We start from the raw sequence: 72,089 nt of genomic DNA, 5'->3' as shown, positions 1-72,089 counted from the left end.
CGGGAACTACAACGTCTCCTTCTGGACGCCCACACTTGCTGATGATTTCGGTCACGCCTCAGATGTTTATTATTTTTCGTTTTGCAAACAAAACAAACCATTTGTTTAATACTTGGCAACAAAAACACGCTTGACACCCCCTTTTACATATCGACTGCAATGTCGAGAGCTGTACACTGAAGAGCAAAGTGCGAGGAAGTTCAATCAGCGCGAAAAGCACGCGGCTGAAAGTATATGAAGAACACAAATCCACTCAGCGTAAAAGTTTCTGAAGCTGAAAGTGCGAATGCAAGGTATGTTGTCAGTACAAGCCGTTCTGGCAACGCATCTAGGCGACAGCGCTCCAAAATGTTTTCAGTGAACCGAGAACAACATCGTTGTTGTATAAAAAACGTGACGCTGAAGCAAGCAAATAAACTAAAAGCATAAGACTGGGAACTATTGCAGCTTATAGATTCTCCTGATGCACACAAATGAGGGACTTGCCCCGCATGAATAATGCATTGCAACCACTTCCGACAGCCGCTCTTCTTTATCCACTTTTGAACTGGAGCTCCTACTCAGGATTGACGGCAGAGCAACACATAAAAGTACCGCACTTCAGTACGCTTTCAGCACTTTCTCTGACAGGAGCCAAAATGCCTTTTTTTTTACCCTTCCGACATTGCAACCCTCGGGGCAACAAAAAACCGGGCCAGAGTCACTTTATCTTTTCTACGCCTATAACTGGGACGCTCAGCCATGACCTACTAATTTTAATGCCGAATTGCCCGAGCTAGCTCGTACGTAGTTTTTTTAGTTTGTAACCTCTCACCTCTCTACTTTATATCTTTTGCTGGGGCTTTCTACATTGGAGTTAAAGAAAAAGTTCAGTTGTAGCGGCCATTGCTCGCCCAAAGCACACCAAAAGCTTGCATTTAGTTGAACCATTATTTATTGTATTGAGAACAGATATCGAGACTCTAGATAAAATAAAAGGGATAGAAAATTTATTTATCGATATGAATTTCACTTCGACCATTTTTGAGTATCTTTGAACAACGATATTGAGATTCTGATTGAAATGAAATTTCTCATTCCTGATGTACTGGTACCAGGCCGAAATGAGTGCCCGTTATTAAGCGGGAAAAAAACGAAATGCCAGTTGTTGCGCAGGCATCATCTTAATTTCCAGGTTTAATTAATGTATTGCAACGGCATTTCGCGAAATGTGAAGACCTATGCTCTCATCTTGGCAAGGACGATTAGCTAGAGAATAGTTTCAGTTGCCTGGTTCACTTTGCAAGATCAAGCAACAACCAGAAACTACTTTACTTTCGATAATTATTCTGACAGCCTGTGCATGCTCCCTCCATTTTACTGAAAAAAAAAGTTCACATAGCTTTCCGCTCCCACGTGTCGATTACTAAACTAGACTACAAACTAATAATTAATTTTTTTGCAACAGTTCCAGAATATTTTAGTCGTGTGAAATTTAAGGTTATTAAGTGCGCATTGCAGCAATGGCTACATATACAACGCTATTAGTTTTCATTTCTTCGTGGGCGAATGAACATAATTTTTCATGCGGTACGCAAAATAACCGAATCCGAAACTGATGTCGTGTTCTTTTGTCGCATATTGAATGGCGTTGGGGCCCTGATCGCGCAGAAGGGGCTACTTCGAGCTATCGTTAATATTGAGCGATTTGGATACGTGATGTAACGAAACAGCTAACTGTTATCCCAAACTGTTTCTAATTCAGTTCGTTTAATATCTCCTTAGCGCGGTGTATAGTACTGGAGAGACCGTGTGCCTTTCCCTGATACACATGCTGTTTGATATTCTGTACCTTTCCAGTGACTGACTATAGTCGCTGTGCGACCACAATAGATATTTTCCGGGAACTTTTTCATAAGAGCCTACCATACGCACTAGTTCGGAAATGCCTGTACGATTGCCTCAAATGCTTTCAAACCGTAATCTATGAAAGCTATATGAACAAGATGGCCACACTTTCCACATTTTTGAGGCGGGAATGCGGTCCACTGCTGAAGAGCATTCGCGATTATCAGCCTGGTCGGGTCCGTTGGTTGACCGAGGTCTGCGGTTTACCCCATCCCACTAGCAGTAATCTTATTAAACACCTTTTAAACAAGGGGCAGTAAGCTAAGCGGTATAAATTGTTTAAAGTCTTTCACGTCTACAATTAGCAGAATGAAGATGTTTGCAATTTTAGAACAATCCACTACACATAACGGCTGTGATGCAGAGCATAAACAGGGTTTCAAGTTGTTCTTTCCCAGCGTGCCCGCCAGCCTTCAGAAATCAGCAGTCACCCGATCCGCACTCACTGTTTTTTCCTTTTTTACTGCATGTAAAGATTTCTGTAGCCCTCTCCGTTACTGGAGATGGGATGTCTAATTCTTGCAAACCACTTGCTTCATCCTTTAGCGCCCTAAATTTTTTGGTTACTCCACAAACCTCTGTAGATTTGGTCAGGAATCGAAAAACGTCTTCCTCTCTGCTTTTACATTTAGCCATCCTATAGAAGGGCGGCTTATCCAACATCATCTTTTGCCAGTGGGTATTTTCTCAGAAGCTTTCCGTTTCAATGTTGCATTACTAGCGGTTCCCTCTATTAGATACTGTTATTTATTAGCAAGGAACCTATTTCTTCGCTTTCATGCCGTATCAATATTCCATAGGTAAAAGTACCTGAATTTTTTTTCCACTCATTGTTTGTCGTTCATATGCCTCTATCATTCGTCATACTGCACCTTACTTTTTTTGCCTCATGCGTTTCGAATGTTGACCACCCCATATCACCTTGAACTATTTCATTAGTGGTGTTTCTGTGTGCCCCTGAGTCCAAAGTACCGGCTGTCTCCTCCTTTATATCAGTTGGAGATTTTGTAGCAGAAGCCAAGCTGACCAGAGCGTTTGCAAACGGTCAGCCCGGTAATATTGCGCCTCGCCTAATTCGACGAATATCTTCATACTGAGCGCGGGATGCTTCATGAAAGCTGGTTTCTGTCACGTAGAACGCCGCCTTGCGGTCACTGACTTTTGGTTGTGTGCCTCTTGTAATATCTTTTATTTGTGTGCATCGCATTTAGTCCTTAAAACTATCACTAGCGCCACTGTAAGAAGTTATCGGCTTGATGTGTGATTCAAGAATCATACGTGGCGCCATACCTGATCTGATACCCGTCAGGCAGGCTTTGATCCTTGCCTCACACGAAGAATGGCTGGGCACGCACGGTAGTGACCATCAATCACATCACCCAGACGCGCGTCACACATGATACGAAAAAATACTTACGAAACTTACTTGACGCTGCTGAACTGATTGTCGAGCAACAGCCCCGGTGATATGACACAACACTGGTTTCACTGTTTTATTATTACCGCGCCCGCCGGGAGCTGCGCCTGTATGCGACTAGGCGTTCTGTTCAAATGTTTTGTTATTGCCATGCCCGGCTGGGAGCTCTGGCTGTCTGTGACCGAGCATTTCATCTAACACAGCCAGTTGTTCAACGCATCGAAGTGCACTGGAGTATCATGCAGAACCCACTATCACGCCCTGCGTGCGATGTCAGTTCCCAGGGGGTAGCTATCATTTCGGATACCTCCACTACGGCACATCTTTCTTCATTTCTTCTTTCACTCCGTCCTAGCTGTCGTTCTTTTACTCCGTCCTGTTCACTCTGGGCCCAGGGGAAGCAGAATGAGTCTCCCTAGCCATACATATCGACCATGCTGCCCGACACGCCGACGTGACGACTATACGAGGTCTGTTAGAAAAGTATCCGACCTTTGGCCGAATAAAAAAAACTGGCATAATTGGAGCGTTAGAAACCTAATAACCTTCAAAGTAGTCTCCTTGGGGCTCCATATGCATCTCCCAGCGGTGCTGCCATTGTTGGAAGTATTCCGAAAAGGCCCTTTTCGGAATGGAATTTAGCTCTGCTGTCGTTGCAGCCATAATGTCCTTTCTTTTCTGAAATCGCGCTCCTTTCAATGACCTCTTGATTTTAGAAAACAGCCAGAAGTCGTAGGGGGACATATCAGGAGAGTAAGGAGCCTGTTGAACTACAGGAGTCTGGTTTTTCGCCAGAAAAGTCTGAATCAAATGCGAGGAATGTGCAAGAGCAATGCCGCGAGGGATGCGCCAATTTCTTGTTGACCTTAATTCCGGTCTCTTGCGCAGCACAGCACCACGTGGGCGATGGAGGACATCCCTGTAGTACTGTTTAGTCATTCTTTGACCCTGTGGGGTGCGTACTCGTGGTGTGCCACACAGAGGGAGTCAAAAAAGCGGTAAGCATCACTTGGACATTGCTGCGCACTTGTCCGGCCTTCTTTGGTCTTGGTGACGTGGAATGCGTCCTCTGTGACGACTGGGATTTGGTTTCCGGGTCGTACCCGTACACCCAAGACTCGTCACTAGTGATTACGGCGTCGGTGAAGTCAGGGTAACTGTTTGTGGAATCCAGCATCTCCTGTGAGACTTCAACACGAAGCTGCTTTTTCTCCACCGTCAGCAGCTTCGGCACGAATTTCGCCGCAACTCTCTCCATGGCCAAATCTTCGATGATAATGGAATGTGCAGAAAAATTGCTGATTTCCACCTCCTCCGCAATTTCTCGGATAGTCACACAACAGTCCCGCATCACCACAGCGTTCACTTCGGCAATTACCTGGTCATTTCGGCATGTTGATGGCCGACCGGAGCGTGGCTCTCTCTCCACGGATGTGCGGCCGTCTTTAAACCAGTTGCACCACTGCTTGATCTGTGTGCTGCTGATAGCATCATCACCGAAAGCCGTCTGAACATTTCGAATAATATCCACTTGGCTATCGCCAAGTTTCTGGCAAAATTTGAGGTAGTAGCGCTGCTCCTCTCGCTCCGTCATTTTCCTTGCAACAAAAAACCGACGAGAGCACTGCGCACTCCCTCACTCAAACGCTGCTTCCCAGCGACTGACGCTATCGGCAGGCGGGAAAAAATTCGTGCAAGCGCACGAGGGTTCAAGGTCGGCTGCTGCAAGCGCGCTTGTTTCATATCCATCAGGTGTTCGCAATAAAAAATTAAGTCGGATACTTTTCTAACAGCCCTCGTATGCACCCACTCACGAACCGCATACAGACGCTTTCTCCTTGTATTCAGGACGCACGCGCCCCTGAACACTCACCCGCTCCGCAACACTCCATAACTGTAACGGGAGGACTTGGGCACGAGGACATCGATGCCCTCGTGCCCAAGTCCTCCCGAGGATCCTCGGTAATCTCCGTGGTAATGAGTACGCTCGAGTAGTGGTGCTAGTAGTAAAAACATTTATTCTCCAACAGAAAAAGGAAACTGATCCCCCCCCCCCACCCCCCCTCCGCCGCTCGCGGCCGGCGGGGCTACGAGTGCCGCTTTAAATGCTGGCCGGAAGGTCTTGAGGCCCGGCGGCCTCTTCAGCCAGTTGGACGAGCAGGAGTTGGAGCTCAGTGTCCGAGCTACGCAGCAAGGTCTCGCACGTTTGACTACTGTCGACTAGCGATACCGTGAAGTCAAGTATTTATTCGGACAGCAACACGAACGTAACCGAGAAACACTATACAGGGGCTTCGGCTTATAAAGAAATCATGTGTGCAACCGAGGCATGCCACTGGCTGGCGATACAATAGCACACCTACAGTCTTTGTCAAAAGTAACCAGGCTCCGTGGTTTGCTTCTCATTCGTTAGCAGAGCCCTCATGGATTCCCTAAATATCAAAAAGTTCTTTGAAGGTGAGAACCGGGGTTCTTCTTACCAAACACAGATTTAGAGCTCGAGAGCTGTCCTAATTGCTTTAATTTTTCGACTAAGAAGAAAAATGTGCAGCGCGGTTACTTTTGACAAACACTGTACATACTAACAACCACATGCATCAGATACGCGGCGCATAGTGAAAAAGTGATAACACGCTAGATAAGCTTTGCCCAGATACAACACCTACTACCTACATTATGCGCGACCCCGGATAGTATAGATATTCCCGTATTATGCAGTCGAGTGTCTCTCTCGCCCCACAAAGATTACACCTATCGATCCTGGCCTCGAGGAACATGTGGTTCGCTATAACCGGTTGCTGGTACGTATAGGTTGGCAGACGCCTCCACGCGACTGCTTGTCGGTTGTTTAATTTCAGAATTCTCTTTCCGAGTTCTGATAGAACTCTGTCCAAACCCTCGCGGCAGCGACGACGGCGCCCTCCCCGGCTATCATGCGATCATGACATACTACGGCGAGAGTAGGCGTCCTTACCCACCGCCACACCACTCCGTCGGCAGACTTAAGTGTGCTGCATGAAGGCAGCTCTAGACCAAGTGGCATGTGTCGCCGGTACGAGTGAGCCACATTTACACAGCCTGGCAGGCCCCAGTGGCCGACCTCAACTACTGTCTTTAGGCCTATCCGCAACCGCTGGCTGTAGGGTCCATCTTGAAACCATCGCGTTCTTCCTGGGAGGACGCTCCTTAGCTTGCCGTCGACCTGAGGAGCCAGCGAAGACTGGTCTGCCGCGCGAGGGGTGAGGCGAACGCCATAGGGCTACTGGAAATTCAGGAGCCTTTACAGGGTTGAAGAGGTAATTCTTAATCAAGAAACAACGTGTATTCCTCCTCAGTCCCAAGTCTTAGGAAACGACAAATAGTCATGTTCTTTACTCGCCTGCTCATATTTTTGCAAGCACCACTGCACAATATTTGTCTACCTCTTCAGCTTTCCTTTCAAAAACCACTTAATATAGCACTGATATTTTTAGAACCCAAAGAAGTACTCAAATCAGGAATCTCAGCAACCAACCTTATCGACAAACAAAGGCACATTTAATTTTAATGCCAAACCCTTCTCTACATAGCTTGTGTAATGACGGGCAAATCCGCCGGACAGACAAGGATACTAATACACGCGTATCAAGTCAAATACTTTGGGCATTACGGAAAGCATTACATTGGTAGTTAAGCCTACACTGTGGGCTGAACAGTAATTTGTGGCAGTTTTTTGTCTTCAACACTGAATTTTTTTTTCTCCCGGGACAGAATGCGCCGTGTGGCTTCGTATCTAATCATCATCATCATCATCATCAGCCTGACTACACCCACTGCAGGGCAAAGGCCTCTCCCATGTCTCTCCAATTAACCCTGTCCTTTGTCAGTTGCCGCCACTGTATCCCCGGAAACTTCTTAATCTCATCCGCCCACCTAACTTTCTGCCGTCCCCTGCTACGTTTGCTTTCTCTTGGAATCCACTCCGTTACCCTTAAGGACCAGCGGTTATCTTGCCTTCGCATTACATGCCCTGCCCAAGCCCATTTCTTCCTCTTGATTTCAACTAAGATGTCATTAACCCGCGTTTGTTCCCTCACCCACTCCGCCCTCTTCCGATCTCTTAACGTTACACCTATCATTTTCCTTTCCATAGCTCGCTGCGTTGTTCTTAACTTAAAGGGTCAGTCTACTGAATTTTATCGACCATATTTTCTTTGCGGCAACCGATAGCTCTTTACTCGAATTACCATTTAGCCAGCTGTGGTGCCAAGCAGTGCGGTAGAACATTTTAAAATAGAATTTATTAATGTGGGAACACATCTGTATGAGATGGTAGTCTCATCTGGCAACCATCTGGATTTCCGCCGCGCGGCGACAAACATGGCGGCGCCCGTCGAAGCCGGACCTCTCGCTTCGGACTGAATTCTCGTTGTTGCTGCCTTTTTCAGTGCGTTCACTGGCCATAAATGGGGCGCCTGTCTTTCGCTTCGTCTCATCTCGCCTATAAGAAAACATATAAGAGATAAATTTGCTTTATTTTAATTATTAGAGCGACGATTCTGCCGCTCCTAGGCTTGAGTGGAGAGTCGGTTTGTTTACAGCAATGGTTCCCGTCCTGACGACCAGATGGCGCCACTATAGGCTGAGTTTATTTTTGCGTCTGTGCTAGCATACGCTGAACTAAAAGTGGGAATGTGCCTGCGTTTTGCGTACGTGTAACTATAAATATTCATGTGATTTACAAAAAAAGAGAGCGGTACGCCTTCTACAGTTTACTAGAACAAAACGTGCGTTTCTCTGACATTCGGGCATACAAATGGTACGTAGTATATTCACTTATGCTTCTACAAAAAAGACCACCACTGTCTTGAACAAAATGAATGTTTGGGGTCGCCACCATGCTTTTTTACGCGACTTTTAACGCCGAAATAAAATATAAATTCCTGCCTAAACCGGGCGCAGACCCCTCGTTATTGATGTTATAGGGTGCCAACTACCAGAATATGCCATTATTTATACACTCATCTCGGTGAGTAGACTGACCCTTTAAGCTGAACCCCCTTTGTTAGCCTCCACGTTTCTGCCCCATAGGTGAGTACCGGTAGGATACAGCTGTTGTATACTTTTTTCTTCAGAGATATTGGTAAGCTACCATTCATGATCTCAGAGAACCTGCCATATGCGCTCCACCCCATTCTTATTCTTCTAGTTATTTCCCTCTCATGATCCGGATCTGCGGTTACTACCTGCCCTAAGATACGGTTAGGGCAGGTAGTAACCGTATCTTATACTACATTTTAAATGTAAGTGGTGCAAAGATATCTTCTGATAATTATCTGAATTAACAGAAACTTTCGTCAGGATTTACAGAATATCGTTTATTGGAGAGCTAGCTGGATTTTGAAGCATGTAAATTTGTTGTTTTTAGAAACCGTGTTCATGGATAGCCACTTGGCTACGTCTTAGGCATTATTTCCTGAAATAAAGAAATTAGCATTGAAGTTCACTAAACCACATAACCTTAAACAAGTGTCCAGGACAAAGACAAATGCTCTAGGTTTAAACATCAGTTATGATTAACATCTATACACGCATATTAAGTTTTCTAACTTCAGTGCTTAAAGGTGCAGTGAAGAGGAATCTGAACTGGTCTTTTTGCCGCGGGAACTCAATCCACACAATCCGAGCATTCTTAGAAACTTCGATTTACGTCCCTGTTTGGCCGATTTCCCTAATAATCGAATTAATGTCAGGCTCCAACCTTTCTTTTTGTTTTAATTCTCCCCGTACGGAGGGCGGAGTCAACCAACGCGTGGAGTGCCTTTCACCCAGTCTCGTGGCGGCTTGCCCGGAATAATACGTAGTAATCCATAGAAGCAAATAGTCCTCGCGTATTTTTATTTCTGCGGGCTTATTTTGCGGCTATATTATCTTTGAATGAAACAATATATTCACGGAAACCTAAAAAAAATAAAATAAAGCTGTAGCAAAGACTCCACAGAGCTTGCTGAAAGGTACTCCACGCGTTGGTCGACTCCGCTCACCGTACGGGGAGAATTCAAAAAATAAAGGCGGGAGCCAGACGTTAATTCGATTTAATTAGGGAAATCGGCCGCACACGGCAATAAGTCGAAGTTTCTATGAATGCTCGGAGCGTGAAGATGCCGTTGCGTTTTGACTCCTTCGAAACGCGGTCGCCCTTGTGCTTTGCGATGTCAGGCCAGGTTAAAGATCCCTGGGTGGACGAAATTATTCCGGAGCCCTCCACTATGGCACCTATTTCTTCTTCTCTTTCTTTACTCCCTGCCGCGGCCGGGTTCGAACCGGGGAACTCCGGTCCAGTGGCCTAGAGCTCTAAGCACTGAGCCACCGCTGGGAACTAAGGCGTTATGGTTTTTTTTTAGTTTTATTGCAAATGAGTCAGAACGGCGCAGTCAGAAAATCTGGGATATCAACTCAGAATAGTAGATATCTGAGTTTGAATACGCTGCTATAAACGTGTTGACTACTGACCGCGCGACGATACGTCAATGCATCATTCGCGTATGCAGTTCGACAGTCATGTGTCCTTGAAATCAAAGACCCTCTTTCACTTGCATTGCAAAGCGAGCCGTGAACCTTGCGGCATAAAACGAAGACAGGCTAAGGGAGTGTACTTGACAACTTGTCATGAGCTACCATCAGCAAAGACATGCCGTGTTATTCCAAGCCTTCTCCGTGCATAACACTGCAGAGCCCTCCAATAGGAAATTATCGCGGTAGAAGTGAATACAGGCTCATAGAGCCTCATACAACTATAAATTCGCCTCGATATAAAAGCAAAAAATTGAAGTGAGCAATATATAGGCCGTATATTATTTTGCTGAAGATTGCACAAATGCCTCTGTGTAACCCCTTGTAAAATTATTTCAGAGAGGCATCCTCGTCTACGAAGCCGCCGCGGTGGCTCAATGGCTATGGTGCTCGGCTGCTGGCCCAAAAGACGCGGGTTCGATCCCGGCCGCGGCGGCTGGAATTTCTTTGGAGGAGAAATTCTAGAGGCCCGTGTACTGTGCGATGTCAGTGCACGTGAAAGAACCCCAGGTGGTCGAAATTTCCGGAGCCCTTCACTACGGCGTCTCTCATAGCCTGAGTCGCTTTGGGACGTTAAACCCCATAAACCAAACCAAACCATCCTCGTCTACGTTCCATATCTTCCGAACAATGCCGTTCAGTATGAATGCTATGTGGTTGAAACTCAGCTTACTCACCATGTCTATATGCTTTAAATAGCCGCCTTCCGGTATCTTGACTTCGATTGCATCTCTGTTTTTATTATCTGTTACAACTACTGGCGTCGGATCGAAATCAACATGCACAAGCCAGTGGTCTGGATTGTTTCTTACATACACTGTGAACTCATCGTTCTTTTTAAGAGGCACATTTGCGAAACTGATCGTTTTGTCATTTTTGTCGTCTATCCGGATGGCAACGTTGATGCTGAAAAAAAAAAAAACGTTTAGGACAAGGCAGCTGTATTAGCGTCTCCAAGCACACTTTCGTTCTTGTTAAAGATGAACCATGCAGCTCTCGATAACATCTACGTGCGATTATTTATTCAGTTATTCGGATACCTACAGCGCCCGGAAACGGGCATTATTGTACGGGGGAAAGCATAGAAAAATGGCACAGGTAGCACAACTGAGCAATAGAAAACTAACGGTATGTTGAAATATAACGCTAGATACAAAACGCTTTCAAACAAGAAAGTGGATACAAATGCTAAAAGAAAAGAAAAAAGCTCAAAACAACTTATATAAAAGAATTGGATACCAAAACTACAGCTGTGTATACAAAGCCCACGAGGAAAATGTTACACTATACATAAGTAAACAAAAATTCGGCAAGAGCCCCGTCAGAGCTAGAGGACGAATCTGACACAATATGCTCGGGCAAACCTTCCGATCGGCCGCCTCGGTGGCTAAGTGGCTATGGTGCTCGGCTGCTGACCCAAAAGACGCGGGTTCGATCCCGGCCGCGGCGGCTAGAATTTCTTTGGAGGAGAAATTCTTGAGGCCCGTGTACTGTGCGATGTCAGTGCACGTTAAAGAACCCCAGGTGGTCGAAATTTCCGGAGCCCTTCACTACGGCGTCTCTCATAGCCTTAGTCGCTTTGGGACGTTAAACCCCACAAAACCAAACAAAACCAAACCAAACCTTCCGATCGTGAACTGTTTTGGGGAAAAATACATTTTGTATGTGTTGATTCGACACTTGTATTCCCGAACTTTTAATGAGTGCTCTATTCTGGCGGATCTGCAGGTAGGATCAAGCACATATGTTTCTTTCCTTTTACCCCTTGCACATGAATAAATTTTATGGAATAGCTTTAGGTGCATGTATTTCCTTCTTTCTTGCAACAGGGGCCAGCCCAGATTGATTCTTATGTCACATGAGCTTAGGGTGAAATTATAATTTGAGTAGACAAATCGCGCTGCACGCATTTGTATAGGCTCTAATTCGGCAATACATATTTTTGTGGCAGGGTCCCATGCGAAGCATCCGTATTTCAATATTGTGCACACGTTCGAAAAGTAAAGTGCGTCTTATTGTAGCAAGGGCTCGCTACATAATCCGTTTTAAGAAGTTAAGGACGCGGCCAGCCTTAGCTGCAATGTAATCAATCTGTTCACTGCAGGAGAAGGTTTGGTTGGTTTATGGGGTTTAACGTCCCAAAGCGACTAAGGCTATGAGAGACGCCGTAGTGGAGGGCTCCGGAAATTTCGACCACCTGGGGTTCTTTAACGTGCACTGACACGTACACGTACACGGGCTTCTAGAATTTCTCCTCCAAAGAAATTCAACCGCCGTGGCCGGGATCGAACCCGTGTCTTTCGGGTCAGCAGCCGAGCGCCATAACCACTGAGCCACCGCGGCGGCTAATTGCAGGAGAAGTCTTTTTTAAACAGAACACCTAAGTGCTGATAACTTGATGATTCTATCGACAATTTTTGCCTTTGACAGAGTATCTACTATGCAGAACATGACGTTTGTTAGTAAACTGGACAACTTTGCATTTGGTAAAATTCACTTTCATATCCCACGTTTCACGCCACCGTAATATAGAGTCACGGTCACTTTGTAATAGTACACTACCACGCGAGCCATTCTGTCGCGGTAAAAATAGCAATAATCAGCATACACTCTGATACGACATGATACCGGTTTATCTAGTGAAGCAGCGCTACGGCACAGGGCCAAAGGGAGGAAGGAACGAACACAGCGCTGAAAGAACGAATCCAGCGGTGTGGTGTGTGCTCCTCCTTTTTTCTTGTCCTGCGTCTGTGTTCCGCTGGTTCCACCCTGACAGCGCTGTCTTCGTCCCTTCTTCCCTTTGGCCCTGTGCCGTTGCGGTGCTTCACTAGATATGTCAGACCAACTCGCCCACCAGTTCATGTTATACCGGTTCTCATATACCATTAATAAATATAAAAAAGGGGCCCCAGGGCAGATCGCTTGGGGACACCTCAGAGGACTGTTTTATGCAATGAATTCGTTCTGTTAAACACTACACACTGTTTTCGGTGACTGGCCTCAATCCAACGTAAAAGAGCAGCAGGAATATTCATTGCGGCCAGTTTTACCGTTAACAAATTATGTGCTACAGTGTCAAACGCCTTCTGGTAATCTAAAAAGACACAATCAGCCTGTTTACCATTATTAAATGATAGAGTTATATCATGAGACAACACAATTAATTGGGTGTTCCGTGAAAGTACCCTTCTGAAACCATGCTTTGTTGGCAAGAGAAAGTTGTTTTCTCGGAGAGCAGCCATCAAATTGGAGTAAATAATGTGTTCTAGTGCTTTCCATGAGACACTGATGAGGGATATTGATCGCTAAACATTTTTTACCAGTATATGTAGTCACCATCGAAACATCAGTTTACCCTGAGGACGAACTTCTGAATGTAGTGTCCAGAGAACACTCCCGCTTGGTGTAGAAACCGCGTCATGGCTTCTTGTGCAAACTCGTTGCCATCATGGAACCATCCTACGTGAGTTGCTGATTGAGGTCAAAGATAAAGTGAAAACTTCAATGTGCAAAGACGTGGCTGCAGGTGACATGCTCCAAAACCTGCCACTAGAGTCTTGTAGGTAGGGATGTACTGACGGGAACGATGTGGACCCGGGTGTTGATCATAAGCAGCCGTACGCCATTTCTCAGCGGTTGGCTCCGCTTTTTAATGAACCGCCTTAGCCGTTACAAGGCTCAAATTGCTGCGGGTGGAGGTTTGAAATCAAGGAGCAGAATGCAGTCTGTCACCGAAAAGTGGGGCTGGTGTTTTTTTGAGTAATACGTTTGTCTTGAATTGGCGGTTTTTCGGGGAAGGCGTATGGCACCGTAGCAGTCATTGTTAGCGGGATGAAGACGCTTGGTGGAGAATTGAATGCTTTGATTGCGAAAGCAATACTACTCGCACTTTCAAGCCTTCGCGTGACCTAGCCGCAGTTGCGTTTGACCTTTAGCGGAGTGAACAAGGGCGACGAACTCGCTCCTTCAGATAGCCCGGCTGCAGTTACGCCGCGCCGCGCACCTGTGGGGCTACTGCCGCTGTGACGTCATACCAGCTGTAGATTATGGGCGACCAACTCGCTCCTTCAGAGAGCCCGGCTGCAGTTACGGTGTGTGTTTGCCGCGCTGCGCACCTGTGACGCTACTGCCGCTGTGACGTCATACCAGCTGTAGATTATGTTTTCTTTCTCTCAGAAGCAACATAAAAAACAAAGTATAAAAAAATACCGAAGACGCTTTGAGTCGTCGCGCATGGGCGGCCAGTAGCCACGCGTGACCTGTATACGCGGCGCACTGCGTTCCTTCAGTTGGAGGCACTGCGCTTTTGCTTTCGCAACCTACCAGGCTTCACCAAAGCTGAGCCCCCGCCTATTTTTCTCCCTGCCCATTACTGAGTCTGGAAAATATGGCTTGACCTCTGCGTGGCGCATAAGAAAATAATGTTCGTAATCTACCCAAGGATGCGAAATTCGGCAAGTTGGAGTGCTTGAATGTTGCAAACAAAAACTGCGTAAACATGCCTTTTCATTTCTTGCTAGGCCGTCATCATTTAGGGCTGCTACTTTGTGGTCACGTTCGGAAACCGTTACTTTTGACTTTCGGCTTCAAGAATCACTGTGCTCGAGACTTCAGGACTACGATAAGGTTTTTTTTTTTATTGTCGTAGGTCTATTCGAAGGAATTTGAGCTCTGTTTTTGTGAAGGTTATCGGTGAGAGCAGAAAGCGTGCCGTTCATTTTTGTGGCATGAAATTCCCTCCGGCTTTTAGAGAGTTTCCACAGCTATTTCCTAAATGATCTCGATTCACAACGTCGAACTAAGCCGTATAGCAACCTGTCTCTGAATGATCCCTGGTGGTATGCTCCTGTGCAGAAAGGGCATCAGTGATCACCCCTTGTCTTTGACTACAACGTAGAAAAACTCATATATTTTCTAAGCATGCTAATACACCAGGCACAGGTGGAGTGCTGTCATCCTGAGAAGTACGTAAAGTAGGGGTGTGCGAATATTCGAAGTTTTCGAATATAATTCGAATATGATATCTTTAGTATTCGTATTCGATTCGAAACTCAAGTATTCGTGTTGATCCGAATATTCGACCCGATCGAATATTCATATCTAGCTGAATATCCTATTGCGAGCACCGGCGTTCATTTCGGTGCGCAGATCCTATCGACAGAGACATAACAACATCGCGGCGCCCAGAGCAAGGCGTAACGTTGGGCCATGCAGTAGCTAACTGCGCTGGTGAGCTTTTTTGTGGCTCTACCTGCGAGGCTGGTATAGTCAGAGCTGTGCACGAAATACCCCGCAATACGTGCCAGTTCAGTGCCAAGTGGGCGGGCATTTTCTGTGGCTGGAGAAGTCGTTTCAGCTAGAAGGGAACTACTTCTGCCTGACCATGCCGAGCAGCCGGTTTTCCTTCACGACCACATTTTATGTTCATCCCAGCAACGCGCTTTTGTGCTTATGGCAAGCTAGCCTTAATCAATGCTGTGTACTAGCCATCTTCTCTGATATTTCCACTCTTCTAAGAATAATGTTCAAGACTTTAATACTTTTTGTGCAGCCAGACACACCTTTTTTGTTCATTTCATCACTGATAGCTGAACTGTTATGTTCTTGGGTGCCCAAATAACGTTTTGTAGTGGTTCAATGCATCTGTCCTTGATTATTCGATATTCGATTCGATATTCGGAACCAAGTATTCGTATTCGTATTCGAAAAATTTGGTATTCGCACACCCCTAACGTAAAGTAATGTTCAAGGCCTACACCAGTGCTGCCACCTCTCGACTGACTTTGAGTTTAATAGTTAGCCCGGACTGTATTGTTACTTTGTGAGTAGTCTTCACTGCCCAGGCACAGCTGGGCGTGATTGTGGTAGGTCGTAAATAATTCGAGCGCAATAGGAGAATTCTTTGTACTGTTTGAGCATGACACTGTTCTGAGGTGACAGTAGTGGATGGCGGTACCACCTGCCAAAGAAAGAATAAAGCATAGGAAGTGTTGATGCTGCTCTGGGAGAAAAGAAATTGTTGACCTTGTGAACTTCGCTAATAACAGCTTAGGAGCTGCGCTAATTCCGACTGCCTTAATCTTGAAAATTTTCTGCTACATGAAGATTTACTCACTTTTTTGAGTTCCCTGTAAACACACATTGCGCTGTGTACGATGATCCCACGGGTGCTGACAGAAGAGGAAAGTTACTGCTTTCACCCTACAGAAGCAGAAAATGCAAACGTGTTTAGCGCCCACTGCGTTCGGGTGGCATTATTCCTGGATGAAACTCAGTATATTTTCTGCAAAATTTTTATTCTAAAATATTTTGCTTTTTTTTGGTGCATGGAACAGCAGCACTCAAAACTTGAATATCTTGCGTACGAAAACTATGAACTACAACAGTTCACGGGACTTGTGCACCACCAGAAAAAACAAAATCCTTCTCGCGCAGCATCACAACCCTGCCGCCTGACAATGTCACCAGCTCATGGAGCATGCACGTTCCAACAGATCTTCCGACATTTCGGGCGATTGGCTTAAGTGCATGCGTCGAAATAGATTTTTTTTTTCCGCAAACGCGTGCCCTGTAAACTTTTAAGGCGGGTAGTACGACCCTGCACGTTCCAATATGCCGGCAATCGGCTGCTTTGAATTATCTTGTCCCACTTAATTTGCGTAAATAGCTCGTGGAAGGGTAATAAAACTGCAAAACATTTACTCACCTGCGACAGAGGTAACCTTTTTTACAGATCATAACGAAAGAGCATCAAAGTTAAGGCAAAAATATTATGGTGGGAGAAATATGCAACAGCAAACATTAAAAGGAAGACCTGAAAAAAACGCTAATTCATAGAAAGTGTGCGCATTTCGAGTTTCAGTTCCGTTAGCCTAGAGGCATATAGCTCAAGTAAACAAATATTTTGAAGCCAAATTAAAGGATCGTGAATCCCAAGCAGCCGTTAGAACTTTCGCAACTAGTCATATTACCCAATGAGCGAAACATAACTATTGTTGGAAGTAATATGTGCACCCTTGAGTAACCACTCAATCCTGAAGCAACACAAAACGTAGAAAAAGAATAGTAGTAAGGAGACATCAGGTGCGCTTACATCGAGAGAGTGATTTAAAGTGTAAAAAGGGAAGCGTCATCGAAGGATGTAAAAATGTACTCCTTCATGCAAACGACACAAACGTTTCTCTTTATGGAGTTTACATACAAGAAATTTTTCTTCAGGCAAATATAGTATAGTTACAAAAACTTAGCATCTGGCTAAAGTTATTTAAAATTCAACTCAAGAGAGAAAAGGCAAAATACGTGTTGTTCAGACAGTCAAAGCAGCCGCGATAGTTAAGGTAGCTGAAAAGTTAAGCCCAAACGCGCAGAGTACACTACGTAATCAGGGCGTAGAGGAGATATGGAGTAACACAGAGCAATGGGACATTCCGCCAGTAACTAAAACAAGTGAAAAAAAAGCCTTAGGAGCAATGCAAAGGTCGAAAGCAGGTGGTCAGAATCAGGTAACAGCAGATTTGTTGATGGGCGGAGGGCAGATTTTGCCAGAAAAACAAGGAGAATTCTGTTCGGAATGCTTTATGACCTCGTACGTACCAGAAGTCCAGAAGAACGCTAACATCGCCTCAATTCATAAAAAAAAACGAGGCGTCAAGGATTTGGAAACAGATGCTGATGAGTGAACAAAGTTGGGCGAGTTGCTGCTTATTCATTATTCACAGCACTTGTGTTGTCGATTCTCCCCATTTTGTCTGTGTTTCGTGAGCTGTTGTGAATAAAGCACAGATACTGGTCCCGAAGGTTGTGTGCCAGTTGAGTCGTGTTGCCAGGGAAAGCGTGCATGGCTCGCTGCAAATGTCTCTGTGTTTCGGTTTGTGTTTCGGTTGGGTCGATTAGGGCTCGCAAGAGACGCCACGTGTTGCGGCTGGACATTTGTCGCGCGGCCGTGTGCATCTATCCACCCATTTTGAGCCGGCGAGTTGGGCCGCGTACTCTGCCGCTCTCTTGGTAAGCTTGGCAATTTAAGCTTTCTATTGAGTTTCTGGCGTCGCCAACAGCTGACTATGCTGCGACGGGCTTCCCAGAGGTGTAGAAGGTGGTTATCCACGTCCGCGACCGCCTGTGAGAGCTAGATCTGTGGTCCATGCGATCAAAGGTGTGTCAGCAGCTATTGAGACTATACTGGGTGGTTTTGCTCGGAAATTGGTGTATTATCGGGTGAGTGAAAATTCTGCCTGGATTTCGTCCAATCTGGGATGCGAGCTTGTGTTCTGGGACGCTTGAGGGGGCGTGTGCGTAGTGCAGTGTTAAAGATGCACTGGCCGCTACCGCTCCTGGGTGTTGAGCCAGTCTGCGTGCCGTATGTTGCGAGTGAAGCTTAAGTCCGGGCACTTATCCCGTGTCACGGAGTTTCCTGGCTGTGTTGGGATGGATAGAGGAAGCCGCGCAAAAAGACGCCTGTCCTGCTAGCTTCTGTGTTTGTCCTCTTCTTTTCGCGCTTCTCCCTTTACGTAAGCTCTCAATGAACGCAACAACAGGTGGGACATCTTTCACAATGAAAATATTTAGCCTCCTTGCGAAGCAGTCTGGGTTGAATCTGTGTCAACTTTTCCTGGTAATTATATGAGTATCCTCCTCCAGGCTGCATTTATCGATCACTTTCATCTTCTGAGCCAGATTTTATTGGTTCACTTTATGGAGTCTTTAGTAACCTTACCAGTGAAAATCAAATAGTATGCATTATGCGAGATATAAAAGTGAATCTTCTCGACACCAGCTCCTCTGAACATAAAGCCTATACCGATTGTTTTACTGGCTACGGCTTTGAATGCCTAATTTATTTCCCTACAAATGTGCCTCCCAGGCCACCCATTCGCTCATCGATCATGTACTTTCAAATTTATCGCTTCCTATCATTTCGGGAGTAGTAAACATCGAAATCACTGATCATTTTTCTATTTTCGTATCCATTAATGCCACGGCATCCTGCCCCAATCCTTCGTACTTTACATCTGTGTTTAAGCATACAAATTTCATTGAATCCCTAACTGATCCCGATTGGTAAGTTGCTTATGAATTTCGCGACCCTGTGCAGGCGCTTCAGCAAGTTTCTGACAGATGTTTCCTCTAGCACTACCACTGTCAAATGTAAAACGAAATACGAATTCGCATTCAACCCTTGGTTGAGTAATATGCTTTTGGAAAGCATTACCCAAAAAAGATAAGATATATAAGAAAACTAACAATCAGCATTTCGACCTTGCGCTTGAAGCCTGTTCAAAAAAATACCGCCACATTTGGAACTCCCTTCAAAGTCTCGCAAAAAAAAAAAAAAACGCTATTATGACAGAGCTTTCAGCTGAAATAAAAATAGTTCAAAGAAACGGTGGAAACTCTCCAATGATTTCTTGAACACACGTTCTCTGAACGCCCGTGTATCTAAAAATACTTTCAATGACGCATCATATATCAAACCTAAAGGTATTGCTAATGGTTTCTGCAATCACTTTTCATTATCCTGCAATCATCCGCACCCAACGCCACAACCGAACATGCACAGTACTACATAACACTCATTCTATATTTTTCCGGTTACGCCTGAAGAAGTACACTGAACTATTTCTTAACCAACAAAAAAAATACGAGCCCAGGCTTGGACGGCATTTGTGTGCAGTATTTGAAATCAGCTGTCCCTATTTCATCTGATGTAATCAACTATATAATGAACGTAATATTGAAGACTGGAATTTTGTCTTATATTTAAAAAAGAAAAAAATAATTACTATATTTTTATAAAAAGGTGAGAAAGAGCTTGTAAATAATTATCGAGCCATTTCTATACTTTCATCGCTTAGTAAATTTATCGAACAGTTGTTTACCCTAAGAATAAATAATTACGTAAGTATAAATTTCTAAAACTTGCCAATTTGGTTTCAGTTCGGGAAGTTCTACCAACCTTGCATTGCTTTACATAACTGAGTATATTCAACAATCACTGGGCAGTGGGCTACTTGTTGGCTCAGTATTTTTAGACTTTAAAAGCGTTCGACGCGATTAATCACTATATTAATGCGATAGCAATAATAGTCTATGTCGGCGGCTTTCTGTCAGCGCTGTCCGCACCGATCGTGGGAAACTATAAAGAGATATCGCCTCAAAAGTGGTTATAATTGAAGGAGGATGACTTGAGGATGCGCCGCAAAAGTCTTGGTCCTGATCGGATATTAGTTAACTAGAGCCAAAAAAGTGACCAGAAGTAGGGGCGGTCGGGACGGGAGTGGCGTGAAATTAGAATAGCCGGAAGTGCGGTGCCACGTGACACTCAATGCGACGTACCACGTGATTGGCCCATGTGACCGTAATGGTGGGGGGAGCCAACGCTCGGTGCGAAATTTGAATGCCCGAAATGAATACCGAGTTGAAACGATGGGGGCTTTGGAGTTAACCGAAATCTAATCAGTAATAACAAATTGTAAGAACGGAGTAGTAAATCAAGAAGAATTAAAGTGCATTAGAGTTAATTATGGTTAATTGATCATAAATTAAAAGGAATAATGTGTGTATAAAGTGACTTAATGATACATTGGAATAAGTAAAGGAGGGTTAGAGTGAATCAGTTTTGAAGTAAGTGCGAATTGAATGAATGGAATAAATCATGTATGAAATAGATGAAATAATTGTGGATTAATTGTGACAAAATTGAGCATTAAGTGAATTAAGCGTTATTGAAATGAATAAAATTAGGATTAATTATAGTGTAAGTTGCACCAAGTGTAGTTTAACGTGAATTATATGATTCGATTGTCAGACGCGACGTCACAATCGACATAGAGGCGATGAGGAGTAACAAGAGGCAAAAAAAAGCGACTAGAGGCAAAGTGGACCAATTAAAGGCGGCGGGGAGGCGTCGATGCTTTCGCAATACTACAATGCGATTGCCGCAGTGCCCTCTAACATTTTTTTATTTACCAAACGAAGCTTATGGCAAAACTGGTCCAGCTCTTGCTTTTTTTAAAAATGTCTTACTTGATACCCATAACGTGGTGTTCGTGGCTGGGGCATTTTCTGAATTTAAGGTTACTAACAAGGGAGTCCCTCAGGGATCGATTCTTGGCTCTTTGGTTTTTCATTTACATTAATGATCTTCCTGACGCAGTTACTGGTACTCATTGTGTATTGTACGCGGGTGACACTACCATTTCTTCTTCTGATAGGCGTATAATCTCTGTAACTTCCAAATTAAATGCCTCTTTGGTTAGAATATGTCCTGGTGCCGTGGTAACCACCTAATTATAGATCCGGTTAAAACTGAGTATGTTTTTTTTACATCAAAAGAAAAACACACAACACACGTGCCTTCTTTATCGCTTCGTCATACTTCCATTTACCATTGCGACAACATGACTTTCCTTGGTATTCAACTTGATTCTCTACTATAATTTCATCATCATTTGGACCAGGTGAAAAAAAACTGTATCTAGAATCCGTGCATTAATAAACGCTCTCCGTTTCTCTTGCGAAAGGAACACTACGCTAGTCGCCGAGCCATTTCGCAGACCTCTGAAAAGGCCACGCTGCGCATGCGCGAGGAGCGGGTGACGTCGCACGGCGCACAACTAGCGCGCCCCCGCCGCGCGCTCTCCATCGCCTCGCCGACTGTCTCCCTCTCTCTCTCTCCCTCTCTGATGCGCAGTACCGATTGCACATCGCCATAGTTTGTGGTGTATATAAAATTGGCAGTGGCTTAGCTCTGCTATGCCAGGATATACGTAGCGTGAGGTGAGGGCGAGGTGTCCACATGTCGGTGGACACCTGAACCAGACGGAAATAGCGTAACTTCCCTCTTATAACAGTGGACACCTCAACCATGCTTTAAACTAAGCAGCGGTAGTGACAAGTGTGCGATGCGTGCGCTGGCATTAGCAACGTGGCAAAGAAGTTCCCGTCGGCGTTCGTTGTGTTCATTGGCGTTGGCGTTGACCACGTTTTTCACTACGGTCATTGCAAGGAAAGGATGTGCGCATAGTGGCTCTCCGGGTCAGTAGAGGGAGAGTCTCTCCCCTCGCTGCCAAAATTTTAAGACAAGCGACATTCAATAGAACAATCAATATAATCTGGACCCCCGCGCACGAATCTGTCCGTGGCAACGAGGCGGCCCACGAGGTGGCTCGAGATCTCTACCACCGAGCTGCACACGACGGTCCACCGCTCGCAGATCACGGGAGAGAAGGGCGACTAATTTCCTGTCAGGAAGTTACAGAATATTACAGAAAACATCGCAGGTACTTTCCCCCGCCTAGCATAACACTCAACAATCAACAGGCGGTGGCGTGGAGACGTCTACAAACAGATGTCTACCCACACCCAATTCTATGCAAAAATATAATTCCAGAAATAGAAGACGATAAATGCAAGAAGTGCGGAGCGAGAGGGTCCCTCCACCACATAAAAATTCAGGGGCACTTTGACTGTCTAAAGTGCGTAGAGGCGAAAGCGTTTTCCGAACCACTTTCGCTGCTTCTGTGGCACTGGTGGCGTCACATATAATTGAGTACTAATTACTAAGTGACGACAAATCACCAATTAATGGTTAATTACTGATTAATGCCTGAACACTGATTAACTGCTGCCGCCGCGGTGGCTCAGCGGTTATGGTGCTCGGCTGCTAGCCCGAAAGACGCGGGTTTGATCCCGGCCGCGGCGGTTGAATTTCTTTGGAGGAGAAATTCAAGAGGCCCGTGTACTGTGCGATGTCAGTGCACTTTAAAGAACCCCAGGTGGTCGAAATTTCCGGAGCCCTCCACTACGGCGTCTCTCATAGCCTAAGTCGCTTTGGGATGTTAAACCCCATAAACCAACCAAGCATTAACTGTTAATTAATGACGCTTAAGCTTCGCCTTTAGGAGTGGAACGCGACAGCGTGTTGTAGCGCTGCCAGGGAGTCCACGGAACGCCACCACCCGTTCGGCGCGATGCCTTGCCCTTTGAACGCAACGCTTTTTGAGGGAAGGAAATGGCGCAGTAATTCTCTGTCATCTGGGTGGACACCTGAACCGCACCGTAGAGGAAGGGAGGAAGTGGGAGTGAAAGAAGACAGAGAGGGCCCGTAATGAAGGAAATGAAAATTGTATTTGAGGAAAGGAAATTCCGCAGTAACTGTGTCACATATCTCGGTGAACACCCGTCAAAATTCAGGGGGGGGGGGGACTTTTTTTACCTATAAAGTGTGCTCACTGATGTGTGGTTAAGATGTTAAGCTTCGCCTCTAAGAGTGGAACGCGACAGCATCTTGCAACGCTGCCAGGGAGTCCATAGAACGCCATTGCCCATTCGGTTCTACACCTCGCTCATCGGTAAATTGGTTCTTGAGGAAAGGAAATGTATCTGTCTCTCATACCTCGGTGGACACCTAAACCTCTCCGGAAGGGAATGGAGGAGGATGAGAGTGAGCGAAGGCACCGTATTCACTACACGCGCCTTTGTTCATTCCAAACCATCGAGCTGGCATGGGGAAGTGGATAGCATGCTCGTCTCTCACGCCGAAGACAGGGGTTCGATTCCCGAGCTCGACGAATTTTACTCGTTTTTATTTATTTATATAGCCTGACTAGAACAGTTAATTAGGCTAATTGGGTAATTAAGCAATTAAGCTCAGTCTCACTTGGAGCATCACTATACGATCCCTTCAATTGGTAGCATGGTTACTAGGCAAAGTACAATTGGCCCGTTTGAAATTCGCGCACTGTGACGTCGCGGCCGTTTCGACCCAATTGAAAAGCGTGACATTTTCTGTCGACAACTGCTGCTTACAACGATGAGGCATTAAAGGCTTTCACCTTAATATGGGAGTGTAGCCAATCCCCAGGCAGGGCAAAGAACATTAATAGTAGAGACGCCTGGGAGACCTTGCTCCGGAGCTCGGACCCTGAGCTCCAGCTCACCGCCGTCCGACTGGCTGAAGAGGCCGCCGGGATACAAGAGATCCCGGCCAGCATCTGACGCCACTGCCCCATGCGGCCGGATCTCTCCTGATCCTCCTCCCACAACTGAGGGTACAGGACAGGGGAGGTCTGGATGAGGTAGTCTCACTCTGTTTGACAATAAATGTTTTTCAATCACTCACTCCGGGTCAGTGGACGCCTGAATCGTGCTTATAGGTACGGGGAGTGATGAGAGAGAGGTGTGAGCTGGAGGCATTGGCAAGGTTGTGCCAGAAATGCGGCTCTCAAGCCGTAAGCCATCGTCTTTCATCGTGTTCATTGGCCTTGGCGTTGTCAACGTTTTACACTGCGATCATTTTAAGGAAAGGAAGGCGAGCGCGCGCGGCGAGGCACTCCAGCTTTGCGTAGTGACGTCATTTGCTCCTCGCGCATGCGCAGTATGGTCGTGCACGAGCACGCGAAGCGGCGAGACTGGACAATGTAGCTCACTCAACAATATATGGCTACGCGCAGATTTTGCTTTCGCAATCCTGCTGGTTTAACCGGAGCTAGACCAAAGCCAGTTATAAGCACTATGAAACTAGTAAGAAGTATTTTGCAGCTTAGTCTCAAAATCACCAACAATCCATTGCACTGCGACAAGAACATTCGGAATTAGTATTAAAACCCCATCAATGAATTCATAAATGACATTGCATTTCGAAGGTCATTTTTTCCTCAACCGGCACTGTTGTCGCTTTACTTTCCATTTATTCACTCGCACATTAATTACGGCATTGTAGTATGGGGGAACACCTACAACTGTCATTTGCACTCGATCCTGCTATTTGTCAAAATCAGGCTGTTTGTTTCATTACCAGCAGCTCATACCTTGTTACTGCTGTGCCTTTGCTTGGACAATGTAATATCTTATTCGTCAATAATATGTTTCGCTACAACCTAGCTATCATCTTTTCCAGGTTAATGAACAACACGCTTTCTTTTTAATTTATTGGCAAATGTTTCTTCAATAATTCTAACCTTACTACATTTGGAGCTCGAAAAAACTTTTTACTACCTCAAGTTTTTGCTAAATATAGAAAACGGCATTCTCAATTAGCATGTATTTCTGTGTGGATTTATTTACCCCTGAGTTAACAATTGCCTATCTCTTTGTCTACGTTTTAATCAAAGTTGAAAAATTTTATTTTGCAGCAAGAAATGACGTGAACACCTTGTGTCTGTTTCTGAAATTCTTGTTCTAAATTATGTGCTAGAAATTTTGCCCTTATTTGTTGGGGTTGGTATTCTAACTTCTGTTGTATGTTTCTTTATCTCTTTTAATTAGTATCTTTATCGCTTTTCACAGCGCTCTTTTTCATTTTCTTTCTCCTTTTTGTATTTTGTACAATATTAATTATAGCGGTTTGTTACTTTTGTTCTGCAGATCGGTTATGTTCTTTGCCCTGATAATGGCTTATTTGCACCGAATATAAAGTTTCTGTATAAATATTACATTCTTATTGATGCTAAATGTACTTGTTTTTGTTGCTTCCTGTCTGTTATTCAACTTACTGTTGATATACCGTGGTAACCGTGACAGTTCTTGTCTTTGGAACCCTCGCCTCTATACCAATTGATGTACTTATCCGATACGTACCGAACAAATTTTATTATTATTCTAATTATTCCTATTCATGTCAACCACGTTGAAGACTACCGGGTAATTTGCAAGGTTTACCCTCAACATTACGCTCATATCTAGATTACGTTCAAAGTCTAGATATTTTCTTGAGACCACGCAGTGTTACTTTCGGTGGTCGCCGCGCTAATACGTGGCGTTTAGCGCCCGATAGCCGTGGTTGCGTAATGAAATTGGCAGCAAAATGATATTGGGTACACTTTACTAAAATATTTTCACATGCAGATGGTTTACGTACCAAGCCAGTGTCCGGAAATTCGGTGTGAAGTTCGTCGCTGACGTGGATGGACAACACCGTGTGTTTTCCAGGAATCAATGTATATGTGTAGTCCTCTGTTTTCCAAAAGGATCTATATGCTGTAAAGCATAAAACGATGCCAGAACTGCTTATATTCGGTGCATAAAATACCCAATAGACGAGATCAAGCTGATTTCTTCATTAATGTTAGGTTTTAAGCTGCCAGCTTAGCGATAATGGCCACAAAGAGGCATGAATGTAAGAAATGTTCCAGGATGATTACTATTTTACACATAGTTTAGTTCTAAAGCAGTGGGATGCAGGGTTTATGTTTTGATCCCAGGGGTCAGGCACTTCCTCGTAACATATCGAAATGAACATCACAGTTTTCTTTCTGCTTACGTGTCATTGTGAGGGTTACATTTTTAGTGAGGCGAGTTTATAAGCGAACAAGGAATCTGGATTTTATTTGTGGGGCATTGAATGCAGGCTAAATCTATTGTGGCTTCTCTAGTGTATTTTTTTCCAGGTGGTAATAGCTTCAGCTCTGTGAGCACTGCTGCCGCCCGAGCTATCCCTATCGGCTTACGTTTAGCGCTGAGGTTACATGGATGCGCGCGGCTAACTATTCTGAAATAAGAGTTGTGTACAGCGGAAAATGTACGCATATCTTCGAAATCTACGGCTTCTTACAACTAAACGGACTACTGTGTACTACAACACAACAAAATGAAAAGTAGACGGTCGACAGAAGCACGCTTGTGCCGTGTGTTATCCATTTGTTTCTACAAGCTGCACTGCCGAGTATGGCCCCTGTTTAGTCTTTTTTTCTACCACTGCTTTTAATGCAAATGCTCCAGTGTTTTACAGATGTGGATGCATTCTTGACGCGGTGATTTCAAGCGTTTTCGTTGATCCGAAAATATGGCTTGCAATAGCAACTCCTCTTGCGATACGTCATCGAAATATATGCTTTCTTGGCCTATTTTTATCCTCCTGTTTCTCAGAGATGTAAGTCGAATGTCGGTCGAATGCGTTGTAAACATATGCCAATATTACAGCCGCATTTTGTGCAGTCAAAGCAGCGTTCAGTGATTACTCTATGCAGGTGTAATCCTTCTGTGTGCACTGTAAACGACGCTTTGCTTAGTCCTTATATTTTTGTTGCTTAGTTGTCGTTCATTTCTGAGGCCACTGATTTTATTTCTCACGTGAAGTCTGGTTTAATCTCCTGCCGTATTTCCTTGAAAAACTTCATTCTACCATCTATTCAGTAAATCTGGAGGGATGTAGGAAGTGCAAGAACACCAATCCATGGTTCTTTCCAATAAACAACTTTTACCCAAGCAAGGAAGAAATATACAGACAGACATGTCCCCCGTCCTGCACGCCGGACGTCGTCATGCGGCCGCACAGCACCATTCCCCTCTCTTTGATACCCAGGGTGTAGCTTACACGGATGCCTCCTTCGTGGCTCCTCGAGGTTCCTGCGGCTACGCCCTGTACCATCCACACCTCCCTGCTCCTGAAACGCACACCAGCGGGCCGTATCTACACCCTCCAGACGCATTGTCCCTCGAGGTCCTCGCCATTGCGCATGCCCTCCAGTCATTTTCCCTCCTTCCCTCTCTCCAAGAGTACACAGTCTATTCGGACTCACAAGCCGCTATACACCACATACAGAAACGCACCCTGACCCCTTCTCTCCAACAGAAGGTCGAACGAGCGGTCTCCGCACTGCAGCCTTCCATCGTTTTCCTCCGCTGGGTCCCTAGGCAATCAGGGATTGACGGCAATGAGCTGGCCCATCAGCTCGCCCGCGGCACACTTTTCCGGGCACCGTTGATCCCCTGGCCCAAGCCATCGGAGGACGGTGGGAGACTCACCCTTCGCCGCACCATAAAAGAGGTCTGCCTTGAGCTCCGCCTCGACAAACGCCTTTACTCTCCCCCTCATCCATCACTCACGGTGCCGGAGTCTCGCCTTCTTCGGCGCATTCAGATGAATGCAGTTATCACCCCGTCCCGCCTCTTCCTCTATCGCTATCGATCGGACCCTTCCTGTCCCAACTGCCCCTGTATCTATGCGGACCTGGCCCATTGCCTCTTCTATTGCCCGGCTGCTCAGCAGTCGGGTTCCTCCCCCCCACCCTCTCTATCCATCACCACCTGGCTAGACTGGCTTGGCGCAGAAGGGGAAGAAGAACAGCGGCTTCTGGTCGCCCAGGCGGTCGAAATGCTCGGCCTGTAAATTATGGTCGATTAAAAGTCTTTTACTACTACTACTACTACAGACAGACGCCCCACTTAAATAAAATTTCCGTCCCTTAAAATGGAGGCTTTTTTTTCTCGCTGCATGAACTTTTTGCTATAACTATTTACGCTTCAAACACGATTACATACTCACTGACAGAGGAAATTCTGCGGTATGAATCGGAAGTGTTTCAATCTGCTAATGCCAGAAATATAAACGGAGTTTTTTGTTGGCGTTCTTTTGAGGATATATAAATCGATTCAAATAAGCACTTTTATGCATCACTTTTGGAAGCAAAAAGATGCCTTTTACTCCACAGTAATACCACTATTCACAGGACATGCTAAAGAAAAAATACAGCGGACAAATAAGCTCCGCCTTAGGGTATGACGTGGCAGCGGTGTGCCTTTGTGCGGCCGAGGTTGCCCTTTCCGAGCGCGCAATCATTATATCAGCTGCCACCTTCCATGGTGGGCAGTTTACTCACAGTCCGGTGGGCTAGTTGTGATGACGTCGCAAGATAACGAGCTCCTGCCTCCTAGGTTTCTCTCTTTGCGCTACCGGCCTGAGTCAGGTAGTGTTCTTTTTCTCACAATGCCGACAACACCAACGCAGGACTTTCTTTACACTTTCTATACAGGGCTTTTACACAACAAGGAACACTGATATTTGGCACAAGCGCTCATTCAGAACAGTTTATGGACAACATATGCACAGACACATTTTTTCACATCTGCTAAACCTCTGCCAAATAACAACTTCATTCTTAAGCGCATACGACAAAAAGATTTGCGTTCTGTTGTGTCAGTTACACATGAACGGGTATAACAAACTGTGTGACATTTGTATCACTGTAGCTTCTAATCCTTTTTGTTACGAAGGTGCATGTTTGTATATAAATTCCTCCTTTCTCTGCGCTGTTATTTTCTTTAAATGTACTCTGAGTGAAGGTTTTTTTGATATGCTTATTCTCTTCGCCTTTTTCCGATGTATCATGTATTTTTGTTTCGCGAGAGCTCGCCAATCTAGAATCTTAGCTTCCTATGTCTGCCTCCCACATACTTGTGATGCATAAAACGCAATATTATTACTGTAGGATGGGGGTTTATTGCAGGCACTGGGACCTCAGAAGCAGGACGGCAACAGTCCGTGGTCGGCCAAGGTGAACTCACAGCACGCGCAGCAATCGCAATGCCGCCGCAAAGCAGAATGTTCTCCGTCTTTACAATTGCCCTTCGTCTACAGGAATACGACATCCGTGTCGTGCATAGTACTGGCCGCAAACATCAAGACGCCGATGCTCTATCCTGCTGCCCACTTCCAGCCAATATTTCCAGCCTTTCCACATTCGACGCCTCCTCACCGATGCTTCACATCAGCGCCATGCCTTCGGCGCAGCGTGCCGACCCGTGTATCTCTTCCCTTATTGACTTTCTCACCAACCCTACGGCTGCTTCGCCTTCGCGTGCTCTTCGCCGCCATGCTTCTCTTTTCTCAATTCGTGACAGCCTCCTTTATCGCCGCAACTACAGCTCAGAGGGCCGCAAGTGGTTGTTAGTTATTCCCCGTCACCTTCGCTCGGCAGTTTGCACCGAAGGCATGACGCTGATGTGAAGCATCAGCGAGGAGGCGTCGAAGGAGGAAAGGTTGGAAATATTGGCTGGAAGTGGGCAGCGGGATAGAGCATCGGCGTCTTGATGTTTGCGGCCAGTACGAGACACGACGCGGATGTCGTATTCCTGTAGACGAAGGGCCCACCTCGCGAGGCGACCGGATGGGTCTTTCAGAGAGAAAAGCCAGCATAGTGCATGGTGGTCGGTTACAACTTCATACGAGCGGCCGTAGAGGTAAGGGCGAATCTTGGTAAGGGCCCAAACTATCGCCAGACACACTTTTTCAGCGACCAAGTAGATAGATTCAGCCTTTGTGATCGTGCGTCTGGCATAGGCAACGACGTATTCGACGAAGCCAGATTTGCGTTGGGCGAGTACGGCGCCTAGGCCTACCCCACTGGCGTCAGTATGGACCTCGGTAGGTGGGGTCGGCTCGAAATGGCGGAGTATCGGCGATGCGGTGAGGATACGGCGCAAGGAATCAAAGGCGTCGTCACACACTTGGGACCACTGCGAAAGATCGGAACTGCAGGACAGAAGTTGTGTCAAAGGTGCAGCAATTGAGGCAAAGTTGCGTATAAACCTACGGAAGTAGGACACCTAGTAAGCTGCGCAGTTCTTTGATCGAAGTAGGTCGAGCAAACACGGTCACAGCACGAAGTTTAGCCGGATCCGGACGGGCACCACCCTTGGATGCAACGTGGCCTAAAATGGTAAGTTGGCGGGCTGCAAAATCACACTTCTTTAAGTTGAGCTGGAGGCCAGCCTCAGAGAGGCAGGTCAGAACGTGCTTTAGGCGGGAGAGGTGAGTGTTAGAATCCGGCGAAAACACGACGATGTCGTCGAGGTAACAGAGGCAGGTCTTCCACTTCAGCCCACGCAGAATGCCATCCGTCATCCGACCAAAGGTGGCAAGAGCATTACAAAGGCCGAAAGGCATGACAGTAAATTCATATAGGCCGTCAGGGGTTACAAAGGCTGTTTTGGCGCGATCGGCTTCTTCCATGGGTACCTGGCAGTACCCGCCCTTAGCGAAAAAGAGGATGTGCTAAAAATGCATTTCAAACGTATTGTATTAATTTCATATTTATTTCGCATTTTTTTGTCCCTATGCTTAAACTGCAATACGAATGCTTTGTAAGTATACTAGGAATAATATTTTAAACGTTCTTAAAAATATGTGAAAAGTACATTTTTGCCCGCTTAGCATATTTATAATGCATTAAAAATATAATAAAAATATACATTAGAAATATACTAAAAATATACATTTAATACATTAAAAATATGTTTACTCGGGCTTAAAAAAAGTCTACTGGACGGCTCCATGGAATGACACGGGTTAATTCTTCAACTGCAGAACAAGTCGTACACGGGCATTAATCAACAAGAGTCTGATATTATAAGGTCACGTGATTGAATGGGAACGGCAGATACCTACACACAGCATACCAAGACGACAGCGACACGGCAAACAACAAATCCTACGACAAGCGCTATACTTGGCTTGCCGTATATATACCCAGAGAAAGCGACGCACTATTTTGCACGGTGATACCTTTTTTTGCGCAAATACTGTGGGCTGCCAAATTATTGCAGAAGTACCTTACTGGTCGCGTTCGAATCTGGGCTTAATGGAGAACGGAATTGCTAGTTGAGACTTGCGTCAGGCACAGGTCAGGAGTCGAACTGTCAACCAACAGATACATGGGTGTGTAAGGGAGCCGGTCTGCCCTGCCAGACGGGGTCCTTTCCGCTGGCTTATTCGGACCCAGAAGTACCCAAGGCGCTTTTGCTGGTATAATGCTATCACGTTCTCACACGGAAATGTTCGAATGACATTGAGTGGAATGACATTCGAGAATAGGAATGACATTCGGACTCGACGGACTGCCGCGGTGCTGCACGACACTTTCGAAACGCATTCGAAAGCCTCAGCTCGTTTTCAGCGTACAGCGACGACGACGACGGCGGTCACACTAGTCCGACAACGACAGTAAATATCACGCTCAACAACAGCATGTGATTATAGTGAAATATCTAGTTTACTATAATATGATTCTAGAGGGACACGTTTTTCAGGCCAACGACACCGACGAATCCGGTCGGCGGACGGTCAGCCTTGTCGGCGGCTGAGCGAGAGCACGGTGATGAGGCGGCGGTGTGTATATGCTCGCGCTTCTAAATGAGCGAAACGAACGGCTATATTTCACGTGTGCACACCTGAACACTCACCAGCGATAAGCGCTTGCCAAATCAAGTTCAGTCGACGACGGCTCTGTTCCCTTACGCGACGACTAGGCCCAGCGAGTTCGCAGGGTTAGATCTGTGATTTCGGCGGTTGTGAAGAGCGAATCACAAGCTTTAGCGAATGCAAATGGTCACCAGTTGTAGTTTTGGCAACAGTGACCTGAAATCAACTATTGCTTACATCGCAGGGCACGCGTACGATGAACGGGAATCGCCGGTGTGACCCAGACTGCCGAGCCGTGCTTTACGGCCAGCAGCAGTCGTCGCCGTCGCTAGCTTGTGGATAACAGTCGCCAGACATACTTCTGGATAAAGTAGTTTAAAAAAAAGTACTGGTCACGTCGGAGAAAGCCGGGAGAAGAAGCGAGAAGCGCCAGTCCTGCGCGATGCCAACAACCCGGCTTTCTCAGGCGTGCGATCGCATCATCGCTTCCCACACATTGTCGCACTGCGTAAACAAGCACGAGTACAACCAGTAAAAAAGAAAACAGATTGTTTAATAGAACGAAAGCGCAGATTGCGTTTTATGTTATGTAAACAAGCGATGTAAACAACAGTACGAGTGCAGTCGTCCTCATCGGCGCACTCCCGGGGAAATTTCATGCTGACGCGGTTAATATTCATTGGCGTAATATTATCTTCAAGCACTCCCTTAGACAGAACACGTGTAGCATCGTTAGATGACATTCGATTGGAAGGCATTCGAAGCGCCCGTGTAGCAGGGGTATAAGTGGTGATCACCTTCCTGCTAGAAGTTACCATAAACGAAAGGATGACAAGAAAGGGAAAGTTTTCACTCTTCGCTGAAACGTCATTTCGAGCCCTAGATTGTTCCACGGTAGCTTGAAGTGTAATGCAAATATGTTTACGCGGACAACCCATTTGTTAGAATTTAAATATACTTCAGACGGAATAATTGCGTATTTACGAAAGTACACTTTAAATAGATGGCCAGCACCAAAATACGATCCCGAAACTCGATTTTGAGCATTAGATTGTTCAACGACAGCTTGTAGGGCGCTGCAAACATGCTAATGCGGACTGCCAATTTGCTAGAATTTCAGTGTTATTTGGACGAATTAATTGCGTATTTACAGAAGTACACTTCAAATACATTGACGACACGCAAATGCCATTTCCCGAAACGCGATTTCGAGCACTCGACTGTTCAACGGCAGCTAGAAGTGTGCAAAGAAAGGACTGCCCGTTTGTTAGAATTGAAGTATATTTCGGATGAATTAATTCCATATTTACGAAAGTTCACTTTTAATACATTGACAAGATGCTAAAACTGCATACATACACGTTTACAAGGGCTGCCCGTTTTATAGAATTGAAGTATACTTTCGATGAATTAATTTCATATTTCCGAAAATACACTTTTAATACACTGAGAAGATACTAAAACTGCATACATATTTTTTCACGTATTTGAAAAGTGCTCGAAGTATGCTTTAAGTGAGGTATTTCTGGCACATTTTAAAAATATATTTCGAATACCAAGCATGAAATTTCAGGAACGTATTTCCTACATATTTTTAGTGTATTCAAGAATACAAAATATGTTTAAAATACAATTTAAATAGCCCACCGTATATTCGAAACGTATTAGTTTTTGCTAAGGGGCCGGAACGTAAATCTAAGGAAGAAAATATTTGGGCACCTTGCAAGCAGTCGAGCGCGTCATCGATGCGTGGCAGGGGGTAGACGTCCTTGCGCGTGATCTTGTTAAGGCGGCGGTAGTCTACACAGAAGCGGATGGAGCCATCTTTCGTATTGACGAGTACAACTGGCGAAGCCCAAAGACTGCTTGAGGGTTGAATGACGCCGCTCTTGAGCATTTGGTCGACTTTATCTTCAATAACTTGGCGCTCGGTTGCCGACACACAATAGGGGCGCTGCCGTAGAGGAGCGTGGGCACCTGTGTCGATGCGATGCGTGACAGTCGACGTTTTGCCCAGTGAGCTGTGATGACAGTCGAAGGAGGCGCGGAACTGGTGGAGCAAGTGGAGAAGCTGAGTGCGCTGCGGCGGAGGAAGATCTGCGTCGATGTAGTGGAGAAACATTTCTGTAGAGGAAGGAGTTGGTGCAGAAGATGGTGGGCTAAGTTTAGTGAGATGGATGTGCGATGCATCAGCAGTCTCCTCATGGGTTAGAATACATGCGATGGGTTGCACACTGCCGACACATTCACCACGGCGCAAAGCACTAGGGCAGCAAAACGGGTTACAGACCCACAGTACGGAGAGGCCAGCAGAAATAGTCAATACGGCGTAAGGCAGGGGAAGACACTTGCGATGGAGAAAAGTTTGGGCTGGCGTGAAAAGGAGAGTGTCATCGCGGAAAGGGTCACAACAGAGGCGCACAAGGACGGAAGAGCATGGAGGCAGGTCGATGTTTTCGGCGACGATGGCTTTAACACATGGCGGTGAAGGAGCAGCGTCCGACAGGGATTAGGGCAGTGAAGAGAACCCGACTTCAGCACGAGTGCAATTGATGACAGCAGCATGGCGAGACAGGAAGTCCCACCCCAAAATAACAGCGTGAGAACAGCGTGAGAACAAAACGGCAGGACGACAAACTCGATCGTATATAGGACGTCCTGAATCAAAACTCGTGCTGTGGAAGCTGCTGACGGCTTGATGTGCTCAGCGCTGGCCGTGCGCAGCGAGGGACCGGCAATAGGCGTCTTAACTTTCTTCAGGCGGCGACAGAGTTTTGCGTCTATTACTGAAATTGCGGCGCCAGTGTCGACAAGGGCCATAAAAGAAATTCCCTCGACCGAAACGTCAATAAGGTTCGCAGGTGACAGCTGAGGTCTTTGGTAGTTCGACGGGGACGCAGTTCTTGCCTCAAGAACTGCGGCATCTAGTTTTCCTTGTGAGAATTATTAGGGCCGCGACGCATCGGAGAGATGGAGCGGCGTCGCGGCGAAGGGGAACGGCGATCGGTAAGCGGTGAACGGTGGGGGGAGAAATAACGAGTCGATGGATGGGGCTCAGCAGACGCGGAGTACTGACGCGCTGGAGGCCAGTACCCAACAGGCAGTGCCGAAACTGGGAGACGGCGGCGACAATAGTGGGCAACGTGCCCAGGCAACCCGCAAGTGTAACAAATAGGCCGGTTATCCGTTGTGCGCCAGGGATCTCGGTCTCGTGAAGATGGTCGCAGATAAGGTGCCGGCGCTTGTATGGGCACTGACATTGTAGGGTACGTGGGTGGCCAAGTTTGTGCGACGACTTCGGCGTAGGTCAGTGGACAGGCGGCAGGTCTTGGGACGACGTTGGCATAATTCAGAGGGGTGGAAACAGGTCTAGGGGTGGCGTCAGCATACGTCAGTGGAGCAGCGACAGGTGATGGTGAATGGGCGGATGGAAGCGCCTCAGCAACCTGCTCCCGAATAGCATGTTCGAGAGCCGGGGCCAAATAAGGTGGCGACCCTGGAGTGCTAGGCAAAAGCGAAAGCTGGCGCGCCACCTCCTCACGTACGAAGTCTTCAACTTGCTGCAGCAAGGAGGAGTTATCAGCTGCGGGTGTCAGTCCGGCAAGTGACTCTGCCTGAGCTGAGTGCTGACGAGTCAGGACCCTCTGCTTAGGCAGCTCCTCGAAGCTCTGGCACAGCGTGATCACTTCCGTAACGGTGCGCAAGTCCCGCGCCAGCAGCATTTGAAAGGCGTCATCATCAATGCCTTTTAAGATCTGTTTTATCTTGTCAGCTTCCGGCATGCTTACGTTCACTCGGTTGCAGAGGGCGATTACATCTTCTATATAGCTAGTAAAGCTTTCGCCGACCTGCTGCGACCGTTCACGCAAGCGCTCTTCTGCGCGGAGTTGTCTCACAGCCGGGCGACCAAAGACTTCAGAAAACTTCGTCTTGAAGGCCGACCAAGTTCCAACGTCCAATTTGTGGTTGCGATACCATAAGTTGGTGACGCCGGTAAGATCAAAATGACGTTGTTCAGCTTAGTCTCGTCATCCCATTTGTTATAAAGGGTCACCCGTTCGTAAGATGCGCGCCAATCTTCCACGTCATGTTCATTTGTTCCGCTGAATATAGGTAAAATATAGGGCTTCCCGGTCCCGCTGGCGGGACCGGGAAGCCTGCCTGCACGGCTTGATGTTGGGTGTCCACAGGCATCGCCGGTGTCGGAATAGTGCGGCTACGGAGCTCCAGAGCCGATATTTTTTTCGCCGAGCACCTCCACCAAATGTAGGATGGGGGTTTATTCCAGGCACTGGGACCTCAGAAGCAGGACGACAACAGTCCGTGGTCGGCCAAGGCGAACTCACAGCACGCGTAGCGATCGCAATGCCGCCGCAAAGTAGAATGTTCTTCTTCGTCTTTACATTACTATTACTATATTTACTAATAACCTGGTCACTTTAAATTTTTATTTTCATCCTCATCATCGGCTTGACTACACCCACTGCAGGGTAAAGGCATCTATTTCCCTTGTCTCTTCAATTAACCCTGTCCTTTGCCAGCTGCGGCCACCGTATTCTCAGAAACTTCTTAATCTCCGCAGCCCAACCTAACATTCAGCCGCCTGCTGTGACTCTTGCCTTCCCTTGGAATCCACTCCGTCACCCTTATGGCACAGCGGTTATCTTGCCTTCTTATTAAATGCCCTGCCCAAGCCCATCTCTTCCTATTGACTTCGACTTGGATGTCATTACTGGGCGTTTGTTTCCTCATCCAGTCTGCACGCTTCCGATCTCTTAATGTTACACCTATCATTTTGCTTTCCATAGCTCGCTGTGCTGTCCTTAGCTTAAACTGAACCGTTTTAGTTACCATCCGAGTTCCTGCCCCATAGGTGAGTACCGGTAAGATACAGCTGCAGTATACTTTTCTCTTGAGGGATATTGGCAAACTGCCATTCATGATCTGAAAGAAGCTGCCATATGCGCTCCATTCCATTCTTATAGTTCTTGTTATTTCTCTACCTGCGGTCACTACCTGCTCTAAGAAGACATATTCTCTTACTACTTCCAGCACCGAACTAAGAATTGTCAACCGCTGTGCCCTTCATGGAAAGTTGAGAATTACTTTGGTTTTCTGCATGTTAAGTTTTGGAACCACCGTTCAGCAGTGACTGTCATACTGATTGACTATACTTTGCAGTTTATCTCCTGATTGACTTAGCAAGGCAATGTCATCAGCGATTCGCAGATTACTTAGGCATCCTCTAACAACTCTTATTAGAACCTGTTCCCAATCCAGGCCCCGAAACACCTCGTGTAAACAGGCGGTGAATGTCATTGGCAACACCCTCTGTGCTTTCCTGACACCCTTTTTATTGCTATTTTATTCCTGACTTCATAGAAGACTATGGCAGCTTTGCAGTAGCTTAGATGTATTCCATTATTTTCACATCAGACTCTTCTACAGTCTGATTCTGCAATGCATGTATGACTGCTGAGGTTTCCACTGAGTCGAACGCTTTCTCGCAATCAATGAAGGCTATGTAATAGGGGTTGGTTATACTCAGCGCATTTCTCTATCAGCTGATTGATAGTGTGAATATGGCATATTGTCGAGTGTCGTTTACCAAAGCAAGCCTAATGATATGTTTGATCTAAGTCTAAAGTTGTCCGGACACTATTAGCGATTAACTTAGTAAATGACTAGTAGGCAACGGACATTAAACTCATCGGTCTGCAGTTTTTCAAGTCTTTACGTCTCCTTCTCTACGAACTAACTAATGTTAGCGTTCTTCCCATCTTCTCTAATGCTCGAGGTCATGAGTAATTGCGTATGCAGGGTGGCTAGTTTTCTAGCACAATGTCCCCAGCGTCCTTCAAGATATCTGCTGTTACCGTATCCTCACCGGCTCCTTTCCCCATTTACACTGTTGCTGAGGCTTACTTTATTTAATTTTTTTTTTGCTGGTGGATTGTGCCACTGCTTTGCGCTACTGCCTCTCTCATTAACATTCTGATTACATTGGATACTAGAGATTTGAGTAGCAGTCTCAGCTACTTTAACTATCTAATCCATATTGCTAATGATATTGCCCGCTTTGTCTCTCAACGCATATATCTGATTTTTTCTTATGGCTAGTTTGCTCTTCACTTTAAGGCTACCCTCGTTCTTTAGAGTATGCTCGATTCTCTCGATATAAAGCTTCCTACGTCGGTTACCGTGCGGTTATTTACTCACTTTGATAGCTCTGCCACATTTCTTCTGTCTGTAGTACCGCGACACCAGGTACCGCGGTACTACATTGGTATTGAGTACCGCCTGCATTATTTGGCGTTTCTTTAAGAGATCTTTCGTTTCAGCATGTCGGTATCATGACGAAGCACCCTACCGCCAACTCTTGCTGCGCACAACGTAATGATAGCTTCGAGGCTGTTGTTCATTCTTTCAACATTAAGATCGTCTTCCTCAGTTTGAGCCGAATATCCGTTTTGCAGCGATATCCTAAATTCCGAAAACTTCCTGCTTACAGCTAACTCGTTAATGGGCTTCCTCTTCATTAACTTCTTCCGTTGCCTTCTCAGGCCTAAGCCGTTGCCTTCTCAGCCTACAACGTGGTCGACCTGCTGTCATCCGTCCAGCGCCAACAACAGGTGAAGCAGATCTGTTCCCCCCTAGATGTTCCACCTCCTGTTTCAGCAAATAAGCAAAAAGTTGCTAATATTCCATACATTCATGGTTTGTCTCATCGCTTGAAAAAGATTGGACAACAGGCCAATGTCAAAGTCATTTTTTCAGCTCCTGAAAAGCTGCAGGAACTCTGCAAGTTGACAAGACCTGACCCTGCGAAAAATAGGGGGTGTACCACGAAGCATGGAACAAAGTTCGTTGAATGTATGGAATCCATTGTGTACAGCATACCATTGACATGCGGAAAGAAATATATAGGTTAGAGTGGAAGGCGCCTGAACGAACGTCTTCGCGAGCATCGCTACAATGTAAAAGTAAAAGAGGGGGTTTTATTGATGTCCGCTGCAGAAACTGTGAATTTTGTGTACTTTTCTGTGAATCACGCAGTGTCATCCCCAAGAACCCTAGCAAACTTACCCGTGAAATTATTGAAGCAGAAGCCGTAGATAGCCTAGGTGACTTGTGCATCTCTAAACTGTCTGTTGGATTATCTCGTAAAGAACTACATTATCTGAGAAACCATTGCAAAATTTTGTCCTGCGCCTGTGCAACGTATCGCCACGTCGTATGTGTTCACCGCCCTGCGGTTCACAATAAACTGTTGGAAGTTAGCGCTCGTGTGTGTCCTGTCTTGTCCTTGTTCTGTTTCTGCGCTATTTTTGTTGACATGTGTTACCAACAAGCCCAAGCTGCCACCTTAATACATGTGAAGCGCTTGACCACGGCGTTGTTCCTGGATATAAAGGGCGCATACGACAATGTAACTCACCAGGCTATATTGGACGCTCTGGAAGCTGCCGAGCTTGGTGGTCGAGTAGTCTGCTGGATACGCAGTTATTTATCCAACAGATCTCTCTTTGTGCAGACTGAGGATGGCCCAAGATATTGCTACGGTAGATGCTGTTACGGTGCGAATAGTGTTACCGGTGAACTGGTTACTGAATAAGCGAACGAAACGTGAACGAAGAAGTGGCGGTGCGCTGGACGACGACGACGTTGACAGTGAGTAGCTGGGCCCTTGGAGTCTGAGCTGAGTGCTGGCCATCTCAGCGCAGCCGCCAATACAGACTTACCGTAACCGTAATACCGTAACAATATTCTCATTTAACTTGCCGTGGAGTCCCGCCGGGTGGAATGCTCAGCCCAACGCTGTTCAACCTTACACTTGTCGAGCTTGTCGATGCACTACCACAGTCGGCGTTAATCTCCATCTATGCGGAAGACATCTGTGTCTGTGCAGCCGGAGTTACGCGCCCACAAGATCGAGCGAGACTTCAAAAGTCGTCAAGTATTCTTGCGGCCTACCTTCACCTACAAGGCCTACAGATTTGAACAGAAAAGTGCTCGCTTGTTGCCTTTACGCGCAAGAACATGTCTCACTATACCGTATGCATAAACGGCACAACAATACCCTACGTAAAGATCCATCGGCACCTGGCAGTAATCATCGACAGAAATCTATCATGGACACCTCATATTTCACACATGAAAAAGAGACCGACAGCGATTTCTCACGTCGTCGCCTTTCTTGGGGGAGGGTCGTGGGAAACGTCTGTGCGGTCGATGATCCAGCTTTAAAACGCCTTATTCATGGGATTTCTCGCTATAGCCTCCCTGCACTTCAGAACATTTGAAAAACAAACATACAAATTATGCAAAGCGTCCAAGCTCAAGCTCTCCGGACTTGCCTAGGATGGCCGAAATGTGCCTCTACGGCCAAATCTGTACTCATCGCCCAGAAGTATCCAATCCCTACCCACCTAACAGTTGACGCACTGAGGGCACATTTCGGACAGATATCCCGGGTTTCCTCCCACAACCTGTCCAATATTCCTTTTACCAGGGCGCGCACATCGTTTAGAGACATTATTGCTGCACACCGCGCCATTCTGCCGTCCCAGTTTACACCCGCCTCTAGACCGTCCTCACCACTTTGGAGCCTGCACAATGCCCGTGAGCTTCTTACAATACCTGGCATCAGGAAAAAGACCGATTTATTGGCGACAGAACTAAAACAAGCCACTCTGGAGTATTTCCATGAGCACCATGCAAACCGGGTGCATGTCTAAATCGACGGCTCAGTGAACCCTAACAGTTCTTCGGGCTCCGTGGTCGTCCGTGCAAGGACTCAATCAATCAGCAGCGCCCTCAGCAGTGGTCTATTTTCACCGATTCCAAAGCTGCCTTCCAAGACTTGCAAGCTGCTCTTCACCATGGAGCTCATGAACAACTGGTCGCGGAAATTCGACAACTACATCCCACTGCCATCAAAACAAGACGTGGAATTGTCTAGCAATGGCTACCGGGGCCCAGCGGCATAGGGGGGAATCACCGCGAGGATGAGGTCGCGCGAACTGCTCATCTGGACTGCGATTTTGTGTCGATTCCCCTTTCGAGATCAGTCGCAGCGGACAGGCTTTGCGCACTTGCGCGGGACATCACGATTGCCGCGTAGAATTCCGGCCAATTTTCCAATTAACGTTTAAAATACTTGGACCAGATCTGAAGCTCCAGTTTCCATCTGGCTTACCATGACGTGAAGAAACTTTACTGTGTCACCTGTGGCTTGGTGTAGCTTTCACCAACCTCTCTTTCTTGATTGATAGGGCTGATAGCCCTGCATGTTCCATCTGCGGGTATGACGAGACTGTATCAAAAATTCTTTCTGACTGCCCTGCCTACAGGGTCGAAAGGCAGTCTCTTAGCCGTGTGCTGGAGCTTCTAGATCCACGCCCACTGACAGAAATGAAGATTCCCGGCCACTGACCGCGGCGAACGCAGGTGGCGAAGGCCTCAAAGGCACTGCTCCGCTTCTTGCGGACTTCTGGACTGTATGACAGACTGCGACTTCACGAGTGCTGACTTTCATGTGACTTCAATTTTCCTTTACTCTCCTTTATCTTTCATTTTTTTTCTCCCCTCACCCCCTGCCTTCCGTGTAGGGTAGCAAACCGATTATTCTTCCGTTTAACCTCCCTGCCTTTCCTCTTATTCCTCCTCCTCCTCTGGCAGGGCCGTCCAATGCAAAACAAATGTTTCTAAGCTTGGCGCTGTCGTCCCAGGTGTTCAGCGCGGCCACATGGTCGCCCACGTCCAGCCAGTCTTATACATGTTGATGTGGCTCTGCATGGAATGGTGATGGCTCACTGGTCTGGCGACGCACGATGGGCATTGACTGTGTACCAGGTTCCATCGTGCGGGACATACCACGATGGCAGGTCGGCATCATCATCACATGTCGCATAGTGGTGACTGCTGTTCGACGAGCAGAAAAATAGCGAGAATGGCTTCCAAAGAACCTCTTTATTTGGGCTGACTTGCGCCCGTAAAAAACTGAATGACTCGGGAGCGGTGTAGCAACAGGCGTGATAGGCGGTCGCCGAAAAGAATTCCAGCCGCTCTCAGTCGGGCTTAATTTAGGGCTGATAGCGAACTTTCGAGATTAAGCGTGCATAGTTACTAGAACATTCTGGAACAGTGTAGAATCGGCTCTGCCTGAATGCCATCAGACGGGATAAATCTGGCCGTTTTTCGCATGGAAAACAAAACAATAGTGCCGCGTGCCGGCAGCTTTGAAGAATGAACAAATTCAGTGCAGAGATTCGCGGCAATATATTTCAGTATTTTCACATCAAACTTTTGACACAGGTAGCATAAAAGCGTTCTTGCGCAGCTTCCTCCAACCTTCAACCACTTTCCGATGTGGCCCTCGTGGTAATACGGGACGTACTGCGTGCGCGGCTGTGGGCGAGGGTGGCGCTGGTGAACACCCTCAGCGTTCGCTTACACTACGCATAAAACCTGCGAATGCAGAAGATTGGACAGCCGCCGCCATAGCTTGGTTGGTAAAGCACCGGACGCGAAATTCGGAGGTCGTGACTTCGCATCCCACTGGCGGCATTCGGTTGTTTTTCTCCTGCTTTTATTAATCTCCCAGGAAGATAAAATGCAAATATAATAGAAACGACATACCCTATGTCCCTCGGTTTCGGTGACTGCTGGCTTCCGTCATTCATAACGAGAACCTCTTTCCATTCCCTTATCTGCTGCTCATTCATTCGGTTGACTGAAGTCTAAGGTTGCCCTGTTCTATTAGCGAATATTTTAGTTAATACGTTGGAGGCAACAGACAGTAGAGCCGCCGCGGTGGCTTAGTGGCTATGGTGCTTGGCTGCTGGCCCGAAAGACGCGGGTTCGATCCCGGCCGCGGCGGTTGAATTTCTTTGGAGGAGAAATTCGAGGCCCGTGTACTGTGCGATGTCAGTGCACGTTAAAGAACCCCAGGTGGTCGAAATTTCCGGAGCCCTTCACTAGGGCGTCTCTCATAGCCTTAGTCGCTTTGGGACGTTAAACCCCATAAACCAAACCAAACCAACAGACAGTAAACTGAGTGGTCTGTAATTTTTTATGCCCTTGACGTCTTCTTCCTTATAGGTTAGGATAATGTTAGCATTCTTCAGAGCTTCTAGTACGCTGGACGTCACAAGAGACTGCATATACAGGGTGGCTAGTTTTTCTAGCAAACATTTCCCTCCGTCCTTCAACAGATCTGCTGTTACCTGATCCTCAGCAGCTGCTGTTCCCCTATGCATAGTTCCTAAGGCTTTCTTTTTTCCACATCCCTCATAGCCTGATACGCTTTGGGCCGCTAAACCCTAAAAAAACAAAACCAAAACCTTTTATGCGAAGCATATTACTAGAGCTACGCTACAGCCCGTCGAGCGCGGCGGTGGAGCTACCATTGACCTTTAGCGTGACCACGTGACACCACGTGAGAACATGACGTCACAGCAGAGGAGAGATGGGCTGCCGGCTCGCGCGGTCGGCCGCGGCGGTGGAGGCTCCACATCAGAGGTGCTGCAGCTGACCACGTGACGCTACAGCAGCGGTATAAAGCTGAGCTTGCCTCGCTCTCCGGGCACTTATGAGGCGGCCAGGTGTTGGGATGCCGCCTAGAAGCAGGGCTGATTTGAACGAGAAGCGAAAGCTTCAGCGTGCCACAGAGACCGATGAAGAGCGGGATGAACGTCTGGCTAAGCGGCGTGCTCAATATGCGGCTCGGCGACAACGTTCTACAACTGAAGAACAAAGCGAGGAACTTTACCAAGTCTAGCCATCAATATGCTTCGCATCTGACTAGGCTTAACCTTAGCTAAGCCTCAGCCATTTTTCTTGCCTTCCTACTTCGTTACTGGAGGGATGTCCCATTGCTGTGCGCTACTTCCTCTCTCATTAACGTTGTGATCACATTGACTACTGTATAGACGTGCAAAACTTTTCGGCTACTTTAGCTATCTTATCCATATTGCTAATGACATTGCCCTCTTTGTGTCCTAAAGTATACATCTGGTTGTTGTTGTTGCCTTGGGGCAAGGCACATACCCACGACGCAGGATTTTTATGTGCGCCTAGTTTCATCTTTATCGCTTTTAGCTACCTGCGTTCATTAGATATGCTCGACTCTGTCCGTATTAAACTCCTATGTCTGTTGTTTTGCATTTGTTTGTTAATTTTCACAGCTCTGCCAGTTATATTCGCTTTGTAGGCTTAAAAAATTTCACTCTTTTGGGCTTCTTAATCAGATCTCTCGTATCTTGAGATAGCTGGTCGCTATCGTCTCGAACCTGCATCTGCTGCGCATCCCGTAATGGTAGCTGTGATATTAACGTTCATTGCTTCAACATTGAGATCGTCTTTCTCAGTTAAATTTGAATGAATATCTGTTCTGCAGCGATATCCTGAATTCTTCCAATTTCCCTCTCACCGCTTAATCCCTGATGGGCTTCCGCTTCACTAGTTTCTTTCGTTCCCTCTTCAAGTCTCAAAAATAGGAAACCTCGCCGCGCTGTGGTCGCGACAACGGACCTTTCTGAGGACCTCCTCATCCTAAACGAGACCAGGGTGAGCACGTAGTATGAAGTCTATTCAATTTTCAGTGCCGCTATTGCTTCACGCCTACTTGTTATCTCGTTCACTCAAGATCAGCGCACTGATTTTGAAAGATCCTCAAAAACAAGATCTCATCGATCACTACTTCGCTGTCCCCTCCACGGCACTGTGCCCATAGGCCCTCCTTTTGTTAATGAACATATCCATTAACGCGTCCGCATGATATCTCAGGGCAACAAAGGTCCGAAATCGACAGGCTCTTACGGTTGGCAGAGTGGTTTGTTGGGCGAGTTGGTTTGCCATATTGAAATATACCTGCGCTTAAAAGACACGGACTGAAAGATAGAGACACACACACATAGCGCTGGACTTACAACTGAATCTTTATTCGGGAAACACTGCTCTTTATGCACACCAGCAGCTGATAAAAAATGGAAGATGGTAACACCCGGATGATAAAAAATCGACAAACTGTCTCGTCACATGTCCAGTCCTACCTTCCCTTTTGCAAAAATGCCCTTTCCTTTGATAGTAGTGAAAGGGACGTGCTACTCACGCATGCATCCCCACTGTCCGCTATGGTCATGGCTTCAATTATTTCACGCGCCGTTTGGTCACGGATCCTGCTTACTATCTTCGTCTCGTTATAGGAAGGTACACATTTACACTCTTCACAATGAACCACCAAATTCCCATCGCCTTTCCGTTCCATGTTCTTCCGATGTTCCCGGAGCCGCTTAACGGAAAGGCGATGGGAATTTGGTGGTTCATTGTCAAGAGTGTAAATGTGTACCTTCCTATAACGAGACGAAGATAGTAAGCAGGAACCGTGACCAAGCGGCGCGTGAAATAATTGAAGCCATGAGCATAGCGGACAGTGGGGATGCATGCGTGAGTAGCACGTCCCTTTCACTACTATCAAAGGAAAGGGCATTTTTGCAAAAGGGAAGGTAGGACTGGACATGTGACGAGACAGTTTGTCGATTTTTTATCATCCGGGTGGTACCATCTTCCATTTTTTATCAGCTGCTGGTGTGCATAAAGAGCAGTGTTTCCCGAATAAAGATTCAGTTGTAAGTCCAGCGCTATGTGTGTGTGTCTCTATCTTTCAGTCCGTGTCTTTTAAGCGCAGGTATATTTCAATATTTCAATCTTACGGTTGGTTTGCCCACCAAGGCATCGAATTTTTCTTGTGGTATTCTCATTCAATCAGTACATGCCTGTGCAGAAGGTTTGAAGCAGCTCAGCGAAGGAGGCAAAACGTAGTGTAGCACAGTCACTAAAAATGTAGCCGTTGCTGCAGTTTACATAGCTGGAAGATTCAGTAGCGGTTTTCAACCGTTCCGTTATACATGTTTGCTATGGCAACCCACGATAGCCGCTGAACTTACGTATTGAGTTCAGAAATTCGCACTCCCGTGAACTTTTGTCGTTGAAATAAGCCTGAAACAGGAATGCAAGAAATGCGCACGTTAGAAGATGTTCATATGCATGCAAATTCAAACGTCATGCGAATTCACTCGGGAGGAAGTGGCAGCAGGAAAAGTGTTATGCTCCAGCCGCCTGCAGTAACGTAGTCGATACCGGTAGAAGACATCGAATTCTGTCATTACTCAGCCTCGTGGAATTCTATGTATGAGTTCTCTTCGTTGCCTTTCTGCAATTACTGTATTCGATCGAAATGTTTGGAAAGTGTTGACCGTGATAAGTCTTCGATTTTAGATACGAAGCATTAAATACCCTGCTGTCGTGGCTGGCTGACGTCGCTGCCCCAAGTAGTCACCTTTAGGATACGAAACAATTATTTTTTCTCACAGCATTGATCATACGTGACTTTAAGGACAGTGTGCTAGATCTTCAAAAATAACAAAGCTGGCCGCAAAGAAAATCAAGATATTTTTTTGAACTCAACACATCCATGAAAGAAGACAGGAGTAATCGAAACGAGGGAAAGCATGGAACGAAGCCCTTCGTAGGTAGAAACGTTTGGCTCAGTGTAAATATGTTGCCATTTTTGGGCAATACTTGGCATATAGTTATGTACACTAAACTACAGGAAAAATTCTTGCAGTAAAAGGAACGATTGCTGGGCTAGTTGGTTAATGATACTGGAGCGAAACAGCCCGAAAACACGGGACTACAGAAAAGGAAGACCATAGAGAGAGCGCGGTGTATGTGTTCTTCCTTTCTGCAGTCCCGTGTTTTCGCGCTGTTTCCATCCATTAGCTTGTACTGTGTTGGTTATTCTTTTGTGTACTAGTCGTTTGGGTGCTTCATTCTGCCAGTTAGCTCCAAATTCTGAGCATGCCTACCTGATCGAGCTCTCATTTTTCGCGCAGCCGACCAGTACTAGGCATGTCTATATAAATATTCGCCAGTACGGGGGCTCGTAAGCGCTCTAAATTACTTAGAAAATTATGAAGCCTTAGGTCAAAATCAAAGAAGTAACGTAGCGGCTTTATGTACCAAGGTGATTTCTAGCCATTTCAATTTTTTCTAGACGGTTAACGAACTATACCTTAACTACAAAGGCAGCTCAACTTAAGGCAAATGCTTATTTTTAAAAAGAGAGGAACGCAGTTCAGGTCCCACACTGCAGTGCCGCTCTTCGTAAAATCAGAGACGGCACAAAACGATATGCATTGTCAAGCGCGCCAACAGCCGGCGCGCTATTATGGCGAAGAGACGCTCATCATGCAGCCGAGAGAGAGCGTGCTGTTTCACCGGGTGCGACCGATTCGAAGAAGTACAGCCGAGTATGTCACTTCGTAGATGGTACCTAGCGGATGATAACTGCACGCTCCGTAAATAACCACACAACAATTTCTTCCATTATATCTCTTTCGTCTAAAGCACAAGTTAAAATACGCTATGATATGAAAGCCGAACATAAGCGTCATCGAAGTACTTGGATATCTAATTAACTCTGATCGCAGTGATAGACAGCTAAAACTTCACGAGGCTATGGCGCGAAACTGCTGAGGTGCTCTTCATGTGCATAACATTGTCACGAGAGTGAGAGCCTTTTTTTTAATTAGAGAGCTAGCTCGAGGTGACAGAGCCAGCGCGCATCGAGAGCCAACCGCCGCTTTTTCGTCGTTTTCGACTCAGCGCCGAGGCCGCGTGGCGCTTTAGGCACGCGGCATTATCCCCCCTCCCCGCGAAAGCAAACATCATCTCGATGTGGAAAGGCATACGTACAGGGGGAGAAGAAGGAACAAAAAAAGAAAAAAATATGGGTGAGGTAAACTATACCATCCTATCCGCATCCTGATTTCCCGTAATGTCGGTATGTCCCGGCACCCAAACTATCTTGTGATTGGCCTGGTTGTTTTCGGTTTTGCCACTTGAGCGGAGAATACGGAGTGCGCTGTGGCTGATTCTGGCGTTTAGGTAGTTGCGGCATGCAGCTTGTGATTCGGTGAGTATGGTTAAGGACCTGTTGGATCGGTAGCCCTCCACTGCCACTAGGGCCACGGCTGCCTCTTCGGCCTCGACTACCGTGCAGTTCCGGATTGACACGCTGGTGATTTCTTTTAGGCCCGAGTTGATCACGGTTGCCACTTTGCTTTTCTTGTGGTTTCTGTCCTCAGTGTATGTAGCGGTGTATGAAACCACACGTACACAGTGTGGTTTCTAGTTCCCAGTGTTCTCTGTACATACTCTGCTCTTGCTTCTCTTCGCACCATGTGTATAGGTTCGGGTCCATATTACTTGGTATGGGTGCTACTTTGATGGTGTTTTTGTATTCGTCTGGTATCGTCTCCATGCTCTGTGTCTCCTTTATCGTAGCTTCACCGCCGTATCTGCTCAGGAGTCTTCGGCCCGTTGCCCATAGTTTTAGTCTTTCGATATGTGATATTATTTGCGCTTCTTAGAGTTCTTCGAGACTGTCGTGTAGCCCCAGAGCCAGTAGTTTTAGCCTCCAACAATCCCGACCCCGCTGAGGAACCCGAGCCGGTAGCCCAAAGCTATTCAGACATTCTTAACTACTACAGAGGGATCAGACGAAAATACTCGCCCCCACACAAACAACAAAATAGAGAAGACGCCGTAGCATGGCGATAGTTACAAACGGGAACATTCCCGTGCCTAAACATGCTAAGTAAAATATACGCCACGCAGTACAAGAGCGAGTGCCCGTGGTGTGGAGACAAACCAACCCTATACCATACCACATGGGCTTACCAGAAAATAGACGAGCTACCCATAAGAGAAAGCCCGAGTGCGGAATAGTGGGAAAGGATGCTATCCAGCGACATCCTGAGAGAGAGAGAGATAAAGAGCGGGGGAAAGGCAGGGATGTTAACCAGAAAGGTTTCCGGTTGGCTACCCGGCACTGGGGAAGGGAATGAGGGGATTACAACTGGAAGAGAGAAGGAACGAGAGACGAAGTCACAATCTAGCAAGCAAGGCAGTCTCTAGGAAAAGACAAAACAGTGCCTTGTGAGCTTTGATGGTAGTAAGGCGTGCACGCAGGGCAGCTACCTTCAGCGGAGCCCTGGACTAGGGGAACCGACCCTGGTGATAAGATGGAAGACTCCATGTGAAGCCACAAAAAAGATATTCTAAAATAGAGCAAATAAACGTTTACCACCACCACCACGTGGTTTAAGGGCCTAAAGGTACGAAACCCAGCGCTCAGTCACGCAAAAAGTAGTCTTTAAGCACACTACATAGACGATTTCAGGCCGTTGACGCTAAGGGCCGACGATCACAGTTCCATCGGGAACAACTTCGAAGTTGTCGCTGTTCAGGTGGCGCAGGACTTTGTACGGGCCGAAATATCTATGGATAAGCTTTTCGCACAAACCCTTGCGGCGCACGGGTGTCAACACCGACACCTGGTCACCCGGCTCGTAGTGTACGTCCCTGTGCCGAAGATTACAGTGCCGGACATCTGCGGACTTCTGGTCCTTGAGGTGCAAGCGGGCCAGCTGACGGGCTTGCTCTGCTTGCTCCACGAAGTGGCCTGCTTCAAGGGGGACCTCTTCTTCGCCGTACGGGAGCATCGCGTCCAACATCAGGCGGACCTCCCTGCCATAACCAAGACGGAACGGGTTAAACTGGTTGGTTTCCTGCATCACTGTGTTGTATGCGAAGGTGACGCACGGCAAAATCTCATCCCAGGTTTTGTGTTCAACGTCGACGTACACTGAGATCATGTCCGCCAATGCTTTGTTGAGCCGTTCCGTTTGACCACTGGCTTGGGGATGATACGTTGCTTTTGGTCGATAAGCTATATTGCGAAGCGTAAAGATGTCACGGAGGAGCGGGGCTGTAATCGCCTTGACTCGTTCAGTAATGACGGTCGGTGGGGCGCCGTGTCTAAGCACGTTGTCGGGCATAAAGAAGTGGGAAACTTCGGCGGCAGTACCCCGTGCAAGGGCCTTCGTTTCAGCGTAGCTGGTCAGGTGTCTGCGGCGACTACGATCCACTTGTGGCCGGTCGACGAGAGAGGAAATGGCCCAAGATGGTCCATGCCGACTTTGTAGAATGGTATTTGTGGCGGCTCGATGCACTAAGGCAGTCCGGGAGGCTTGAGCGCGGGTTTTTTTCCGCCGCTCGCGTTGCCGGCATGTCCGGACATAATGCTTGACATCTGAAGTGAGGTGGGGCCAGTAGTAGCTCTGCCGGATTCGGGTTAACGTGCGAGTTACACTAAGGTGACCGGAAGTTGGTTCATCATGGCAGGCAAGGATGACTTCATCCGATAGATCAGACGGGATGACGAGCAGATAAGTTGTCGAACTGGAAGTATTCTTTTATAAAGGTCCCCTCTCCGGAGGCAGAACGATGACAGCCCACGAGCTAAGTACCGTGGTATTTCAGGGTGCCCGAGTTGAGTTTTTTCCCCTTCAAGTGGAGATGTGAGGAAACATTTGATGATGACAAAATCGGATTTCTTGATGGATTGATGGTTCGGACTCGCAAATAATCACATTACTCGACGGCGGGACAAGAAGGTTAACTATTTATTAAAACATAAATAAACAAGAACCAATTAGCAAGGAGAAAAGTATTTACATGACTGAACCACTGATTACACGAAACCAGCCCCACTTAACCGAGAGCGTTCCATTTTAAGCCTTCTGTCTCCGCCCTTGGCGGGGACAGCAACCAATAATAAAACAGGCGACACTTCTCACCAGTCGACGCTTAGGGAAAGGACAATAAAGTTTCCGTCAGCCAATCAAAGACTGGGGAGAGGATGTCAGCTAATCAAATACTTGGGAAAGGAGAGGTCCCGAGCACGCATACAAACAGCACTGGACTCGCTGCGTTCCGAACCTCTGCCTTCCTCTTCGTTTCCCGCTCCACGCACGTGCATACGGGACACACGTATGCCGCATGGGCTCCGCAAATTTTGACCAGCCAGGCCCGATCATCTCAACGGACCTCCAAAATTTTTGTTGGAGCTTGAAGAGGAACAGAAGCGGACCACTTGGACACCAAATTCGAAGAGGTGGGCCCATTTTTGGGTTTTCTACCGGACTTTGAACTTGCCGAGTGGCGGGGTGCGAGCTAAGCCTCGTTGGCCTAGCACGACTACGGGCGTTCGAGGACTCTCCGGCCTCGTCACGAGCGACGACGACGATGGCAACGGTCCCCTACCCCGACAACCGACCCAACATCGAGAAGGCACTAGAAGATTCGCCAAAAGATTTCATGGAAACCCAGGAGATGGAAGAAGACTGCCACGTCAGCACTCGGCCAACGGTCGAGGCGGGAAGCGAGGCGGTTTTCGCGCCTCAAGAGGCCGCCATGCTGGGCCCGCAGGGAACGCAGGGCGGAATCGAGCAGGACGACGACCACAACTGGGAATTAGCCACGTCGAAACGCAAGAAGAAACCCCGCAAGGAACGGAAAAACCCCGGAGACTTCCCGCCTTCCGCCCAGGCGGATTTTGGCGCGAAAACCCCGGGGAGCGCCTCCACGGCAGCTGTCGCGCCAGCTGCGCCGAAGCAAGACAAGAAGGAAGCGGCGCGTCGGCCGGGCCCGAGATTGCCGCCGCTCCCGAAAGACGATTTCAAGATAATCCTGAGGCCGAGGGGCCTCGTGGTACGATCGCTGCAAACTCATCAAGTCGCCCGAGCCGTAGTCGCGGCGACCAGTGCAAAGTGTAAAAGTGAAGACTTAATCATAAGACTACGAAACGGTTCGAACATCATCATAGTCAGCACGGACAATGAAGATGCAGCCCAGAACGTGAGACGCATTAACCATCTAGCGTTCGGTGACAAAGTGTACGAAGTCAACACCTACGTGGTAGCCCCCGAGGGCACTCAGCGAGGCGTGATCCACGGCATAGAACCGGGGACATCATCCGCCGAGCTCAAAGCCAACTTAAGGGTGCGGACCCAGGGAGTCAAGATCCACAGCGCCCGAATGCTTGGAAAGTCAAGCTCAGCCGTCATCACGTTCGACGGACCCACCACCCCAAGACAAGTACTATACTACGGAGGGGAGATGTGGTGCTACCCATACCGCCCAACGCGGCAGATTTGCTATATCTGCTGCCAACAAGGACATAGATCGGACGTCTGCCCAAAACCGGAGAGCAAGGCCTGCAGGCTCTGCGGGACGCAGAACCCAACAGAAGGACATTCGTGCACAACCAAGTGCCTGGTCTGCGGAGGCGATCACGCAGCCGGCACGAGAGAGTGCAAGCACCGGCTCAAGACGGCCGAAGAGCTGCGAGGAGGACCCCCACGAGGAGGGCCCTCACAGCGACAAAGCCGGAGCCGGAACCGAAAGGGAGGACGTAGACCAAGGTGGTTCAGCTCGGAGCGGACCGGGAGCCACGGCCGGGACGAGGCGAGCCAGTCCAGGAGCCAGTCGCAGAGCCAGGGCCGGGGGCAGAGCTGGACCAGAGACGAGTCCTACCCACCCCTGGTAAAGCAAAGCGGAGGCCCGGGACAACAAAAACAACAGAAGAAGAGTGGAGTGAAGGTGAGCTGGGGAGCAGGCCCTCCCAAATCACTCTTTCCGCACTCGGGTCAGCAAAATCAGACAAATAATGACAAGAAACTAGCTGAGGAGAACAGGGCACTAAAACAAGAGCTCGAACTTTGTCGCGAGGAAACGCGGCAACTTAAAAAAAGAATAGATGATCTCATAAGGGAGATGCAGCTCCAGAGGCAGGGTTCGCCTCCGCGGATAATGAGTCCGCATCCGCGAACGCCGGGCCCGCCCTTGGAGCAGCATACACAACAACCACAGAGCTTAGAAAGCAAATTAGAGAGCTTTATGAGTATGATGCAAAATCAAATGACGCAACTGCAAACGCAGATGCAAAACCAAATGACACACAAACAGCAGAAAGTAGCGCTGCAAGATCAGAACTTCCGAACATACGTCAAAAGCCAAAACACTCAAAAAACCACAAATGACGCCAGAGACAGGCTTTTTAATGAAAGAAGATTCGGAGCAGAAAACCAAAGTGGAAAAAGTAGTGACGCAATATGGCAGGACACAACCAACTAGACATATGGCAGTGGAACTGCAGGGGATACCGGCGCAAGCAGGTACTCCTCCAGCAGTTCATTAACACTGGACACGCAACACCAGACATGATCATGTTACAGGAGACTAACATAACACCCACCCTGAGGGGCTATACATGCCAGGAAAGCGGACGCACCGCCACCCTCATCAGCAACAAGCTGGTCACCATAGCACACAAGGAGATTGAGGGCACACAGATAGAACATGTAATAACAGAGATTATACCAAAAAAGAAACACAAGGCCAAAAGCACTTTCATAGTTAACCTTTACAGCCCCCCCAGACAAAGGGATGGCGATTTTAGCAAGCTTTTTTCGTAGGGGAATAAGCTAGCCAAGACGAACACCTTAATAATCGCGGGTGACTTTAACGCAAGGAGCTCGAGCTGGGGATACCAAGAAACTGAGAAAAAGAGGCCGCAGATATGCGTAGCGGCGGAAAACATAGACTGCGACCTCCTAACGGATGAAAACCAACCAACTAGGCGAGGTAACAGTGTGAGTCCAGATACTTGCCCTGACCTCACCTTTATTAAGGGAGCAAAGCAGGCCGAGTGGGAAAATCTGCTGGAAGACCTTGGCAGTGACCACTACATCCTAACAACGACAATCGAAGCAGACAACGTAAAGAAGAAGATCGGAACGGCCCACCTTACCAACTGGGACGCCTTCCGCAAGCACAGCGAACGGCTAAAAGGGGAAATCACTTCCATAGAGGAGTGGAGCCAACAGCTGAAACAAATACAAGAACTCTATACAAAGGAAATAGATAGAACAGAACAAGCACCGGAGGTGGACAGGCGGCTACTCGGGCTATGGGAGGCAAGACGCGGGCTCACCAAACGCTGGAAAAAACAAAAGCTAAACAGAAAACTCAAAAAGAAGATTGCGGAAATCACGATGAAGGCAGAGGAGTATGCGACGCAACTGGCCAGGCAGGGATGGCAGCAGTTCAGCAGCTCACTGAACGGCACGCTCAGCACGGACAAGACGTGGCGCATACTCAAGGCCCTCATGGACCCAACCAAGACAAAAGCAGAAAGTGGCAAGGCAATTCAGAAATTGGCCTACCAGTACGAAGGGTCGGACGAAGAACTGCTAGAAGCAGTCCGCATCAAATGCTACGGCAAGGACAACCCCCAGGGCTACAACGGGGAGTACCAAGGAGCAGAAAATCCCGCAATGGACAGGCCGATCACAAGAAAGGAAGTCCAGGCGGCGATAAGCGCGACAACAAGAAATACAGCAGCCGGCGCAGACAAGATCAAGAACGCCTTGATCCGCAACCTCAGCGACGAGGCGATCGACCAGCTCACGGCGCACCTCAACATGCTGTGGGCAGAGGGAGTGGTGCCGAAGGAATGGAAGCACGCTGTCGTGGTTATGATACCCAAACCCGGCAAGAAGCTTCAGATTGAGAACCTGAGACCCATTTCCCTCACGTCGTGCCTTGGCAAATTGTACGAAAGAATCGTCACCAGGCGAATTCAACAATACCTGGAGGACGAAGAACAGTACCCGCACAGCATGTTCGGCTTCCGGGTGAACCTGTCGACTCAAGACGTCCTGCTGCAGATCAAGGAAGAGATCATAGACACGGCACCTAGAACTGGCGAAAACATTATCATGGCCCTGGTCATCAAAGGGCCTTCGACAATGTTAGCCACGAGGCCATTATCGAAGGCCTAAACAACGCCAACTGCGGAAGAAGAACCCACGACTACGTAAGATCCTTCCTGTCAGAACGCATAGCGACTGTGGGATTGGGAGACCTGCGAAGCGACACCTTTACCATCCCACGTAAGGGCACGCCGCAAGGATCCGTAATCTCACCAGTGCTTTTCAACCTTGCAATGATCGGACTGGCCAGAAGACTCAGCAAGATCGATGGCATCCAGCACGCGATGTACGCCGACGACATTACGGTCTGGGTGAATCGAGGCTCGCTAGGACAAAAGGAAGAGAGACTGCAAGAAGCAGCAACGTGTGTAGAAGAGTACGTGAGGGAAAGGGGCCTAGTATGCTCCACGGAAAAGTCGGAACTTCTTAGGGTAGGGTCCAACCCTACCAAGGAGGAACTGACAGTAAAGTTAGAAGGCCAAAATATACCAGAAAGGGATATGATACGCATCCTGGGCATGTGGATCTAAGGAAGCAGGAGATGTACCTACACAATTAGCCTACTCAAGAAGTCAACAGAACAAATAAGCCGCATGATAAAGAGGGTATCACAGAACAGAAGCGGGATGAAAGAAAGCGACACGATCAAGCTCGTCAGAAGCCTGATAGTCAGCAGTCACGTACTCGCTGCCATACCACCGCATGACCAAGAAAGACAAAGAACAGACGGAGGCGCTGCTAAGAATGGCGTACAAGACGGCACTCCACCTGCCAAGAAACACATCAAATGAAAAGCTGCTACAAATGGGCCTAAACAACACATTCGAAGAACTAACGGAAGCCCAGCTAAGTGCGCAAATAGCCAGGCTCCAGCAGACAGCCACCGGCCGCAAGCTCCTAAAGAGATTAGGGCACAATGTAGAAGGGATCGTAGATAGAACAGCTAGCATTCCAGACGAGGTCCGCCAGACACTGGACATCAGCCCTCTGCCGAGAAACATGGATCCCAACCTCCATGCCGCTAGAAGGCAGGCCAGGGCAGACTATGTGAAGCGGAACCTAGCCACAATGGAAAACACAGTATACACAGACGCGGCCCTCTATCCATGGGACCACAGGACCAGAAAGTTCCGAGTCGCGGCAGCAGTGGTAGATTACATGGGGGAACCAATTAGCAGCGCGACATTAAGAAACTGTACGGTAACGGAGGGGGAGGAAGCTGCCGTAGCTCTAGCGGCGGCCGAAGGTTACCGTAGGAACAAGTCTTTGATAATCCTGACAGACTCCAAAGCAGCATGCAGGAACTACATACAGGGCAAAATAAGCAAGGAAGCGCTGAAGATCCTCCTCGAAGTAAAGCTTCCAAATAAGACCTTAAGGCACAGGATTTTCTGGATACCGGCACACGCCGGGATAGAGGGTAACTCGAGGGTAGACAGCCTAGTTCGCGAGATCACGAGCCGAGCGCAGTCGGAAACCCTGGAGGACCCCATGACGGTGGAACCAACGTATGCAGAAATATTAAACTATCACAGAGGGCGGAGATTCAAATACCCACCACCGCACACATCATTAACACAGCACGAGGCGGTCTGCTGGCGGATACTGCAAGCAGGGACTTTCCACAATTTATACATACTACATAAGATGTTCCCTACACAATACAGGGACACATGTCCGTGGTGCGGAGCAACCCCCACGCTATATCACATCACATGGGAATGCGAACGTAACAGAACATTTCACAAGCTAAATGACCCGAATGCGGAACAATGGGAGGGCCTGCTGACCAGCAGCGAGCTCACGGCCCAAAGGGCACTGGTGCAGCACGCCTGCGAAGCAGCAAGACTCAGCGGTGCCCTGGAATAGGGGCGCCGACCTTGTGAAGAGGCCGAAGACATGAAGACATCGGCCCACCGCTAAAACCTGATTTTTGGAGCATTAAATGTTTTTCACTCACTCACTCACGGGAACAATCACTGAAGGTTCCTTATAAAAAAAAAGGAAAGCTGTCGCTGATGGCTCCAGCATCCAGTGGCAACTACAGCTTAACTATGGGCCTCTTGTGAGTATCCTACGCTCATAGACCCATCGGCGCCGCATCGCGTACCAATCGTCCACCGTACACCTGCGTCCTCACAGTAATCCGCAGGGAAGCTAGAAGGTTAAAAAAAAACATCCACTGGCCACAAACACGACGACTGCAGGCATTCATACACTTCACTGTAGAACGCTGCGCGCCTTAAAGTATCTGTGGTGGGGAGGCAAGGCGAAGACAGAACGAGTGTTCCGGCGACAGCGCCGCCAGCAACAAGGTGGACACCTGAACCGGCGTTTGCCAGGCGTGCGGCGCTTCGGCTCCGTCATTTTTTGGCAGGAGCCACGGCTCAAGTCATCGGACCCCATCAATTTTGCTCCCTTTGGATTTGGCAAGTTCATCGGCATCTGTGGACACCAATTTCATCTAGGTGGGCCCACTTTTACAAATTTTAGAGCGGGTTTTCCTTCCCGCCTCCGGCGCCGACGCTAAGCCTAACAGCTGCGCCGGCGTTCGGCTGCAAGGGAGCCGCTTTCGGCAAGATGGCAGAAACGCTTCTGCAACGCGGCTATGACCCGGACGCCATGTCTTGGTCGACCGTTCCCGTCACTGTGGAACCAAAATCGGCGCCCGCGGACCCGATCCGCAATGAAAATCTTCTGCGTCAGCTTGAGCGCCGCTCCAGACGAGAGACCAAGGTAGCGGCGAACGCCGCGCCAACCACCGGTAAGGCTGCTGCTACCCGCCAAGCTGGCCGCAAACCCGTGACCAAATGGAGGCCCAAGCCTCTACCAAAATTCAGCCAAGACGACTTTGTCATCGTCATCAAGCCCCGGAAATCATTGGCCATCCGGGACGCCTTTCAATACGGCGAACTCGGTGCAGCGTTCGGCGCTTTCCTCGGGGCGCCTAACGCGGCCGAGTTGAGTCTCCTCCTATGCAAGGAGCAAAATTTGATCCTAGCTACCACCCGGAATGCCCACGTCGCAGACCGTCTGCTAGGCGAGTTTTCCATCAAATCGACCAAAGGAGATGTGCCTCTCGCCGGCCATCTGAAAGAACATGAAGAGGACGTCTGCTATGGGGTCATTACGGTGGCCAACCAAGAGACGTCTGAGTCTCTCCAACCTTGCGTACAGTGGAGGAGCGGCACTTCACTAGATATCCGCAAGTTCGGCTCGTCAAATAAGGCCAGGCTCACCTTTGCCGGCACGGTGAGGCCTCGATACGTGCACTACAACTCCGAGATTGTCACAGTGCAGCCATATTTGCGCACTATTCCGGCCTGCAGCTTGTGTGGAACTGTCGGCCATCGGGTGGACTCTTGCCCCAACTCAACCCAAGACAAGTGTGGCCTGTGTGGACAGCAGGCACCCATAAAAGGGGGGGTGCGGACTCCTCACGAGTGTCAGCCAAAATGTGCGGTTTGTGGTGGTGGCCATGCCACGAACTCGCGGGACTGCACTGCAAAATATCGCCATACCAAGCCAGCCGTCCCTAAGGGCGGGAAATCCAGCGGGACGGGCAGGCAGCCACGTCACCCAAGCAGCATCGGCAGCGATGCTTCAAAACGGCAGACGCCTACCAGCGGGAAGGACGCCAAAAGCTGTCAAGTGCCACCACCGCCCCCACACGGCGGCCAGGAGAAGCAAGCCCGCTCCCAAAACAACAATGGCGCGACCGGCTCCTGGGCCAACGCCGTCAAAAATGGCAAACAGGTGAGCGGTTCAGGCAGGGCTGCCGCCTCCTCCCACCTCCTCTCACCTCCCCCTCGCTCGGCGGCTGACGCTGAGCTCCACAACATTGTAGCTTCTCTCCGGGCACAAAACGAGATGCTACTTGCCAAAATTGAAGCCTTAGAGGCTAAAACAACTCCCCCTCCCTCTAGTAACTCCGACACGGACGCTATGGAGAGCGAGACGGCGGCGACGCCGGCTCTGGAACCTTCCCTTGCCGAACTCGAAACCCGTCTTAATGCCAAATTTGACACCCTCTTGGAGACAGCGATGGAACGCCTCATCGCTAGAGTCATGGAGGCTATCCCCTCTATGATCGCTCAACACATCGCGACTAACACCCGCCTTTCTCGCAGAGCCGGTCCTCTTAAGGACGTATCTGGTCGGCCCTCCAGATTGTCCCGCCGAGTAAATGACCTTGGCGATGACGAAGACAGCTGCCCCCCTCTAGGTGCTGAGCTTCAGCCCCTGGTATTTGGCTCGGGGGCAGCCTCACTTCCACCTCTCACCTCTAAATCTGAGCATGGCGGGACACCCCCGGTGTAGGCGCTGCCCCCTTTACAAATCGGCTTCCCCCATTACGATTACTCAGTGGAACTGTCGGGGGCTCCGGTCCCGTTCCAAGCGGGCCGACCTCCGACTTTTCCTCTCAACCTTTCAGCATTTGCCAGCCGTGGTTGCCCTCCAAGAGCCAGGGAAAGGCGCCGCACTAATAAATTATAGGACGTTCCAGCAGGACCCCTTGTCTTGTCTATTAGTCCATAGAAATTATACAGCCAACCAGGTCGACTTAGACATGCAACTTGAATACTCCTATGTAATGGTGACCCTCCTCCCACTCCGCAAGCAGAACCCACCGCTACACATACTCAATGTATACTGCAATCCGAAATTGCCGAATGTATCATTCGCGGACCTCTTTAGCCGCGCGCTGAGAGTTGCGGGTCGGGACCCCCTCCTGATTGTGGGCGATTTCAACGCTCCCGCTCGGATGTGGGGTTACTTCCGTGAAGAGAAGCGAGGACGCAAGTTGGCGGAGCTTGCGTCAACGCTGGGCCTCACTCTTCACACTGACACAGTCCACCCAACTCGTATCGGCAAATCCGTGACTAGGGATACCTGTCCGGACTTGACCTTCACCCGCAACATTCAGTATGCAGACTGGGTCAACACCGAGGAAACCCTCGGCAGCGACCACTGCCTCCTGAACACAATGATTAGGACCAATCCTTTCGCACGACCAACAACGCAAGTCCGACTCCCAGATTGGACCAAGTTCAGGCAAAATTATAACACTACCACACCCATACATGAGCAAGGCTACCAGTCTTGGTCACAACATTTAGTCTCTGGCCTTCGCTCCTCCGAAACTCAAATTCAGCTCTCAGAGGCGGTCTCGGATGTGGACAACCACCTGCTCCACCTCTGGGAGGCCCGGCATTGCCTCGTCTGTCGGTGGCGCCGGCAAAAGCACAACCGAAAAGTTAAAGCTCCCATCGCCGAGCTCACTCAACGAGCGGCTGAGTATGCGGCCCAACTCGCCGACTCCAACTGGGTGGTCCGATGCAATACGGCCGCGCGGCAAATGTCAAGCCGGAACACGTGGCGGCTCTTTCGCGCCCTAATTCACCCAACGCAAACACGCACGGAAACTCAAAAACACCTCCAAAGAGCAATACACAGCTTTCAGGGCAACACAACTCAATTGGCGCACAAGCTCCGGGACCAGTACTTGTGCACTACCCAGGACACCCGCGGGCCGGCGTACTCTTATGCAGGTTCTGAGAACGTTGAGCTGGATCAACCGTTCCAGCTCCAGGACCTGAGGGCGGCCCTGGCAAAAATGAAACGCGGCACTGCTCCGGGTCGGGACAAAATTAGTCAAAATGTAAGCCAACCTCCCCGACCCGGCATACCTGTCTTTATTGAATTACATTAACTCAATCTGGCTTGGGGAAGTGCCACTCCCCATCGACTGGAAGACCACCCTGGTCACCTTCATTCCTAAAGCTGGCAAGGCCATCAGCACGGACAACCTCCGCCCCATCTCTCTGACTTCCTGTGTGGGCAAACTCATGGAGACGATGGTACGTGACAGGTTGTCCGAGTTCATGGAATCAAAACACGTTTTCGCAGACACCATGTTCGGGTTTCGCCCCCACAGATCTGCACAGGATGTTCTGCTACAACTAAATCGGGATGTCCCCGACCCCGTCGAATGCCCTCACAATGACAAGGTCGTACTCGCCTTAGATTTGAAGGGTGCATTCGACAACGTTACCCACGAGATCATTCTCACCCACCTCTCTCAAACTAACTGTGGCAGAAACGCCTTTCAATACATTCGGCAATTTTTAACCGACAGACAATCTTACATTCGGATCCAGGATAAAGAACATGGCCCTTTTCATTTAGGAACCAGGGGTACACCCCAGGGCGCGGTGCTCTCTCCCCTATTGTTCAATTTGGCTATGATGCGCCTACCGGCCCAGCTGGGCGCTGTCGGCGGTGTGCAGCATGCGCTGTACGCCGATGACATCACCCTGTGGGCCACACAGGGTTCCCTTAGAGATATTGAGGCCAATATGCAGGAGGCGGCGACCATAGTGGATCGTTATGCTCGCCGCTGCGGCCTCCAATGCTCCACCCAAAAGTCCGAATTTGTGCACATACGCCTATCACCAAAGTGCACAGCCAAAATTTCATTGTCTCTCGAGACAGGTCCAATTCCTGAAAATATCGAAGTCCGGGTATTGGGGCTCTTCATACATCAAAACAGACGGTCAGAAACAACATTGGCCAAACTCCGTCAGGTGGGGGACCAGGTAGGCCGCTTGGTCCGGCGGGTTTTTAACAAGCGTGGGGGGTTACGATGTAAGGACGCCTTGCGGCTGGCGCATGCATTTGTAACCAGTCGAATTCTATATTCGACTTCATACCTCCACCTGCGGAAGCAAGACGAGGATTCACTTGAAGTCATCCTCCGCAAAATTATTAAGCGGGCTCTGGGCCTCCCCGTGAACACCTCCAACAAGCGCCTCCTGGGGCTGGGCATGGTGAACACATTTCGGGAGCTTCGGGAAGCCCACTTGACCAACCAATACACACGTCTCTCAAAGACATCGTCGGGTCGCCGCCTCCTTGCCCAACTTCACATCCAACACACCACTCTTATGGAAGAGCGCGTACGTATTCCATCCCAGTGGAGATGCGCCCTCCACGTGCGCCCTCTTCCCGCGAACATGAACTGTGAAGACCATAATGGCCGGCGCCTGGCGCGGGCGGAAGCCCTGGCCCGCCACTATGGATCGAAACCCGGCGTATTCTACGTGGATGCCTCCGGCCCCCACCATGGGGGATGGTACACGGCCGCAGTCGTCCACCAATCCAAAACAGTGAACGGCCTTACTTTCCGAGCCCGTGACATAACACACGCGGGGGAGGTCGCCATTGCGTTGGCTGCGTCTGATTCTAATTCAAAAACAATTATTTCCGACTCGCGAGGGGCATATCGGAACGTCGAGCAGGGCTGGGTACCATACCTAGCCTACCGCATTCTCCAAAACAGCGTCTACACCGGGGACCCCGCGCACCGGCGTATCGTTTGGGCTCCTGCTCACATGGGCCTTGAGGGAAATGAGGCAGCTGACGCCGCCGCCCGCGCGCTCTCTCACCGGACATTCCCCTCCGACCCCGACGATCAGGACCTCGAATTCACTCCCGCTTACTCCTTTAAAGACATTGTTTTACTATATCAATCTGGCCACGGTCTTTATCCCCGCCCGTGTAAAGGTCTCTCAAAGGCGGAGGAGCGGCTTCTGCTTCGCCTGTATACCAATACTTTGCTGTGCCCGGCAGCTCTCAAACACTTCGACCCTTCTTTCTCGGGCAGCTGTCTGCACTGTGCGGAGAAGTCTTCGGACATTTACCACATGGTGTGGGCCTGCCCCTCCAACCCTGCTATCCCCCCTCACCCCAACCCAACCCGGGAGGACTGGGAGGCGACCCTGCTCGGCTGCTCTGGCCTGCAGGCCCAACGGGCCTTGGTCGCGCGAGCCCGGGCGGCGGCCGACGCCACTGGGGTCCCGAACTAGGGACCTCCACTTAGTACTTGTAAGGGCTGGCCCCCTCTGGGTCAGCTCATGCAATACCTCCAGTAGTGCATGTGTAAATAAATGTTTTCCACTACCACACTACAGCAACAACGGAGCAGCCACCGACGCGCGTCGCGCCGTGCGTCCGCGCGCGTCCGCGGCTCCCTGAATTCGGCCACCCCTCAACCCGGGACAGGTGGACATGTCAAAGTCTCGCTCCGTGCACTGTGCTGGAGACCAGATGGCGCCGCAGAAAGTTCAGCGAACTTCACAGCCCGCCTTCGAGATTTTCGATGAGCAGACGAGGCTCAGCTTCGGCACGTCTAAAAACGAGCTCAGACATGCTGGCCGCTTCAAGGAAGGTATCGTCGTCGGTGGTGTCTTGTGGATGAGGGTCTCTGAGAGCGCCGGTAGCGTCGGTGTGTTTCCGGCCCGACTTATAGGTGACGGTGAAATCAAATTCATGCAGGCGCAATGCCGGACGTGCTAGGCGGCCGCAAAGGTCCTTTAAATTTTTCAGCCGGCACAGAGAGCAATGGTCGATGACGACACAAAACGGCGGTCCAGACTACCGCCAAATATTCTTTTTCGGTGGTCGAGCAGTTCAACTACTCTAGTTTTACTCCTGCCAGTCATCAGTGCACGAACCACTCATGACTGACAATGGAGAGTAGGGAGCAGGAACACGACGCGTTCATAGTATGAACGCGTTGTCAGCCTCCCATATATTATGAGCGTGTAGAATGATCGTGTTATCATATGCAAATATGCCGCAGGGCATATTTGTGCAATTAAACAAAAAATTCTCCGAAATGACTTCATGCGAGCCCATGAAGGCTGCTGATGCATAGTCCTGCTAGCTACCAAGACAGGATACAAAATATTTTCTACAGAAAGACGACAAAAAGAAATAGGCACACAAATGTTAACTAAGCACTGTTAACAGGTTGAAAACAAATGCGTACGATGTGCATGCGAGCATTCTAGAGCGGTGTCTATGCATGTACACAACACGAGATCTACCTGCCATGCCGCAGGTGCGTTACACCTTGTTGTTTTGGATACTAACAATACAAGAAAAAAACACACAGCGAAGCTTTCAGCATATGCAAAGGCAAGAATTCAGGGGATCCGTTTGGTTTGGTTTTTTAGGGTTTAACGTCCCAAAGCGACTCAGGCTATAAGTGACGCCGTAGTGAAGAGCTCCGGAAATTTCGACCACCTGGGGTTCTTTTTAACGTGCACTGACATCGTACAGTACACGGGCCACCAGAATTTCGCCTCCATCGAAATTCAGCCGCCTCGGCCGGGATCGAACCCGCGTATTTCGGGCCAGTATCCGAGCGCCATAACCACTGAGCTACCGCGGCGGGGTAGGGGATCCGTCCGTTGGCTCGATTTTACATTGAATTTAATGGCAATATTTCATTCAAAAGCAAAATGGTTGGTATCGGCTCATGCATAGGTCTTGCTCTTAGTGAAGCATTTCTAGCCAACTGTGACAGAGTCATTTTTGACCATCGTCAGATCTTATATGTTCTATAATCTAAACCCGCTTTTCGCTCTTTTTGGAGAATGTTTCATCCGTCTGAAACTGACGCATGAAGTTCCAGTTTTGTAGTTGTAGAATTGAAGTTAGCGCTCGTAAAGAAACATGTGCGCATGGAGTACCATAGAAGGGCAAACAAATCTGTTAACATTTTATTCATCCCATTCTAAAAATTTAAGAGCGTAATACTAGGGCAGGGCAGTAGCTAAATAACACCGTAAAAAAATTCTGTACTCATTCAGTGTCTAAGAGCTTCCAAAAACAAGTGAGACGCGTCGAGTCAGCGCTAAACCAACAACCTTGTCGTGTCCGTAGGTGAGGGCTTGTTAAAAAAAACAAAAAAAAACAGATGCTTAAAGAAACGAAATGAAAATCGCACTGTTGTAATTCCTGACCTGCATAACACCTCCCACCGTTTAAAAAAAATGAAAGTCGCTATAATGTACGAGTGGTGCTATGCACGCCTGAGAAGTTGGTCAGATTTTGCAAGATGATAAATCGGTAAGAAGTGTAACAAGTCTTGGACGATATAACACTGTGATTCTTTTGTTGCGTGTTCATCTGTGGTTCTGCATGAAGCTCTCTTGTCTTGCATATCCTGTTGCAGCGGTCAAACGGGCCGGTGTATAAGCATAACGTTGATGGAGTACAGAAAAATGGTCGGGAATTAAACCCTTCCGTGCATTGTCATGACTGTGAAATAAAGAATGAAAAGCATTGTAAACATTTATTTCACGAGTGCAGGATACCATTAAACGAATAGGAGCCAGGATGTAGGGGAAATTTCTGAAGAATCCTTGTTTAATAAACCTGCTGCATTATTGTCAGCGCACCATCATTTAACTGAATGTCCAAAAAACCATCGTTTCTAAGCGTAAGCGTGGCCATCTGATGTGGGCATTTTCAGTTCGATAACATCACGAAGGAAGGTGTATATGAAGCATGTGTCGATGAACCATTAGTTCGAAGTGAGCGCTGGTGTTGTCCGAGTGCTTCTTTGTCCGAGCTGCCGCGGTGGCTCAGCGGTTATGGTGCTCGGCTGCTGACCCAAAAGACGCGGGTTCGATACCGGCCGCGGCGGCTAGAATTTCTTTGGAGGAGAAATTCTAGAGGCTCGTGTACTGTGCGATGTCAGTGCACGTTAAAGAACCCCAGGTGGTCGAAATTTCCGGAGCCCTCCACTACGGCGTCTCTCATAGTCTTAGTCGCTTTGGGACGTTAAAACCCCATAAACCATAAACCAAGCTTCTTTGTCTTTGTTGTTGCGCGCTCCTACATGGTCTGCAATGTAAGACCAACTCACCCAACAATCTGTGTTTTGTTATTTTTCTCATTCACCTATCTAACTTATGCCGCCCCCAGCCGCGCTTGCCTTCTTTTGGAGTCCAGTCTGTTACTTTTAAGGACCACCGCTTACCTCTCCTTGGCATTAATGGCCTGTTAAAGCCCATTACTTCCTCCTGACTTCGAGTAGGGCGTCATTAGCCTCCAGCCTGACCCACGCTGCCCTCTTTCTTTTTCTTAACATTGCGCGCATAATTATCCTTAACATAGCTCGCTGCGTTGTACCCCTCCCGGTAGCTTCCATGTTTCTGCCCCATAGGTGAGTAGCGGTAAGATACAGGTGATATGTACTTTTCTCTTTAGGGAGATCGGTAAACTGCCTCTCATAATCTGGGAGAACAAGCTATATCCGCTCCACCTCGTTCTTTTTCTTGTAGTTATTTCTCTCTTGTGACACGTATTTGCGGTCTTTACCTGGCCTATGAACACGCATACTTTTACTGTTTCATGCTCCTCGGCAACAATTGCAAACTGCTGTTCCTTTCGAGATTGTGCAGAGAGGCAGCGAGAGGGAAATGACTTTTATTCGCACCCGTACAAAAAGACGGCGTAGAAGACTTTAACCTAAACTCCCATTCATTCCCCTAACCATCGGCCGGTATTCCTTTGGACTGGGCGGCGGTGAGGTCGAGACCGATGACTTTTCGTTGCTATACTGCTTCGTGCAAACAGTGGAACATTATTTGTGTTTCTGAATATTATTTCTTGGCAGACTCTTCTGCTGTGCATGCCTTACTCATTGATCGCGCTTTGCAATTGGTCTCTTAATTGACACTGCAACGTAGTGTCATCAAGACACCGCAGATCCTTAAAAAATTGTCCATCATCTCTTATCTCGAAATCTTATCAACCCAGACATCTGAATAACTACAGTAAGCAGGCCGTCAATAGCTTTGGCAAGGCAGTATCTGCCTCCATGACACCTATCCTCACTTGAATTTTATTGCTGAATATATAGAGGTATGATATCTGTGCAGCCTTAATAGATGTCTTCCAGATGTTTTTCAAAGGGCTCTTCTACACGCAGATTCTTCAGTGCTTTCATGAATGCACATGTTTAGAAATCTTTAAATGCTTTCTTGCTGTCTATGATGGCTATATATAAGGGTTGTTTTTTTTTTGTGCCTTTCTCTGTCATCTGATTGATAGTGTGAATTTGTACAATTTCGAGCATTATTTACGAAAGGCTGCCCGCTCATTTCTTTGATCGAAGTCTAAGGTTTTCTAGGCTCTGATTACCTTAGCAAATGCATACACTGTAGGAAACGGTCAGTAAGCTTATCGGTCTGCCATATTCGATGTCTTTCACGTCTTCATTTTAAAGGATTAGGATGATGTCAGCGTTGTCGCAAGCTTCTGGTACGCTCGAGAAGATTCTGGTACTTGGTGGAGAATTTTTTCAGCACAATCTCCTCTCCGCCCTGCAGTTGACCTGCTATTATCTGAACCTCACCATCTGCTTCCACAGTTTGCATCGCTGCTGCGGCATTTTTTGCTTTTTATTTCATTACTGGCAGGATGTCCCTTCACTGTGCGTTATTGCCGCTCTAATTTCAGCCCTGATCACACTGGTTACTCTATAGATATGTGCAGGACACGAAGGATATTTTAACCATCTTATCCATATTGCTAATGTAATTGCCGTCTTTTTCTGTTTACACGTACATCTGATTTTGTGCCTATGCCTGGTTTCTTCTTCACTGCTTATAGGTTAGCTGTATTCTTTTGAGCATGCTCGATTCTCTCGATATTAATCTTCATTACGGTCGTTAGCTTCCGCTTTGCCTTCTGCTTAGATCCTTTTGATGCTTTGGTATTTCTTAATCAGGTTCTTCTTCCGTTGAGGGAGCGTGCCAGTATCCCATTGAACCATCCTAGCGGCTATGTCTACTGCGCACTCCTTAACGGTAGCTCTTAGGCTACCGTTCATTGCTTTAAAATTAAAGCCGTGGTCCTTAGTTAACGCCGAATATGTGTTCTATCAGCGATATGTAGCATTCGCCTGCTTTCGCTCTTGCTGCTAACTCGTTAAAGGGCTAAAGCTTGACTTGTTTCCTCCCTTTCCTGTTAAAGCCTAGGCTAAATCGAGATCTTAGTATCCCGGGGTCGCTACAACGCACCTTTCTGAGGACCTCCACATACTGCACGATGACCGGTAAGCGCATAGCGTGAAGTCTAATTTTTAGTCTCACCATTGCAGCTCTTCGTGCACGTTCACTACCGGCTCTCTTGTTGGCGAATATACAATTCCACCATCATGTAGGTTATATCATGATTGACGGTGAATGCAACCGCTATTTCTCGTCTGGGAGCTAATCTACGATAGATTAGTACGTGCTCACCCTTCAGGCATGAGTACGACTGATACGTCCTACACTCAGTAAGTCCTACGAGAGCCCATTTAATACGCGCTGGTTCTTCGAAAAGCCCTGCAGGACTTACCTCGCTGGATAAGAATATAGCATGAAACCTCATCCGTTCATAATTGCACGTAATTGATTACTTGTGATTGAGTAACTCATTAAAATTTTGTGTAATTTTTTAATCAGTAACTACTTTTTTTCGGACGGTAAAGGTTTGTGTAATTGATTTATTGTTTTTCTGCAATCGATTACCGGTAATCAATTACTTCGTTGCAAAAAAGGCAACCTGGCCGAAGCGTCCGTGACGCTGCGATTGCGACAAAGAGTTCGACCACGCACGAAGATGCGCATGGCTACCTGACGCGTTGCGCTTTCCACGTATTCGTTACTGGTGTATCTACCGCTATCTATGCATGCTTCTTGCAGTAAATCGTGCTAGCTAATTCAGTGTTGGTTGGTTTATGGGGTTTAACGTCCCAAAGCGACTAAGGCTATGAGAGACGCCGTAGTGGAGGGCTCCGGAAATTTCGACCACCTGGGGTTCTCTAACGTGCACTGACATCGCACAGTACACGGGCCTCGAATTTCTCCTCCAAAGAAATTCAGCCGCCGCGGCCGGGATCGAACCCGCGTCTTTCGGGCCAGCAGCCGAGCACCATAGCGACTGAGCCACCGCGGCGGCGCTAATTCAGTGTAATAAAAAAACTGCTTTTGCCTTGAACTATATTACAAACAATGCAAAGATGGCGTTGACGATGAGAAGGAATACTTATAAGATGGGCGTTGACTACCAACTCATTACTATAGCTTTAAAGGGACATAATTTATTCGTACAAGCATCGCCCATGCACAACATCTATCACGCGGTCATGCGATAAACCTGTATTTCTCTGTGCAGTCATTGCTTACTAACAGCACACACTACTGTTCTAGACAGCAAAAAACAAGCAAACTGATATAAGGCCCGCCTGTAACCTGGAATAAACAACGAATAACCTGTGTTTATCAACTCATAATCGTATATCTCTTAGCCAGGCTGGGTCAAAAGGGAAATAGAGAAAGGCGAAAACGAGGAACCAGTGTAGACGGTTAAAACTATAGTGCCTAGAATATACTGGCTAGTGTGTCGACCGCGGCCTCCCGGGTGGCACCGGGAGCAATGAATGCCGGGGGCCGCCGCGAGGAGCGCTGCAGAGCCGGTGGGTGCGGGCCGCCGCGCTCCTACCGCGCTCGCTCTGCAATTGCTGCAAGGGGCCTGCTCATTTTTTTGCTTTCATTAAGGTGTAACAGACCAAAGCTTTCAGCTGTCACGGATGCATCTGACTACAAGTTTCAGGGTTTGTTTCGAGTATTTGACAAGAGGCGAAGTATTTAACGGTTGTATCTTGCGAAAGCTTGAACGAAGTTCGGCGCTCAACTGAGCTTCAAACATCCGTGCTCTCAAAGGAAACACGGGATTTGTATTCTAGCGAAGATTGCATAATGGTCTCTTTTTTGATACAAAAACAACTTGAAATGCTGCAGTTATATTGGCTTGCATCTATGCGTTCTCTGTGTATTCTACGTTTGCTGACAAGTAAAGTTTTATTCATATCTTGTGTATGTGAACAACGCAGGCAACAAAGTTGCGCAACACTCGTTTTTATTTACAAGGAACAACAAACGCAGGGAAATGGCAGAATTGCATGGTGACTGGGAGCATTTATTGGCAGCTGCGCTGTAGAAGCAACTTTTGCAGTTTAAGCAACTTTTGGTAATTGACGGTCTCTGTGCACCATTATTTTGCGATCCACCAGCGCTTGCTGGCTGCTTCACGACCAAAACGTGTGGAACACTTTTCAATCACAGGAGCTCCGTTGTGGGCACCAGATCCTTCCGCGTCCACCGATTCGGCACTCTCAACAGCTAAACACAACTTGGAGGCTTCCGACGGGGCCCGCCTCTGGCGCTTAAATTTGCTGGAGGCTGTTGCTCGCACAAATTTCTATTTTTTCTCTTCGCTGGCACTTAGAGCACAAGGTGTTTCGGATAATCCGTAAATATTGTAGGTACGGCGTCGGGTTTGAAACGCGGTTTATCGCGGTGGAGCTCACTCCGTTTACGGTGACAACGTGCGCTCGTTACAGGTGCTCTCAAAATGTTTCTCGTAAACCACAGCAGTTGGCGTCAATCTTCTGTCTTTCCTTTTGATGTTTTTCTCTCATTCTGCAAGCCGTAGATGGTGCAGTAAACATAGAAACGCACTCTTTGTTCGAGCGGTAACCGCTTTTGCACAGCGGCACAAAGCAAGTCTTTTCCTTTCGCTGCCTCTTTAGCTTCGACATCTTTCTGTGGCGTTTATAGACAGGCAAAGGAAAACAAGAATCCGGGACTCACTCCATGAATTGACAACAGTGTAAACGACACGGCGAACGACATGCTGAACGACACAGTGAACACACACGCACGGATACACGATCGCACACAACGCTCGCACATAACCCCGATGCAATCCGAACGAAACTGCTAGGAGTACGGAATGGCTCGCATGTGCGAGGACCTACGCAGGACAACAAACGCTGTACCTCGCTGAACAGAAAAGACGACCATAAGCGGGTTAAATCACGCACGTGTAGACCAACCGCTTGCTGCCATCCGAAGCAAGAAAGGCACGCTGGCCGCGTCGTCTGCTGCGGCAGCACCCTCCCGACAAGCAGCGCCCTCTGTCGCCGTCGGTGGGCATTCATTGCAAACGGCGCCACCCTCTCCCATAGCGCAGCGCCGGCGGTCGTCACACTAGCCAGTATATTCTAGGCACTATAGTTAAAACCATCCGCAGCAAAGCAGTGTCAGAAATGAAAAAATGATCCAAGACAAAGGGGTATCAAAACATATTAAAATCGCTGAAAAGACGACAGGAATTACCCTGCAGGAGAAAAAAAGAAATAACCTACACGTGTCCGCCCCGAAGTCGCAGCTCTTTATCAAGGAGTGAAAACAAGGGTGTGCTGACACACTTCTGACCTGCTTTATAAATAAAACTTGGACGATTTCTGGCTTCGGTTTGGTGTATGCAAGAAACTTGGCTTTCTTCGACAGCGATTGACAACCACAGCTTCTCCCAATTGTGGTGTGCCAGCCGCCGCGGTGGCTCAGTGGCTATGGTGCTCGGCTGCTGACCCGAAAGACGCGGGTTCGATCCCGGCCGCGGCGGCTGAATTTCTGTAAAGGAGAAATTCGAGGCCCGTGTACTGTGCGATGTCAGTGCACGTTAAAGAACCCCAGGTGGTCCAAATTTCCGGAGCCCTCCACTACGGCGTCTCTCATAGCCTTAGTCGCTTTGGGACCTTAAACCCCATAAACCAACCAGCCACAATGGTGTGCCAAGAAACCACAGGATTTGGTTTTTACGTTCAAGTTGGTTTCTTAGGCCTTACCTTTATAGCATTTTTCCACCTTCCAGACAACGGAAAGCGGTGAAAGCGCTCCTGAATTTCCTAAGAGACTCGGGGTTGCATTCCCGCCTATAATCTTTAAGTTTTCAGTGCGCGCCCTCTGTCCCTGTGACATAGTGGTCGCTGGTCACTTAGAAAACTCATTTCCTTGCCGCTCTTTTTCCTTTTTTCCCCTTTGTTCCCCTCCCCAAGTGCAGGGTAGCCAACTGGGCATCGCCTGGTTAACCTCCCTGCCTTTCCGTCCTTCTCTCTCTCTCTCTCTCTCTCCACTTGCCCATTGTAAACACTATTGCATGTGAGGGGAATCATACAGATAAGTTTGCTTCTGCATTTTCTGCACTTGTTGACGTACTTCTTAGTGCATGATTCGTGTTTTTGATCATCAAGCACTGCAAAGGCCTTGCCAAGCTTGTACAAGGCGGAGAAAACCACGTTGATGTGATATCTAATCGCCTTCTTCTTAGCATTGTGCGACAGCCCGAGGAAATGCGGAATAACGTAGCTGTTCGCTTTGTCCTTCGCTTTTCTGTCGCTGTTGTTTTGTAGACAGGGCTATCACAAATGCTGGAAATAAATGCACTTGGATAACCAATACTAATTAGGCGTGCCACTTGGTCATCAAAGCTTTGCCTGCGATAACCAAGTGGAAATGATGAAACGTAGCGCAATAGTAGTCAATCACTGTTCTTTAACTGTTCAGTTACTTTTGGGAGCGAAAATTGACCACTGTAGTCAGTTACATTTCAGTTGGAGTAAATGTAATTGGTTACTTTTTTTCTGTAGCGCTTACGAGAGTGCACCAGGTTCAGTTTCTATTGGGAGCCTGTCAGTATCCAAATATTCGTAGCTCCTTGCATGCTGTCACAGGACTGAGCACTGCCTTGGTCACTTGCTCTGCAGCTGCTGTGGACTAAGGACGGAAGGTAAATTAGCTTTTTTTTCATATAGGAGGCTATGTCCAAGTACTACACCGGGATGGCGAAATTGTGTTTTGGTAAGGTTGTGCGCTGTCGGTTCTGGTCATTGAAATCAGGCCGCATCCCAGGCCCGGTTATGTAAATCCACCGACAAGCG

This window comes from Amblyomma mixtum, chromosome 1 (genome assembly GCF_055824585.1).
Source record: "Amblyomma mixtum isolate Tamu chromosome 1, ASM5582458v1, whole genome shotgun sequence".
Taxonomy (NCBI): domain Eukaryota; kingdom Metazoa; phylum Arthropoda; class Arachnida; order Ixodida; family Ixodidae; genus Amblyomma; species Amblyomma mixtum.
The sequence above is the reverse complement of the archived record's forward strand: the minus strand, read 5'-3'. Positions refer to the sequence as shown.